The sequence below is a fragment of the Sinohyriopsis cumingii genome, chromosome 16 (assembly GCF_028554795.1).
Source record: "Sinohyriopsis cumingii isolate HCF-2022 chromosome 16, ASM2855479v2, whole genome shotgun sequence".
Classification (NCBI taxonomy): Eukaryota; Metazoa; Mollusca; class Bivalvia; order Unionida; family Unionidae; genus Sinohyriopsis; species Sinohyriopsis cumingii.
Window position 1 is genome coordinate 10,314,395 of NC_142976.1, and position 72,089 is coordinate 10,386,483.

Sequence of the window (72,089 nt, forward strand, 5' to 3'; positions counted from 1 at the left end):
CGCAAATACGCAATTTCAAACACTCGCACGTGGCTGACATGAGGTCGATGTTTCCCCTGTTTCTAAAGAACTTAAGACATTAGTTGTCAACTGAAAGGTCCTAATACCATGAACAACCACCCATCTAAGCAACTTACTACCAAACATACACGAGGCTATAATTTCACACTTGTATGGTGTGTTTGTTTTTCTTGCATCACACTTAAATTTATCAGTATGATTTTCTAAAGATCTTTTTTCATGCCATGTTCTACAATACACAACCCAAACACCTAATACACAAAAAATTTCCTGTCTCAAATTGCTAAACACTTGTACGAGAGAATATGGGAGGATCCATTTTACAAAACTAAATCCGTACTACCATATATTGTAGTAAATACTGCAAACCGTGACGTTTGCTCCTATTAATTGGGTAATTACTTTTTACAGGACAAATCTTCACAACGCCGACTCCCCACGATCAAACAAATAGTCACTAAAAATATCACAAAGCTATAAACGGCACACGCGCTAAGCTTGTTACAATATTTACCCAAGACATAAAATAAAAGTAATATTGGAAATAGGTTTATGCTTAAAGTTATAGAAGTATACAGAGCAAATATTGTAGAGATCATGTATGAGTACGAACGATTTGGGGCAAGGAAATTTTAACTTTCAACAGCTTGTCTTCTCAGAGATTTATTTAATTGTTTGTCAGTTTTAATTTTTTTTAATTATATTATATGCTATTATAATGTAAATTTATTTACTGGAGATGATATTTTCCCAGAAAATGGTTGAATCATTCCTTTCATAAACACCAGGTGTTGGCCTGATGCTGACCTTGATTTAAAATTAGTAAACAATATTCTATTTTTATTTTAAAATGATTGGTTCTTGCCTATGTCATGACGGGACTTTGGTTTAAGATGTAAACAACTTTTTTATAATTTACTTTTTTATTTCCTAGGGAAAATTATTGGTCTAATCAAGGCCATATTCTGTGTTCGTGATAAAAACATGATCACGTGACCCCCCTTCTGATTTCGCAACTGGGGGAATTTTGAAACTGCGTCTTATAATACAAAATAACCTTTGTTTTAGAGATATATCTCTCAGTTTTGGGCTTTTACACTTAGTATAAGTTGTTTTCTTTGTTGTTACCAGATTTTGAGCTAATTATCTTCAGATCATTTGGATTTCAAAAGGATTGATTTTTTTTATTCTCTGGAAATATTTAACGAGTGCTCATATAGAAATTTTGGAAAGATATTGCTTACAAGTTTAATTTGGATTTCCAACACTGGAGTGCCATTTTTTGTATTTCTACAAGGAACTGTAGATAAGCACAGTACTGACTACATCATACGTCATCGTCACCCATCTTGGATTTTCCATCAGGATTCGAACTTGAAATTATTAGAACATTTGTTACAAGGAATTTTGCAAAATAATTCGTGGATTATTCTTAGATTATTTTTGGATTTGATTCTTGAAACCGTAAGTTCTTCTCCTTTTTTCATTTTTACAGAATATTTCCAGGAAAATAAGTTATTTGTTAAATTTTAAAAAGCTCGTTGTTTTCACTCTTTCTGTGTTACTGTTTATTCGACCCTAAACACGTAACAATTTATTTTTCAAATTTATTTATTTATTTATTTATTTATTTATTTATTTATTACTATCTGTCACGACATATAATATCTCAAAATGACAAAGTGCGTGATAACAAAATGTTTTTACTAAACAGCAAATTAAGAACCAGACCTAACAGACTAAGAACTCATTCAATCAACCTGTTAATAATTTTATTTCTAAATGATTGCATTAAACTTCTCTTATTTTTGAACCAAATAGTAGGGTATATTATTATATGACATACCTTTAATTAAAGTTTCAAATGTCTTCGAATGACCCTAATATGGATGTATGGTTAGTTCATGCTAGTGTCAATGTGCCATTAGCAAATATAATTAGCCCATGGTTAGTTCACCTTGCGGTCACTGTGCCAATAACAATAGAATTAATCCATGGCTGGATCATCTTGCTGTCAACGTGACAATAACAATAGAATTAATCCATGGCTAGATCATATTGCTGTCATGGTGACAATAACAATAGAATTAATCCATGGCTAGATCATCTTGCTGTCACTGTGCCAATAACAATAGAATTAATCCATGGCTGGATCATCTTGCTGTCAATGTGCCAATAACAATAGAATTAATCCATGGCTGGATCATCTTGTTGTCAATGTGCCAATAACAATAGAATTAATCCATGGCTAGATCATCTTGCTGTCACTGTGCCAATGACAATAGAATTAATCCATGGCTGGATCATCTTGCTGTCAACGTGTCAATAACGATAGAATTAATCCATGGCTGGATCATCTTGCTGTCAACGTGCCAGTAACGATAGAATTAATTCATTTCTGGATCATCTTGCTGTCAACGTGCCAGTAGAATTAGTCCGTGGCATGGACACCTCAAACCGGAAGCTACTCCGTCTCCAGCAGAATTGAGATTATTTAACTTGATGAAAACTTTGATTATAAGTAAATCAAGACTCGCCAAAAATAAGTCTCAAAACCACATTACGTCTAAAACTCAATATATACCAACTGGAAAAGAAATAGCAATTTCATGGATGGAAATATTAAGAAATCGTATGTGTAAGGAATTTCAATATGGATGGAAATATCAAGAAATCGTATGTGTTACGAATTTCAATATGGATGGAAATATTAAGAAATCGTATGTGTAACGAATTTCAATATGGATGGAAATATTAAGAAATCGTATGTGTAACGAATTTCAATATAGCTTAGCATATTAGTTCGAATAAACGTTTTTATATTTCAATAAATTTAAAATTTTCAGGTTTGGGCAATTAAAATTTAAAAAATATGTCTGAGTGACTGTTTTTTGCGTTGACTGGAATGCGTTCGTCTCTAATTTATGTCATAAAATTTTGACATTTTGGTGGATTAAACTAATATATTAGTCTAGAGAGATCATGTGTGTTTTTCTTTCCATCCTCTCTGCTTTAAATAAAACCCAACAAGCTTACATAAAGATGCCTGCCTATTTACCGAACCCACATTCTCCCTACCTTACACTCCACCAGACCTATTGGTCCTTTTCTCTGTTCATCCGTCCATTCTATCCATTTCTCTATCACCACCCACCCCTTTACTAAATGTCCTGCAGTTTAACATATGCATTATACAACGACTTTATTGTAATTCGGTTCTATAATTTACGTGTCAAATTATTTAATAAAGCACCATATTCAGAGATTTCCAGAGAAAAAGAATAAATACCTTGAAAAGAAACTCAACACCTGTTGACGATAGCGCACGTCCAACCGACTGACACAGGCCCAGACCTAATATGTGCGGAGCTCAAGGCAGCATGCGGGGCCCAAGGCAGCAGCAACAAGCGAAGAGCGGGGCCCCCGAGCAAAAAAATGCATTGCGGAATTGATTTCCTGAGACCGTAGGGCCCAATGTGGTTGCCTCGTTCGCCTTGCCCTACGGCCGGTCCTGGGCTGATATTTAATATTTTCATTGACACATTGAAAGTTTTTTCAATCAACCAAAAATCTGCATTAACAAGATCCACTGCACGGTCTATTGTCCATGTTACAAAGCTAGACTGCACAGTCTGTCGTCCATGTTAGAAAGCTAGACTGCACAGTCTGTCGTCCATGTTAGAAAGTGGACAACGTTGTAACATGAACGATAGACTGTGCAGTCATGATTTGTTAAAACTCGTTGATCCGGAGAAGAAACGAACGTGTCCGGATTAACAAGGTGTGCGTGTGTGAATGAATGAATATAACGATTCTTTTGACTTTAAATAAGAGCGAAAACCTACAAGTTTTGTAAAATTCAACAAAAAAAGTATTTACCAATAATACAAAGTGAAAATGTAAAAGAAAATAACTTAAAATAACTTATGGTATTGTGAATTGAATCCAAAGTCCTAATAATTAAAGTTCTGAATAAATTTTAGTGGTATCCCAAATTAAATACGACGCTGGAAGTGTTGATGTGCCTGTGATGGCCTGTGTCGCAATAATACAATCCAAGAATATGTCCTTATCTGAATTTCACTATAAATCCAAGTCTCTATATTTCCAAGATTTTTTTTTTATTTTGTCGAGAACTTTTTATTTCCAGAGAAGGATCACTTGATTTAAATAATTTGAATAAATGAATTGCAGTCCAAAGGAAATACTGGACAAAACAATCATACAACAAATTCAGCTAAGATATAACAACACGAATAAACAATTTCTAAATAAACAATCTTAAATAGTCCTCTACTTGACCTCAGGCCACAATTAGCATTTTCTATATATACCTAATGGAGAATTTAATTTTGGAAGGTTCCAAATGTTTACAAGAATAAATCTTAGTTATAACTAGGAAGTCTATTACTAAAATTATAAAATAAAATGTGGTATAACAACGGGTAGACCCGGTATTTCATGGGGAATTTACAATGTCCTGGACTCAGATTGAGATAAACATTTGTTTACAAAACCAAAATTAATGATTCAGGTCAGCTAGAAAATGAACTTGAGAGAGAGAGAGAGAGAGAGAGAGAGAAATATAGCAAGATACCGTTCGCAACGATTTACTTATACTTAGAACCCAAAGATTTGTGAACGCTTGTTTAATCCAATTGCTGAACAGTTATCACGTGGTCGCGTCGAATATGGCGACATGCATAAAATATTTGAGAATCAGTCTTTTTAAAATGATTTCTGGAATTTGTTTGGTCCATTTAATTGTTTACCGAAGAGAATGTATCGAGTTTCCTGTAATTATATTATTATAAACAACATATCATAAACGCCGCCTGTGAATACTGTATTTTCTTAAGATCAATCAAGCTTTGAACGAGATCCTCACGTTAGTTAATAATTAGAGACAATTGTCTTTTATTTCCAAACACATAACTGTCAAAGAAAACTCAAAAGTTGTATCTTTATCAATTAACATCCGCTCGTCATACCAATCGATGGCATGCATTAAAACAATCTTTGAAAAGCTGGCTGTTTTTAGATGGCAATCAAACAAACTGCCCGAAGCTTTCAATGGACCGGAAAGTCGGCGAATTCCTGATACGTGCAAATATTACGATTAGAATGCAGACGAGAAGTTAAAAAATAAATATTTACTCCTTATGTGTCAATAATTGATTTAAACAGTCAACGTTCACAGTATCACCTCTGCATGAGAAACGGCGAAACTGACCTTGACAGTCACTGCAAGATGGAAATAACACGTGCAATAAGATGAAAGAAACTATAGTCATGAATGAAGCATAAAAATAGGGTACATATAAACGCTAAATAAAGGTGTCGATTTACGTATCATGGCGAGATAGCAGGGTATAAAACTTACAGAACATAAAGCATTAGGAACTGAACACATCCCCTTTTCAGTAAATTTGCTCGCAATTATTTTATTTTACCCAAACCACCAACTTCCAATACATTGTTTACTCGTACCCCTTTTTAATTTTTATAGACTTGCATGCAGGTTATGTATGTGTGTGTGTGTGTGTGTGTGTGTGTGTGTGTGTGTGTGTGTAAAATCCTAAATCTCCATCAACTACTACTCACAATAAACTGTATCATTAAATACAATCCTTTAAAAACATAAGTGAGAGTCGCCAGTAAAAACATTATTAGGTACTAATTGTTTTCATTCTCGTCATTGGTAATGGTTTTCAGTGTTGCCAATTTCGGTGGCGTAGAACTGTCATTGATGTCATTAATTCTATTGGCACTCTTAACTAGTACAATTCGTTTTGGGAAGAAACACGATGCGGGATTAAATAAAAAAAGGTTTGAATGAACTCATAATCTTCGTTTTCTCATCCATTTTTGGGATGTTAAAAGTGTTCGTGCTTATCTTTAAAGGAGACCAGAAACCAATGGAAATATAGAATAATAATAAAAGTACTATAGCAGAAAACCTTATTCTGAAGTATCATCTGCGACTGGAATGCCAATATTTAAATATTGGCCTATCTTCTAGGAGATGAATTTCCGTGACCTCGTATGCAAAATTTCCGCGCCTATTCGGTTACTTTCGGGATGTGACGTCATAGTAGCGACTCCAGCAACCCAAGTGGGAGTTGCCAGAGTAAAAGACAATACCGTTTTGCGTTGCTTACGGGTGTAATAGAACATTAAGAAAAGCCTGTGAACATATTTTTTTTTCTTTACCGAAAGATAAAGGCATCATGAAAGAATGGGTACATTATTACAAAAGAGTCGATTTCAAAGCAACACCATACAGCACTATGTGCACGTTACATTTCTCAAAGGAATGTTACGAGACGGATCATGAAAAAATAGCAGCTCAAAGATACGCAAATGCTAGGCCTAGACTAAAAGTTGGCGCTGTTCCAGACATACCTTTGAACATTTTAAATCCTGGGAAAAGAGTTAAACGTGTGAGTTACGAAAATGGGCAGAAGGACGAGTAAGTGACCACAAAATGCAACAATCAATCCACATATCTTTTATCTAAAACAGCAGTGCTAAAAACAAATCTGATAGCCCGACACCCTGGGCCCCTTCTGGTTTTAGTTCCGGCCCATCCTGTATTCAAAGTGAGGTGCCCGTCAGGCTTGTCGAAACAAAAAGTGTATGCCTGAGGAAACTTTGATCGCGCTGGTGAAATGAGTAAATGTATTTTCAAGATGTTGACATACGTGCCGTGTTAACACGGCACAATCTAAATCAAATCACCACTGTCGTAGATGAAATTTAGATTTGATTTCAATCAAATCGAAGCTTTGCTAAAAATAAGATTCTAAACCTGTCGTGTTTCAAGAAAACACAATTTTCAGTAATCTTATAAAAATTAAATTTAAAAAAAAATGCATTGTATACATGTAGGATGCATAAACGGTAATCTGTATTAACTGGAACTGATATAAAACTATTCCTTGGGCAGTTTAAAAAGGAGCGATTAAAAAAAGGTCAAAGTTTCACATTAACTGTCTGACAATAGAACGGGGGAGGGACTATTGACCCACCCCCCTTGCCCCAATGTGCGACCGCCCATTTGACGTGCCTTTTCTCGCTGTGATACGCCTTATTATTCCCCCATGACAAGCCCCTTTTGCATACTCTGGTCAGTTCTGGCTAAATTGCAAAATAGCTAAAGTTTTGATTTAAGTACGCAAACAATAAAGCCTGTGTGACTAATGAACAGAATCCTTATCCATACATTGATCTTGTGAAAAGGACTGCCCTTCGGACATACTTCCAAGAAACCATGTTCAACAGTGTGTGTATGTAAAAGCACCAGCAATTGATTACCAAATAAACGATGCCTATTTTGTTGTTACTTACGATGCCATGGACTTCATTTTAACAGTTCAAATCTGCAGTCACAAGTTACCGTACATCTGGCAACTGTTTTTCTCAAGTTTTATGCCCCACCTTATTTTCTTAGGTTTAAGTCTTAATGCATGTAACACTGTTTGCTGATTAAAATATTTATTCAGAATTAGTTCTTTAGGGCCACATATACTGCATGGTATATTTTGTTTTATTCCTTGTAATTTAATCATGGTAATTAAACTTTTCATATACGGTAGAGGAATGTCAGGTGTTAACTGGCCGAGTTTCTTTGGCGGAAATGGAGATGCGATTTTGTTTGCAGAGAAAATTTCAACGTGATCATTCATTTAAGCTAATTGGTGACAATTTTATTCTTTTAATTATTTTTTTTTACTATAGTACTGTTGTAGTTGTTTAAAAAATCTGAAATTTACTTGAATAATGTTTAATCTTCACGTTCTATTTACTGAAGAAGAAAAAAAGAAGAAAAAAACTGTTGTATGATATTAATTATTTCGTCCAGTGCCGGGTTTAGACGTGTGTGCGTGTGATTTGAATTTTTAACGTAGCTTTAACAATTTTTCAGTCATATCGCTACGATGTCAGCAGTGTGGCAGTTTAGACTGTGGATTGCATACGTTATATTTAAAAATGGTTTGGGGTTGGGTTTTTTCTTCTGACAAATGAAAATTGACAGACATAATGTAATAATCGGGACTTCGCTGCGCAAAATTGAGAGATATTACGAGATCGGGAGGTAGATGAGGAAATACCCCCAAAATCGGGAGGTTTTTCTCCCGGCTTGAGAGTTGACAGGTATGAACTGTACAGGTTATGAACTGTCCGGGCTTGTGGAATTTCATTCAGGACTTTAGTTTATTTAAGTCACCAGCCCGGGGCCTGTGCCTAACAAATTTCTTTTAGTACTTATCAGTACAGTACATAAACTGTTATATCAGACTGCAGATTCAACTTTTGAATGTGCAACCCAAATGTGGTCTCCTGTCTGCCTCGCTCGCCAATGTTTATGTTTGTATTCGAGGACTCGCTAGTATAGCGTCACGGTACCACGTGATCTGTCGTCTCATTAAAACTCGGAAAAACTCGGCAATTTACGGAATCGTGGTATCTTCCACGCAATATAATCACTACCCGCTTACGATATTTCATTTATAAACATTGCAGTCGAATTAAAATCTGTAGAGAATTACATACGTAAAAGGAAAATTTTGATTTCTAGTCTCCTTTAAGAGTCGTTCATTTGCAAGCTATATAACCACTGTTTGAAGGTCTATCCATTCTGTCATATAAAGCCTCCGTCTAAAGATCGAAGACACCGGTTGAGACATGACTTGCTACCGTCTAAAGATCGAAGACACCGGTTGAGACATGACTTGCAAACTAAATATATAACCTCATGCGACTACACGTGGGAACATTTCATTTCTCACGGTAGCTTAGGGGGAAAAAAACATTTTGTTGCGTGCAAACGCTATGTAACAGATTTTTCCCACAGTTGGCTCTTTCTTTTTTCAATTTCCAACAGAGTGAATGTAGTTATGTAGTTATGGGGTTTAACGCCATTTTTCAGCACAAGATAGGCTATACATGGCGGCCAGTATTAATGGTGGAGGAAGAACCCGGGAAAACCCCGGAAAGAACCACCGACCCACGAGAAGCTACCGGCAAGCTTTCTCACATACCCACATTGACCGAGCCCGAGACTCGAACCCACGTAGACAGAGGTGAGATGGCAGTGATCCGTGACGAGAGTGAATGTAAATTTTATGCATGCATGTATGTATGCACACACACACACACACATTATTAAGACAATTAGCTTGTCCATAGCAACAGCAACTGTCTTCCCCATTAAGAAGATGCCATGTACACGTTGTTCATAGCAGCAATCACTGCATACCCCATTTCAAAGATACCGGGTACAATTTGTCTATTGCAGCAATCATCACTGGATACCCCATTTCAAAGATATCTGGTACAATTTGTATATTGCAGCAATCACTGAATACCCCCATTTCAAAGTTACCGGGCACAATTCGTCTATTGCAGCAATCACTGAATACCCCATTTCAAAGATACCGGGAACAATTTGTGTATTGCAGCAATCACTGAATACCCCATTTCAAAGATACCGGGTACAATTTGTCTATTGCAGCAATTACTGAATACCCCATTTCAAAGTTACCGGGCACAATTTGTCTATTGCAGCAATTACTGAATACCTCATTTCAAATATACCAGATACAATTTGTCTATTGCAGTAATCACTGAATACCTCATTTCAAAGATACCGGGTACAAGTTGTCTGTTGCAGCAATCAGTGAATACCTCATTTCAAAGATACCGGGTACAATTTGTCTATTGCAGCAATCACTGAATACTCCATTTCAAAGATACCGGGTACAATTTGTCTATTGCAGCAATCAGTGAATACCCCTTTTCAAAGTTACCGGACACAATTTGTCTACTGCAGCAATCACTGAATAGTAGTATAGTGGGCCACCTTAGCCTCAAGGGGAATTAGCATTAAAAACCACCCTGGGCCTGTTTAGCCTCTATGTAAATTTAACATTAACCACCCTGGGCCTGTTTAGTTTCTATGTAAATTTAACATGGGCAAAAACCCCTGGGCCTGTTTAGCCTCAAGGGAATTTAACATGGGAAAAAAAAATCTTGGGCCTATTTAGCCTCAAGGGGAAATGGAACAGGGTCGGGACCCTATTTTAATAGTGTCCCGACCTGATGGGTCTATGGAAATGGAACATGGGAAAATTGAAATAGGGAGGGTCTCTATTTTTTTTATTTAAAAAAAATGGGGTAGGCAATGAAAGTCAAGATCTTTTCGAGACCTATGAATAGCCCTGAAAAGGGCCTTTGGGTTTCTTCTTCTTCTAACTCCTCCACTTCTTTAACCATCTTCTCACTTTTGCCACTATTCCTGTCTTCGTCTTCTCCTTTTCTGGCATCCAGTCAGGATGGCCTAGAGCTCTGAACTTTTCCTGAACTTTTATCCAATTCTGATTGAGCCTCTCAAACTCTTCCTTTATCTTTAAATTTTCCTTATCCTTTTCTTTCTTTACTCCATTTCTTCTTTATCTTCTTTACTTCTTCCACCATCACTTTTCTGATTAGTTATTCAGCTTTCTTCAGCTTTTCCAGACCCCTTTTGACAAAGGGCCAATCTGACCATTTCACCATTCCTTCCAAAAAACACCTTACTTCTACAACATTATCCAAGGCCTCTTTTAACATTCCAATTTTGACATAGGAAGGATTAATAAACCCTCTCAACTTCTTCACTTCTTCTTCTATTAACTCCTCTATCTTCTCCCTGCTACTTTTAGTTTGTTAGCAAAGTCCAGACTGTTTCTTATCCTCCATTCTCTTTCAATTCTTTCCACTACATATTCACTGTATATCATCCAATAGTATGTTTCCTTTAAGTTGTTGAACAGATCATGGATCGTTGCCCCTTGGGAATGGTGAAGGCTTCGGTATCAGTCTGTGTCTGACCCTATGCAAATTCACGTAGGCTTCGTTTAGCTTAGCTAGTCTGGAGTACATCTTCATAGGAGGATGAGTCGACAATGGATGGTTAGACTGGAGACTGCCCCGGTTTTAAAGTCAAAGCGCGGACGTGAAGGAAAACATCCCTACACGGTTTTCGAGCCACAACGTTCAATGAGTGTCATGAGAGGGATAGTAAGAAGTCAAAGAGCATGAATCAAGATTCCTATAGCAAAACAAAAGACAAAGGCATTTTTTCTTCAAAACAACATTTTTATTCAAAATCACTTAACATTAACAAACAACTATATCATTTTTAACAATAATCAAACAATATAACATCAAACATTTTTTTTCTTCAAATTACAAACATTTTTTTCAACTAACACATTATTTTGGACAGGGCTGACAACGTTGTGAAAAAAATTGTGATTTCCACTGTTGGAAGTCATTAGGCCATTGATGGACACTACGTTTCCTAGCTTGAAACAAAAGGAATAGCCCAGGCTGCGATGATGCAGAAAATGCACACAATATTGTCCACACACCGAGGAATCTGTGCCTTGTAATTTCACATTATTGAATCGGGTGGTCTGAGCATTTCTTCTCATAAAGTCAATGATATCGTCTTCCAAAGGGGGCAATCCATGCGAATCGAAATATTCCACACATCCTTCTTGAGGAAAGTAGACGGCTACCCAGTGGGTTCCTGGGAGATGACTGTCGCCCGTGTTGATCACATAAGCTTGATGGTCTTGAGGTTTGCGATGAGGGAGTTCATCTTTAGCATAGACGACAGGATTCCAAGAAGCCGTGTACGAGCTGTGGTTCAAAAGGTAATAAAGTTCCCAGGTATCCATGTTTTTTCTTCTTCACAGGTAATGATAAGTGATCAATTCGATCCTGATTTTCTCTTGGAAAATGTCTGACAAGTAAAAGGCGTTTAGCTCTGACTTCGGACCCTGGTTCACGAGAGTTTCGATGCGACAGATCTCGAGAGGCGTTAATGGAGGACAAGAATGTTCACGCAAGCCTTTATACCACTGATGAAACACGACTTCTTTCGAGATGAGACCCCAAGCTTCGTCCAGATACTCGTCCACTTTTTCTTCTTGACTCAGCATCAGACATTTATCGTGTTAAATTTGACTGGGATGATCGTTTTGACATCCATAACACTCTTCTTTGATTAATTCTTTCATTTTTTCTACCAGGACTGTAGCAAAACAGGAGACTAAATGGGCTTCTTGTTCTGGCCATCTTGACTTCATCATGATAACTTCTTCTTCCACAGTCTCCTCACATTCCATGTCTAAAGTTTCTCCACTAGGTAAAGAGGGATAACAGTCTTCCATGGTTTCTAATAATCTAGAATGACTTCTCTCAAACTGTTGATTTCTATTGTATTGTCAGATTCTGCATACAGGATGACGTGCACCGTTTGATCAGGGACTCGGTTTGCAAACTGAATTTCCACACGAATCTGACCGGATTTTATAGGGTGGAAATGTCCCTCGTCGCTGCCTTGGTCTGGAGTGAAATCTAAAGCCCACAAAGCATAGCCTCCTGCATAATCTTCGTATGTAATGCCATTACTGGTGTTGGTTCCTAACTGTCCGGTTTCTTCGTACAGGGAAAAGTACGACCTCAAGAAATTCTTCTTGTCAAAGTTATGTTCGAAGGGTCGGGTACACAAGGTCTTGCCATCGCGACTGACTTCGATCTTGGACACGCCAAAGTGTTGAAAGTAGAAAGGATTTTTATCGGCAGCTCCATTGAAGGCTGCATTCTCGACGACACCAAGGATTAAACGTTTGGGTAGCTGTCCTTGGAACAGATGATCTTCGATCATGGATCGTTGCCCCTTGGGAATGGTGAAGGTTTTCACTTCCACGCGTCGTATCGGATACTTAGCGGTCGTTCTGCTCAACGTGTGACTGATGTCGTTTCCCATTTTAGGTAACACTTCCACGCGTCGTACGTAGAGCCTGGCTTCCTCGGTGACAGTTTTGCAAGTGGCAGCAGCAGAATTAGCCATCAAATGGAAAGCGGTACTGCTGCGATTGAGTCTCAGGCGGACATTTACACCGTTCAGCAAATACTTTTCTTGCAACCACATGTCCAAATGCAAGCGATCCATCAGTTCTAAACTTTTGTTGGCTCCTATGATTTTGTTTCTTCGTTATACAAATCCCTCATTGTGTTCTTTCTTTGTATCAATTTCCAATTCTTCAAATAGGCCCGCATCGTCAGCTTCCCATACCACACAGGCATTGAGATGAGTGTTCTTGGCGTCTATTCCATACGTCAAGAGACTTTCCAGGTACGCTCGATAAGGGTAAGTATCCATGCTGCTACTGACTAGTTTGTTATTCAAGTACAAGTCCATTCCACTAAACAAGGAATGCATGAAATTGTTGACGGGAGCTATTACCTCATCACCTTCTAGGCTCGAATTGTCATCATCTACAACTTTGACTTTCAGGTACAAGTAACTGCTATTCAGATCGATATAATCTTCGGGCTGTCCTTTGATTTCAAACTCGATGGGGGCTGAGGCTGTCAAAGAGGAGACGGGATGAAATTCCACCCACTGGGATTCTTGCATGGTCATCATGGTGGGGGGCATGGCAAACAGATCCAGTTCCGACTTGGAACAAGCGCAAGACTCTCGGTGTATCATTTTTTTCTCTTTCTCAATACCTTAATAATCGAAAACGTCTAAGTCTCGAACGGTTCTTCTTTTCTTTGTCTTTCTAGTTTTAGACGTGTAAAGTTTGGTGAAAGGGTATTTTCTTCGTCGTCTCTTTCTACCTTGTCCTTGCTGTGGCTTCAGGGAAGTAGGAATGCCTGACTCGGTAGCGTGCAGGGCATTTATAGGTGTTTCTCGTCGGCCCAAAAGGTCTTTACCTGTTTGCAGCAAGACATTTTTGCCTGCCCTCAAGAAGTCTTCATTGGTGCTTTGTTTGTCGATGATGACATTTTGGAGAAATTCTTTGCCTTGCATCAGTGCGACATCTTTTAAGGCGTGCAATCCGCGTGTCACCATCAGCTACAACACCGGATCCACCGAACGAAAGGCTGATTTTAACAAATCTCCTAAGCCGTGTCCTCGCTGTCGAGAAACCCCTCGGTACACTGGATACATGACTTACGAGTCGTGAGAGAACCGTTTTCGAAAATGGAGTTTCACCGTGACTTTTCCTTTGGTGAATGGAATATTTTGTCCCAGGTCTCCTTTTATAGCAATGTTCACCGTGTTCAAATAAGACTTGCTGACAGGCAAATAGTGAGGATGTACAAATTCGCGGTGAACGTGGTAAGTGTTTCCACCTTCCTCGTCAGCGTTCGTGGCAGAATCCACTTTGACAGGAATGACACGCAGTAACGGTACGAAGGTGTGTCCCACCACGTTGTACTCCACCACATCGGAGTACACAAAGATCAAATTCAGTCCTTGGTTCAGTTCTACCGGGCCACGAAAAAACTTGGCAAAAGAATCGTTGTCGGAAATGACTGGTAATTCGTTTTCCTTGAGCATAGTCATCCTCATGTCCATGTCCCCGCCCAACATGTCAAACAATTCAGTACAAAATAAGATAGACATAATTTTACTCCCCTCAGGAAATTTCATCAGGAAGCGACGAGCTACTTTATGGTAGTCCAGGGTGACACTTTTTTTGACACTCTCCAAAGCTTTAAGAAACACGACATTAAACCTGGAGGCTATGGTGCTGACTAAATGTTGACCACTAAAATAATAGCCTGGGGGAATGAACAAGTGATAGGTGGTCCACTTTTGACGTTTTGTCCCAGGGGTTTTCTTGTCATATTTGACATGGGTCTCCAAGCACTGTTACAATTGTTCGTCATGAACTTCTACCGTAAAAGAATTTTGATTGGGAAGGACATTGAGGACTTGGGTCGGGTGAATGATTTCCACTAAAGCCACTTCCCAATGGGCTTCGTGATCTAATTGGATGGCCTGAGGTAATTTGGCCATGTAACAGCACAACGTGTTGTTGGGAAACACCTCCATAGAACTGTCACTGGGTAAGGTTAAGTAAAATTGGTTGTTAGTGTGACTCATAATTCCAGAGTTCTGTGGCTGTCCGAGGTGTTACTGGACGTCAGAGGCGTGTCTCCGCCGAAAATAGGGTTGTTGTTGTTGTTGCTATTGGAGAGGTGACTGACACTGGCACTGGACACAAGGTTCCTGTTGTTCCCGTTGGAAGAGAATTTCAGGGAGGGATTGGGAAGCAGGTAACCGATGAAACTGCTCAATAAAATGGTCCACAATTGTTTGTCTCCTTGTTGCAAACTCAAATTGGCAATGGCTGCACCGATGACACAATACACTACAAAGATTTGGCAGAAAAAGACGATTTGCATTTTAGGCACACGTTCTCCACACCACACCCACAAGGGTTGTTTTTGTAAATCTTGCAGAGAAAAACTGGGTGAAGGAGTTGTCGACGTAGCTGCTTCTGTGTGAAAGGGCATGATGGTCACTTCTTTTTATAGTGAACCATCGTAAGACTTCTTTGAAACTGGCTTCTAAGACACGAGCCCGTATTTGTGGATTTTTTTCTCGACTGATGCCATACAAGGTACGAATCAATTTGACGGGAAGATGCGACTGAAGGGACGTCATGTTCAAAATGTGTGAGACAGACGAAAAGTGTCCGAGGTTTTTATAGATTTTTTTGTAGGGGTTAAGTCGAGGACGGAGACGTGTACAGGACAGGCCCTCCGTCTTGGCACCAGTGGTGAAACAATTGGGTACGAAATCGTAAATCATCGGGGGTCGTAGGTTTCAAATCGACGAGTAAATAGGCATGTGGAGTTTGAGTGGCATCGTCGTACGCCTGAGTCAGCCAAGGCGTTCCTAACTGTTTGGCTAAGACTTGCACTTGCGATTTATCTCGAGGGCTTTTAAATAAGACTACGTAATGCGCATTGAGACTGATGGTGCGATGGGCTTTACTTTGTTGAAACAAATTTTGAGTGATGTAAACGACACTGGCATTACGATGATGCCCTTTGCGTGTAAACCACAGTTTAATTTCTTCTTCGTTTTCTCCTAACATGTCGTCGAAAATGACCAAATGGGTTTGACGGGAGTCAGAGACGATGCCATCGTCTTCTTTAGGAATGCCTTCCACAAGCACGATGGAATCGCCTTGACTTTCTCGCAAGAGGCTGTACGCCGAATGCCACTCTTTGTAACACCACACGAAGCGTTGAGGTGGTCGATCGATCAAATGAAGTTTATGTTCAATCAAACATTTGACAAATTCGGTTTTGCCTGAACCGCTAGGTCCAGCAATGAGCATGTTAAAGGGATGGCGAAGATACAAAGCCTCCCAACTGACACAATCTAAGTGTTCGTCGATGACTTTGACAGTAGAGGAAGAGGGAGCAGAGACATCAGAGGTAGGCATAGTGTCAGGAATGTCACTTGTGACACGAAAACAAACAAGACAAGAGTTTATATACTTTTTTCAGGACACGTTTATTGAATGTTTTAAGCATGAACACGAAAGACAAAAATACATAAAAGCCAAAGGCTTAAGTACAAGGATAAAAGGCACATGAAAACCATCAACGTGGAATAGGAACAAGTTTCTGCACAACATGTTTTGGGTAATGTTCTGACCAGTTCTATAGGGGGTAAGGTTACACAAGTGTCCTCACGAAAGGGTCTTTCAGGCCTGTCCACGACAGTCCTGTCGTATGTGACGGGTTCTTCTTCTGGTACTGTCATCAACACTGGTTGAAAAGTAACTTTTTTCCTTGAACAACTCTCGTGCATACTGGGCCACTTCTTGGCTCCAAGCCTCAAATCCCCCTTTTTTCCAGGCATGGACATCTGTCCAATGGGGGTGTAAGTCACAAGCTACACACACATCGTCATACACGTCTTCGGTAGCTAAAAGTTGACGAATCTTTTTTTCCTGTAGAGGTCGAGAAGTTTCCAGATGAAAACGCAAGGCTTTGAGCAAAAGGAGTCTTTCGTGACCATTTAAGGCCATTTGGGTGGTAAGTACTGTTCGTAAAGAGTCCACAAGGAATCGACTGGTAAACGAAATCCCAGAAAACAAGTCACTAAGACACACACCACTTGTCGACCCAAATTGAACGGAAACAGTTCTTGTAATAATTGATGGTAATGATCCACAGATTCAATATGGTCATTGAGTTCCTTCCACGGAATCTGTTCAATCACATGTGATAAAAGTCGTGGCATGGATTCCTGTTTTTATAGTCTCTTTGTTTCGGAAGCAATACACGTACTTTCTACCCAGAGATCCTCGTTCTCCAGTTGGAAATTTAAATGCTCCAAACTGTAACCTAAACTTCAGAGTTCGTTTAGAAGTTTCCTCTTCCTCTAAGTAGATTCCACGTAATATATGTTGGTAATCCTTTAACTCGTCTTCCTCAATGCGTTGCACTAGGTGAATCTCGAAGTAACCAAAATGATGAACATTTCGATCATTCACTAACTCAAAGTGTTGAACAAGGTCTGACTACTGAAACAATTTCTGACGAATCAGTTCTCTTATACCATTCAGGTACCAGTGGTTAAACATCTGGTGACTTAACGGATGCAATTGTTCTTTACGTTTCACTTGTATTTTGACCAGCTCTCGGTAAATGCGTTCTCTCAACTCCACAGGCAAAGCACGAATGTTCTCTTGTAAAGTATCCATGAATAGGTCATACTAAATCCTTTTTCTGACACAAGAAATGTACCGTTTGCACAGACATGGTTTTAATTCATTGTCGAATCTAAATCGTTTAATCACAAATTTACACATTACAATTCGTTCAGAAGTTTCCTCTTTCACTAAGTTGACATTGTATAAAAGATGTTGGTAATTCGTTAACTCTTCCTCTGGAATTCGATGCAGTAACTTTACAATGTAGTACATAGAATCATCAATAGCAAACCAATCCTTTTTTAAACCAGGGGGTCGTTGATCAATGTCTGTCCAATGGAACACTTTCAATTGAATCAGTCCTTGTATAGCATTCAGGTACCAGTGGTTCAAACACCGGTGACGTAACGGATGCAATTGTTCTTTACGTTTCACTTGTGTTTTGACCAGCTCTCGGTAAATGCGTTCTCTCAACTCCACAGGCAAAGCACGAATGTTCTCTTGTAAAGTATCCATGAATAGATCAGTCAGTACAATTCACAATCTTCTCCTAGGGCAAAAGTAATCCACATAGTGAGTAATTTCTGACCACTGCCATTCAGGGTAACGTCCAAGAATGTCACTGAACTCTTTTGATGTAAACGGTCTAGAGTAATACAATAGGACGAATGCACACTTGACCCAAAGAAATCTAACACACTGGTTGACTTTTTTCACTTTCCTCTTGTGAATTTCTCGACACAAAAGTTCTACAGTTACCCATTTAGATTTCACTCTGGCAAGTCCCTGCCAAACTTCCTTGTAAATCTTCTCTTGAAGTTCTTTAGGTAATGATTCAATATCTTTTTTGAAATGGAGTTTGAATACTGGTCTCGATGATGTCCAACATTTGACTCCTAACCAGGCTGGTTTCTTCTTCAACGACATGGTAAGTTACTTCAATGTCTCGGTCCCACTAAGGGTAAGTAATGACAATTTGGTGACCATCGAGCATGTTCTAGGTAGGCCGAATCTTGTGGTTCCCAGTGGTGAAGTGACACACCGCAACTGAAGCACCTCACTTTATCCCCGTCGCCCAAGTAGAAAAATCCGGCTCTGGCTAATTCTTCGGGAGTTGGTCCTCCCAGATACTTAGGCCATTTTCCTTTGAACGATTGAAGACGATTTTCAAAGTCGCAGTATTCCGACAAACGCACAGGAAACGAATATTCGTCTTTCACAGGTTCGTTACGATGAGGGTTGGGTGACATGGACAGGAGTTTGCTCAGGGCTGGATGACATACGTAGGGAGGTAGACGTGAAGGTGGACATCCACATTTAAAACGAAACCCAGTAAAGTGTCCAAGAGGACAAGCGGCATCGCTTTCGCATCCCTCAGGTTTGACACGCACAGCATCACTTTCCATGATAGGGGTAGTGAGAACAAAGTTCCCATGATGCTTTACGGCATCGCTAAGGTCACAACGTACAGCATCGTTCCCATCGCAAGGCTCACAATCGCATTCCACTTCAGAGTCCCCAAACTTGAATTGTACCTGTCTGAACTTGTTTTGTGTTTCTCTGAAAGTATTCATCTTGTTCGCTTGGTCTTGGTAGTCACAATGAACTATCGATCTTGCCTAGGGTTCCTTTTTAAATACAGACCAATAACGACGTGTCCATACGGTAAGGTGAAATGATTGGGAAGTCGGAATCGCTTCTGGTACACGATTTGATAGACTTTTTCCAAGGGTCGACTGACGATGTGGTGAGTGGGTAAACGTACAATCTTGTTGGGCTGATAGGTGGTCACTTTAAAGTGTTCATCTTCTCTAGACTGCAAGGCTTCTTTCAATACGTCAAAGTTGACCACTCGACTGGTACGATAATTCAGAGTCAGTCCTTTCACTTTACACTTCGTGTGCACTTCTCCTTGTTTGTCCCGGTATTCGTAGCCGTAATTTTTAGGACCGCCACTTGCGAAACTTAGAATCTTGTCGTCGGGGTGCTCGTCTGTCCAGGCTCCTAAACGGTCTCCTTCGATGTCAGGTTGCTGTTGACTCGGGTGATGGATGTAAATGCAACTGTCCGTGTCAAAGTACAGTACGCGTTCCCCTAACAGTTCTAAAGCTTCGTACAATTTTAAGCGAGCATAAGCTTAAGCCGCAATGATGACATTTCCAAAGGGGTCGGCTTCTACAAAGTCCAGATCTTCTTCGTAATTCAGTAAGATCAAATCTTCGCGAACGACGTCCACGTGTTTCATGAATTTAGTTTTGTCATGAATCATCTGGAAGTAGCGGGAAGGTTCTGTCAAATATTCCTTTTTGGATAAACACGGTCGTTGTGCTATTTTTCTCCACAAGCAATTTAACATCACTTTGGCAAACGATCGCCTGCCTTCGTTTTTCTCGATGTGATCTAAAGTGATGCCTTCTTGTGTCCAGTATTTCTCTTTGACTTGTATTTGGTCTTCGGGAGTGTGACACCAGGACGGATAACCACTGGCTTCTTGCTGCAGTTTCAAAAAGGCATCCACGTAGTCTGCGAAAATGCCTTTCTGACTGAGGTCTCCCTTGTGATATTGTTGTGTCTTGGGAAAGTGGCAAATTTCGTACACTTATAACAGTTGGTATCCCATGTCCAGAGCTTTGAACAATTGTACGCTGACCCAGGTTCCCGTCAAGGCCCTTTCTTCCTGGGTGTGCTGACAAGGCTGATCTTGGTTGCACGTTTTGGCACAAATGAAACATCAGTTTGCCTTGACAATGGTGAGGTAAGACGGGATGGTATAGGTTCATGGGAGGCAAAACTTTGCACTTGATCAAGCCTTCATATTGTCGAATGTTGACCAGGTCGATCTGTTCCGTCAGCAATTGTGGGTGCCCTGCAGGAAAGTGACAATATTTGCACACGTAGGGATACAGCGAACACACGTCCAAGTATTTCATTTCTTCTCCTTTCTCTTCGTCGGCTTGGTACAGCAAACAGGTGGCATTGGTCCTTCCTCCGTACAAACTATCGCTTGGGTTCAGGGGGTCCATGAACTGGTAACTTTCCACGATGCGTTTGAACTCGGGATCGGTTTTCAAACGGTGATCGTACTCGTGTTCCCACATTTTCACTACTTGATATCCTTCCTGTTCTAACTTTAGGCGTCGCTGACAAGTGTCCTGGTACAAGTCTTCCATGGTTTGTTGTAAAAACTGATTTTTAGTGCCACGGTCAGGGTAACAGACGGGACATCCGTGAAATAAGCAACCGTTAAACTCGTACACGATCTTGGGGTTTTCTAAGTCCCAGCCATCGACCGAATACGTTCCGATGGTCTTTTCGCCCCCTCCGTTGCGGGCATGCTGAATCCATTTGTCTTCCTTGTCGCACAAGTAATGTAACCAGCGTAGGGCTTTGACCGAGTATTGACGTTTGACATAGTTGGTCGTTTGAGGACTGATGACAGCCACGGTCTTTTCAGGCATGAATCGTTGCCGGTACACTAAGGAACACGCTTTGGCAATGGTGCAAGCTTCTTTCAAAGGATTGACCCATCCATGTTCCATGAACAGTTCTCGAAATTTTCCACAGCATCGCCGTAAAATGTCCACATCGGAACGACAATACTTTAGCATTTCTTCCTGAAAGTCGAAAGGGTCGGAGGCATGAACCTGGTACCAAGCGTAGAAAGCCTCTCGTTGTTCGGTACGCATGTTGTCGGGGTCGTAATAGTGAGCCTGTTGTATGGAAAGTCTCAAGCGATCGTCTTCTTTGGGTTGACATTGTCGCTTGAGTGTGGTGAGCAAAGACTCCCACATCTCAGTGATGAACCCTTCTCTAACGGTACGTCGGACTTGAAATCTTTAAACTTCACCGTGTATTTGTAAGCCGTGGTTCTAAATTTTCTAGAGGGACGCTTTTCCGTCTCTTGAATGGAATAGTATTTTTCAGGGTTGACTAAGGGTGGTGAACTTTGTTTACAGGGTTTGGATTCTGGTTCACTCATGTCCTCTTCAAAATCACTGGCATGAATCTGTGCCAAGACTTCAGCCCTGGTACGAGGCGATAGATCACATTTCTGCCTCTTACTTTCTTCTTCTTTCTTCTTGAATGAGTTGGATCGTTTCATCTTGATAGCAAAAAGTCAAATGACTAAAGTTTGAACGGCATGGGTTACTTTATAGTCATGGCAGACCAGCGTATATAAAGGGTATGTGTCTTGTCCTTTCACTATTCATTTCACTCTCAAACCGAGCACAACGATGGAAGAGACTACACAGATCGAACGTTTCATCAGAGCTTTGCGAAGAGTCATTAGAAAATTCTCTTCAGACCAGTCGAGGGACTACTCTCTTTCCTTTGGAGATAAAAGTCAAGATACTTGCTATATCTGTCAGAAGAAAGGGCATTGGTCTTCAGAGTGTCCAGGTCGTCAAAAAAGCAAAACAGGGGTTAAAAGAGACAAAAGCCAAGATACCTGTTATTATTGTCAAGAAAAAGGACATTGGTCTCCAGATTGCCCTAAGAAACAAGAGGTGTCAGAAGAAGAGAGGGATTCTGGAGAGGAAGAAGAAGAGGAAGAAGAAGAAGAGGAAGAAAGCAGACAGGTGAAGAAAAAGAAACAGGAGAAGAAAAGAAGAAGGGAAGAAAGTGAGGAGGAAGAGGAGGAAAAGACTGTGACGGTGAAGAAATTAAAAAAAACAGAGAGAGTGAACAATGAGACAGGAGAAGTCTATGAACTTTTTAAAGTGTTATGTTGTGAATTGTGAATTGGATTGTAAATATTTATAAAAGAATAAATTAGATATAAAGGTAAGTGTCTTTGGGTTTTGATTTTAAAATAAGAAGCTATACTCACGCACTCATACACAGACATGTACTATAGGGGTAAAATGTTTTTTTTTTTTTTTGAGTTATTGGCAATTGAAAGTCTATCTCTTTTCGAGAGACATGGGTAGCCCTGAGAAGGGCCTTTGGGGGTAGGGGTGAGTTTAAGCAATCAACTTTAACTGTTTTAAACCTTTGCCACGGCCAAGGCCTACTTCTGGACTGCGTAATGTTGATGATGATAATGATGATGATTTGGTTGAAATCACTAAGGGTGGTACGCATGGCTTAGTCACAGAGTTGGAGTGTTTAGCTGGGGAAGGTGGAATTCTCTTCGGTCGTAATAAAGAAGTCTGATACATTTGTTTCAGACTTGTTAACTCTGCTAAAATGTCTAACAGTACCGTGACCGTTTGACTTTCACACCCTTGTTTCTTTGCTGCTGCTTCTTCTTCTTCTTTTTTTTTTTTACCTGTTCTTCTTGCTGCTGTTGCTGTAGGAGAAAAGCTTGTTCCGCTTCCTTTTGTCGTTGTATAAATTTCTCCAATTCTTCTTTCTGTCTCTGTCTAAAATTCTCCAATTGCGGTAATGAAGGTGACGAAGGTTCCGGAACAAATTCTTGCGAGGTAAGAAAATCCACAAAATCCCAATTTACCTCTTCTGAAAGTAAGTCCGGGTTCCCTTGGGCGGTCTCCACTGCTGGTGCACCCCAATGGATCGTTTTCTGAGTTTCCGTCATGTTGAATCACTGTCGCATAGATTGACTACATACAGGCGCTAGAGAATCTATATAGACCACGTGACGTCACAGACTACTCTCTTCGGATTGGACGTGGGCTGACTGAATTTTGTAACGCGTGTTTGGATTGGTCAATGAACTCAATCCGTTTCGATCCTTCCTCTCCCTATAAATAAGCGCAGTTCACTGCATTCCTTCACCTGTTCTCGGCACCCCAAACATGTGGACCGACGTGCAATCATCAACTCTTGTATCTTCCATGATGTTCCGGACGGACATACCGATGTATGTCCGATCCAAGTAGACAGTTGCCCACAGGACAGACACCAGCCTGTGGATCAGAAGAATATATGTGGAGAGGCAAGGATGCCTAAAAAGGGTTCTCATTTACGGTCCTGCAGTCAGGCGCAACTTCAGGACAAGAAGAAGACCAATGCGGTGCCCTCTGTGTTAACAATAGGGTATGTTAATATAAACCCAAAGGCCCTTTTCAGGGCCATCCATGTCTCTCGAAAAGATCATGACTTTCATTGCCTACCCCAATTTTTTTTTTTTTTTTTGTTTTTTTAAAAAAAAAGTAGAGACCCTCCCTGTTTCAATTTTCCCATGTTCCATTTCCAAAGACCCATCAGGTCGGGACCATATTAAAATAGGGTCTCGACCCTGTTCCATTTCCCCTTGAGGCTAAACAGGCCCAAGAATTTTTACCCATGTTAAATTCCCTTGAGGCTAAAGAGGCCCAGGGGTTTTTGCCCATTTTTAAATTTACATAGAGGCTAAACAGGCCCAGGGTGGCTTTTAATGCTAATTCCCCTTGAGGCTAAGGTGGCCCACTATACTACTCTGAATACTCATTTCAAAGATACCTGGTACAGCTTTTCGATAGCAAAGCCACTCTCTACCCATCTGAATAGTAAGCGTGAGATAAGTTGTGAACTATGGGAGAAGGCATTCATTTTTATATTATACTGGTAACTGATGGTTTTTACAATATTTCTGTACGAACATTAATTTTATGAGATACGAACAAGTCAATAATTTCACGAATTTAAGTTTATTTATCAAAATGGCGATTTAAATGAATGTCTTTAACAAGTACAACAATCATATCCTTAGTAGAATATATATCAATTTTCATATAGAATGAATGACAACATACGTCAACTGTACAAGACAATATTAATAAACTTCATTTTACGACTTAAAATTTAAACATGAGGTACAAATCATAAGCTACTAAAATATAAATAGTTTTCATAAAATCCTAAAATCCACCATAACATATATACACTGTGCTAGAAAATATTAATTTCATGAATTGTTATCACAAATTTAATTAACACACACCTCACCAATCTGGTAAATATATATAATAAGGATACAAATGAAAACTGATATAGAAATATTGATATCCTCAAACAAAACCCACAGAAAGAACCGTAAGAGATCGTTCCCATCATTACAATAGGTTTGACATTTATACATAGAAAAGCTCAACAGACTCGCTGCTCAAGAAAGTCACTTATAAAATTAAAACCTGATCTACTTTGGAATGCAGCACTCTTGGGAACGGAAAGGATACTGGTGTGAGGGGGTGGGGTGAGGGGATGGGGTGGGGTGTCTCACTTTCAGGAACAGTGAAAAGTGAGATATAAGTCAAAATAATTCTGAAAAATCTAAAGATGTTCAAAATTTGAATTACTAATTGTTTCAAAAACCAAAGAGTATGCAATTAACGTTGTAAAGAGAGTATATGATGGGTATAAGAACTATAATTTAATCCTTCTGTTTTGAGGTACCAAAGAACATAAGTATATATACATCGCTAGAGGTACTAAAGGACACTAGCACATTTGCTTCGCTAGAGGTACTAATGTACATAGTACATTTGCATCGCTAGAGGTACTAATGTACATAGTACATTTGCATCGCTAGAGGTACTAATGTACATAGTACATTTGCATCGCTAGAGGTACTCAAGTACACTAATACAGTTACATCACAAGAGGCCCTAATGTACACTGGCATATTTACATCGCTAGAGGTACTAATGTACATAGTACATTTGTATTGCTAGAGGTACTCAAATACACTAGTATATTTGCGTCGCTAGATGTACTAATGTGCACCAGCCTATATGCATCGCTAGAGGTACTAAATTACACTAGCACATTTGCATTGCTGGAGGTACTAATGTGCACTAGCACATCTGTATCGCTACAGGTACTAACGTACACTAGTACATTTGCATCACTAGATGTACTAATGTGCACCAGTCTGTATGCATCGCTAGAGGTATTAAAGTACACTAGCACATTTGCATCCCTAGAGGTACTAACGTACACTAGCACATCTTCATCGCTAGACGTTAAGGGAGATCATTAAGTTACTGTTCAAGATTTTAAAAAAATGCTTTCAAAAACATTACATGTTGCGTCTATTTAACTATCATCTTTATAAAATTACATCATATTTCACTGACCCCATCCCAGAACTGGATGGGTGAGTGGTTCGAATTTAAACAAATGATGGAAGAATGATATATCAATGTCTACATCAGGCTCAAGTGTTGGGGGGGGGGGATGTTCCAAAATTTCAAAAAGGCCCCTACTTTCTTTGAAAGATCACCAAACCAAAAGTCTATCTATCTGTTTACTCAAAGTGTGCATAATTCGCAATAAACGTGCACAAGAATGAATCGATGGTCAAATTTCAAGTCACCAGTAACTGAACTCTGTGTGTGTGTGTGTGTGTGTGTGTGTGTGTGTGTGTGTGTGTGTGTTCTCTTATTTAGTTGGGGGACTCGATTTGACCCTGTATCTCAACCATTGCAATGTATGACAAATATTTTTGGATGGTATTATCAAACAAATACAATATAATTTCATGTTTGGAATCTTAATATAATTCAGTGACACTAAAGTAGGCCTGAATATCTTTGATAACGCACAGGCACTTCCACTTTGAGTAGTGATGCTACGCGTTTTCTCGTCTAAAGGCGATTCCTTTCTAAACCTCGGTAAATAATACATATAAAATAGGGTCGAGTAGCTTCTAGACGTTCTAGACAAACCCATAATCAGTTTAAACTACTATTTTTCGTACGTGTGAAATATTTACACGAGGAAAATGCTTCATTCAGCAATGTTTAGGCCGTTGCTCACAAAATATCATCATTCATTCTAAGTAGGTCTCTTAGCACAGGACAAGACAGACGCGAAATGCGTGTAGCTTCTTAGGCGCAGTCACCAAACCGGATGTTCTGATGCATATGTTCACGTCACCGTCCTTGTGCTTCTCTGTAGAAATACACCGCATTCATATTAGCATTATTTCCCATCATGCATCTGTATCTTCTATATCCACCGACGATGGAATGGTCGCGAAATTTCCCTCCTAAAATGCTGGCATATGTTGTCAGCATTACCCTTTCGTCAGCAGTGAATATTGCCATGAAATTGTCTGTCTGAAGACTGAGTCCTTCTTGGACAGTCGATATAAAAGATGGTCTGCTTAAGGTCATCTCCAACGTCTTGCCATGATGAAGGACATCATAATCTGAAAATATTAACGATTATAAATTTTCTGTTACAATTATTAAAATGGGTTTGACAGCGACGCAAATACTTGAATAAAGGGTCTGATGGATACAAATGACTATAATTAAATAGCTAGCAGTGGGAGAGATTTGAGTGAGCAGAAAGCTGATATATTGGAAAGAGTCGATAGTGTTTGTTTAGGGTGTGACAACGACTAATACCAGAACCATGGTTGTAGAGAGCGATCACGGGTCCTTGGGTAAGAAACAACAGGGCCTCTCATAGTTCTTGGTCAAACAAAATATTTCTTTTATAAAATAAAAAAGTGTTCCGGAATATATTCCTGGTTGCCACCCCCACCCCCCCACCCCCACCCCCTTATCAGCCATGACCACAGCTCACTTCACATAGTCTCTTTCCTTATAATATGTTTGATAACTGGAAGACGTCTGTCTCTTCTTTTGAATTTACTCATCGTGTTGAGGCTCAGCAATAGGATGATTGCTTAGATCACGTGGTTCAACTGATTTCAACTAGAATCGAGTTACTTAAAATAGATCAAAACACATGTTTGCATTGCTGACATCAAAACTGAATGTTTTCTTTTTCAAAGTTTGGAAATTAGGCTTGAGCATGTGCGTGTGTCCGTGAGATTTAATTAAAAATAAATTTTCATAGCAAAGAATTACAATCACTGAACAAAATGTATCTTTCCTTGACGTTTCCACAACAAATCGAGTATATCTCCAATTCATTATGTAATAAATGATGAATGCTTATAATGTTGTACTATAATGGTATAGAGAAACCAATAAACGATTCGGCTGGACCTTACACTGATTGTCTAATTATTTCGGATGATATCAGACCTATAAAAATTTAGACATAAGAATGGAATGTTGGAAACTATTCTTGCTTATGAGACTGGCTACAACAGTATTAGGAAAAGGCGAACAAATAGATTTTTTTGCGAAAGAGGGCCAGACAGGACATCGATGTAGGTAAGGAAAAAAAATTCAAAAGTAGAACTGGCGAATGCGAATAAGAACCATGATTATTCAATGTGATAGCTGGTGTGTGTGTAAAACTGATAGAAAAAATATAACACAATTCAATACAAATATCACATGGATGACTATGAAAGACATCCATAGTAATGTAAACAAGCTGTGTCGCATGTGAAAAAATTCACACATGTTTCTGGGCAAAAGAAAGCATTTCAAAATCGAAAGGTCATGAGGTGGTGGTTGATAGGCCACTCCCCTTTCATGTCCTTGTCATCGCTAACGACAACAAGCAGGATAACCTGTCTGAGGATGGTTCTCGTCTAACGTGTCAGGTTGAACGAAGTTTTCACATGTCTAGTCTGCTAACAAAGACATAAAATTGTATGCCAATCATATATTTTGATGTTTGGTCAGAATATATATATGTAGACATTCGGAACAATCAACAGCTGAAAGCAGACTTCATACGTTCCGGTGTTTCTTTTTTGTAGTCTGATCACTTCTCTTTAGGCATTATGGGATTGCGAACTACCAGCAACATTTACTTACCTTTGAAACTGACGAGCTTAACAGCGTGCCAAACTACGCACATCCGAAAATGAAGATTTTGAAAATGGAAGTGCTCCAATAAGCATCGTCAATTTTACGCTTTGCACAAACACATATTAACATACTTTTTGAAAGAACCGTGCTTAGCTTAAAATTGCTTCCAAGTCATGTCTTAGACTGACTTCAGTAAGTAGTGGAAATCAACAAAGTAACGGGGCCACATGCTTGGACCTAATTTGTTGCTCTTAATATACAGACGTGACCTCAGAGTTGGTCGGCGTAGGGGTAATATCCAAAACTGGATAGTTAATCGCCAGATAGCAAAGTCTCTTATTTAGCGACTATGGCGCAGAGTGTAGCCGAAACGTGCATTCAGTTATATAACTTACTTTTAAAATTTCCACCAACAGTGACGTCTGTAGACGATGCACCATTGCATGCAGCCAGGTTAATGCTCATTCGGACTGCTTTTCCTTTCTTCAATGAGGAACGAAGAGCTCCGAATGTATGAATAGGCTTCATGCCTTTGAAAGGATTCATGTGAAACTTTATATCACCATGTCTGAAATAATAATAGTAATAATAATAATAATAATAATAATAATAATAGTAGTAGTAGTAGTAGTAGTAGTAGTAGTAAGTCAGACTTGGAAGAAGATGAGAAATAACAAGATTTATGAAGGAACAAGAAATTTATATCATGCCAGGCTCAAGTCGAAATGTATACTGTGTTAAAATTTCCTTGAATTTATCCAAGTGTAAACTATATATATGCTATATGGCGATATATGTACATGTATAAAGTAAACGAATTTCGGACACTGATCAACGTTTTTACTAACACTCACACACAGAAAACACAAGAATATCAGAATAAATAGATATCATTTTTTGTGTTTATTATATTTAGGGAGGAGGGAAGGAAATATCTTTCCAAGCTCCGTGAATAGGTATAGAGAAACTACAAGCAAAATTGTACATAATGTCAATAACATTGCAACAAACCCTTACTCCCTAACCCGTCACGCGTAGCAAGTCAACAAATATGAATTCTATCAAATATCACACGTATATTATATATTCTCTTCAAATTGCAAAAACTGACAACATTTGATTTAGGGGTTGCTGGCTTTAAAGGTGCTGTTTATGTATTTTTTAGTTAATTTTGACCCTTGAATGCATCATTTTGAAGTCTTTATGTTAACAATCAACTTATATAATGCCCTGTAGTACAGCTTTAGTGCAAAGATGTACAATATTTAACCTTCATATGTCTCATTTTGAGCCGAATGTAAATGCTGGTGTACGAGTGATCCCGCTGGGCACAGTCTTAAAGGAAGAAACAAACCAGCTCGTGTATCCTAAACAAACACGCGATATCAGCGTTGACCTATAACTGTAAGCATGTGGGAAAAAATATTACCTACAAGATATTAATTTGGAATAATACTGAACCTCAGATGTAGAAAAGAAAATCGTTATATAAGTTCCCAAATGCTAATGAGGGCATATACGTAGATAGTTTTGTTTTTCATGGTGTCAACGGCACTTTTGACATATCATTAACTATATTATGTCACGGAAATATGACCTATGTCTTTACCAAAGATAAACAAAGACAGCCTACCGGTCTGTCCTGGGAGGGTATCTCACCCGTGACCCTTATATAACGAGTCCAACGTTCCACCAGCTGAGCTGCAGAGATCGCGTGCGTTATCAAGGTGAATTCTAAATCATATGATGTGATTTGCTAATGTGTAATCAGCAGAAAGTCCGGAAGTTCATAGTAACGACTGATACCAAATATGTTTCCACTAGCTTCAGTGAAAAACATATGGAGACAAGTTAAAACGCTGTGTTTTGTTTCGGTAAAATTTGTGTCAGAAAAATCATAAAATGTAATCCCTATTTTTGGCTAGTTTCGGAAATAAACGACTGGATGCGGGATGAGAAAATCGAATGTTTTCATCCACGAAAAACATGGTTCTCACCTGTATGGAAATATTATGGATTAACTAACTGAATTCTAGTGAAATTGTAATAAAAGTTGTATGGCATCCCATCTGAATTTCGGATCAAGAAGGCGAAGAGTGACCAAACACTATGAGCCTATCACTACTGACGGACGCACAAGTGCATTCATTTTGCTGAATTTCTTTGTTGGTTATTTTGTGTGTGTGTTTGACAGGTTTGAAGTGTTTAAGGACAAGCAAATAATTTTATCAAGTTTTCATTCTCAGTCCTACCTGCTGTCCGAATTGTGCAGTATACAGCTGACAGTGAACACTGTTCGGATCTGTGATGTATCCGGATCCGAGTGTATTACAGTTACTGTGACGGAACCGTTTCTGTGAACCGTAACTTCCCGTGTGACTTCTTCTAACCCTGTGTAAATGTAGAATAAATGCAGACATATGAAAGAAATAAGCTTTGAATAAAATAGATCAATGATGCAATAGTCCATATCTGTCCATGTATCCCGTGTACATATGTACGCATCCAGAGATACTAAATAAGTAGACCGCTCCGGTGGCCTCGTGGTTAGAGCGTCCGCCTCGGATGCGGGAGGTCGTGGGTTCGATCCCCGGCCGAGTCATACCAAACACTTAAAAAAATGGTACAAACAGCTGCCTCGCTTGGCGCTCAGCATTAAGAGGTTAGTGTTAGGACTGGTCGGCCTGGTGTCAGGATAATGTGACTGGGTGGGACATCATGCTGCACCTCTGCTGCATGATGCCCCTGTGCCAGACATCACTATAAACTGCCACACTGCAGACATCGTAGCGATATGACTGAAAAATTGTTAAAGCTACATTTGAAAATCCAAATCACACACACTAAATAAGTAAATTTTTAATCAAACCCAAACTTGGGCTGTGTTCCTTTTCAGACCATTCGTGTATTTTAAATACTATCGAACAGAGTTTCAAAGAGCTTAATTTGGCCGGCTTAACTTGCAAATTGCAAAGATTTATTTGCTTTACATTGTTATATATACTTGACATAGACGAGAGAGAGAGAGAGAGAGAGAGAGAGATGTTGTGTGCACACTTACCAGTATCTGACGTAAACAACTTCCTACGAGAAAATTGTAGATAATCATGGTAACGTCCTTGATGACTTCCAATAACGTAGACGTCAATAAGATCTCCAAAGGAATATCTACTAGGTGGATTGCCTTCAATTGTTTTACATCCAGACAGATCTGCCAAGAAGTTTACATCACGTCCGCTATTTAGAGAGTCCGTTATAGATTTGTAATTGTTAAGATGCCACACACTGTGCATAGGTGTTTGAGACTTTCTTTTTGATCGTGGAGCCTTTTCGGACTTCAATGCGGAAAGTCTAGTTGTGCTTTCGGCTTCATCTGACTGTGTATATTTAACCCTGTGAATTGAATGTTTGGAACATATGCAGAAAATGGCAAAGAAAATTAGAAACATAATCTATCCGGACAGAGAATTACAAGACAATCTTTCAATTGATAAAGCGAGTATGTTTCATCATCAGCATCATCGTTATCATCGTTACTGTTAATATTCACGCCTCGAAGGCACAGAAATGCAGTATATGATATGTTCATCTATCTACACACACACACACACACACACACACACACACACGTGTATGCGTGCATGTAGCAGTCAGACAGTTTATTTTACATTAACTCGTTTATTATATCCAATGAATGTAACTTTTGAGATATTAACGCACCTTCAATTTGTTTCCGTGAGCTTTTGAACCAAATTACACAACAAATTCTATTGTCACATCTAAGCATTGTAATTTCCAACATATTCTGTAATAGACGTGAAGTACCAATACGTTTCATAAAGCAAATTACTTTTGGAGGAAAGGAACATTTTAATTGATTACCAGTAACAAATGCATAAATAAATTTACATGAATACTATAAATGGTTGCAAGAGATATATGGTAAAGTGTAAAGTCTTTTCTTAATGAAGCTTCATGTAAAGATTACAATTTTTAGTCCATCTGACGTCTTTGTATTCAAATTTTCTCAAATTACTGGTCACTCCACGATTAAGGGTGAAAAATCCGAGGTTTGGGATTCGCCAAAGCTCAAACTAGATTATTTACAAGTTGCAAATCTGAAGTTAGGTCAAGGTGTGTAGTCAGTAACTCAAACTACACCCGACAATAATACATCAAAATAAAAGGGAATTAAACAAATTATGTTAATCATACATAAGAGAAACAAAATCCTTATTAAATAACCATGATAAAACCAATGGGGAAAGCCTGGAAAATTATTTTTCTTAACAAATCAAATCCTGTGCAAAGCGCGAAATCGTAGAGTTTAACCTGAATGTATGTATGTATGTATGTATGTATGTATGTTTGTATGTATGTATGTATGTATGTAATGTATATATATGTATGTATGTATGTATGTATATATGTATGTATGTATGTATGTATGTTTGTTTCCAAAACAAGTCTCAATTTTCTTGCTTACTCTTTTGGTCCTATCTTGTGGATCTTGACGAGGTTGATGGGTACAGTCAGCTCTACTTTTTTGTTCCCATCCTTCAGATAATTCCAGACTTCGTTCAGTTGTAAGCTATTAGAGGTCAATGTTGCCATTACAGATATGCGGATCTAAAAGAAAACAATGTTTTTATCAGGTTTTAGAAAGAACAATTTAATTATCAACTGATAGATTAATCAGTTTCAGGCTAGGGTGTAGGTCAACAATTCATGCTACGTAACTAGCTGTTTCCGGATCCAGTTAACTGCAGTCGTGCTACGTAACTGTTTCCGGATCCAGTCAACTGCAGTGGTGACGCAGATTAGGGTAAATAATAAGCTTAGAACATAGAGATTAAACAATAAAAGAAATGATAGGTCTAAAAAGTAATATTCAGGGACGGATCCATATATATCGTTTGGAGGGGGCGTAAACAAGTACGTATTGGTTTTGTAAGATGGAACCCCCTAATTGGGGCCCAGGCAGTGAAGCCCACAAAAGCTTATGCATTTTAAGCGTTCTACCTTTAATCATAACGTAAAGAAAATTTACTCTTGAAAGCGTTCCTATTGTTGTGCGTTAATGTTTTTTTTTTTGGGGGGGGGTGAGGTGGAGGGGACGCCGCTGCCCTGTTTCCGATCCAGGATCCGTCCGTTATGCTTAAGAAATTTTAATCATGAATTTATCAACAGAATTCAAGAAACAAATCAAATAATTACGGAAACCCCTATATTATCTTTATATTCAAGAGTGGCGTGCCTCAGTAACCTAATCTTCAAAGGGAGACAGGTTATAACTTCAAAGGGAGACAGGTTATAGCTTCAAAGGGAGACTGGTTATAACTTCAAAGGGAGACAGGTTATAACTTCAAAGGGAGACAGGTTATACCTTCAAAGGGAGACTGGTTATAACTTCAAAGGGAGGCTGGTTATAACTTCAAAGGAAGACAGGTTATAACTTCAAAGGGAGACAGGTTATAACTTCAAAGGAAGACAGGTTATAACTTCAAAGGGAGACTGGTTATAACTTCAAAGGGAGACAGGTTATAACTTCAAAGGAAGACAGGTTATAACTTCAAAGGAAGACAGGTTATAACTTCAAAGGGAGACAGGTTATAACTTCAAAGGGAGACAGGTTATAACTTCAAAGGAAGACAGGTTATAACTTCAAAGGGAGACTGGTTATAACTTCAAAGGGAGACTGGTTATAACAGTAATAAACAGGATTTAAACTTTGAAGACTAAGCACGACATTCATATATCTGTCACTGTTAAAGTGTAGCGTGCTTCTGATTATATGCTTCCCACTGAAACTGGCTGATGGGAAAATATACCACTCAAGGGACGCTCTCATTATTGTGGTGACGAAAATTATATTGGAGACAAGCAACAGTATTATTTTGCCCGTTCTCTTTTACGAGATAAGAGAGAAATAATTTTTAAGCCATTCTGCAACTGTAAAACTGCAAAAGCCATATTTTTCACATAATTTCTCCTCATAATCTTTTACAATATATCAGTTTTATAATGAAACCGATATCCTAAACAATTCCTGGTCTGAACATAAAATTGTGTCAATATGATTTTTGTTAAGATAATACTTCCAAGAACTCTGACAGCTAATCATATTCAACTACGCATATCATGTACAAAGAGCGATGTTTACCTTTTGGCCAAATTTGTATCAAAGTCACTTATGCAAACATTGACACAAACATTCTCTTTTTTCTCTCCTCAGATTGACGTTTAAAACATTACTGGTATTGTTTACAATGGCATCAACAATGCCATTTCAACCATTACTGGTATTGTTTACAATGGCATCAACAATAGCATCAACAATGCCATTTCAACCATTACTTCACAATATCTAAATAAGCTGATGTGATGCTCGCATGCGAGACATGAGAGATTCGTCATAAATAAATATATGTTGTGGTCTTTTTAAACATTCATTTGGACTTTGCGCTAGGAAGAACAGGTGAGCTGGATACATTTGCCATGCACAACGACCGTTTATTCTATGGCAATGAGATATGTTTAAACCAACCCCTACTTCAAACAGTCTTTGAGCTTAGGTCACCAATTTAAATGCAAAAAATCGTAGTTTCCATGAAGCAAAATAGCCAAAGCATGTCCTTCGAATAGTCATATAATTAAAAGTTATATTAAACTGAAATCAGTTAAAATTTTGCTGAAGAAAGCTTGCAGTCAGACGAACATTTTTCAGGCGCATTAAATTTGAATAAAAGAGCAAAAAATTAAGCACAGTAGAAAAGGCATACCACTTCCATCAGTAAAGACCCAATCAGACATACCGTAATTACCCTACATACCACTTCCGTCAGTAAAGACCCAATCAGACATACCGTAATTACCCTAATCAGTCATATGCCAACAGCATATACTCAGAACTTATGTTACGTAGTTCGGTGGCAGACCATGGTTACATATTTAAATGCAATTTAAAGACTGAACCAACAGTATAGACCCTGATCTGACAATGGACTATGTGATGGATTATCAGGGTCTACGTTGTTTGCAGCTGTGCCCACTTTTTATGGAAACATTTAACTGGTGGTACCTATTGCAATCATCTGTTATTTATTTGAAAATTCCATACAACTCTCACCTGGACTTGTCAGTTTATCGGAAGTTTATATACACTCACAGAGAGGAAGAAACTATTGTTTCATCAAGATATAAAACAAAGTACAGTTGACTTGGCAATAAATTCAAGCACACGACTTATATTTATTATGGTTACATGCAGTCGAACACATTATCTCAAAGAAAATTCAAGCTGATTAATTGTGATCATCATCAAATTCTCAGGCATTATCTTTTCATTCTTTAGTAGTAGTAGCATCATTATCAGCAGATACAACAAAAGGTAGTAGTAGTAGTAGTGTAGTAGAAGTAGTAATAGTAGTAGTAGTAATAGTAGTAGTAGTAATAGTAGCAGTAGTAAAAACATATTCATCCAGGTAATGAATTCTTAACACGTCTGAATTACATGTATCATGTAATTCAATGTGTCCATTAGCATACTTCGAATCTTGGATGAGTTTTACAAAGCATCATTCGCAATCATAAAATACTTCTGTATCAACATATATGAACACGTGTCAGCAAATTACACACTATTAACTCGTAAGGTTTAGTCTCCATTGAAACTGCTAGTAACGACTCATATCCCGTCAAAAGGTCAAACACGTAATTACTGACGGTTTTTATTTTGAAACGACATATTTTAGTCTTGTGTCAGGAATTACATCCGTCCTCATTTCTAAACAACCACGGCTTTGCCATCCTGATATGATCATCCGCTGTATTTTATTTGCACAAAGAAAACTTAAAACTTTCATCAGAACTGACGAATATCTGGCCTGCCCTACGCTGACAGATTTCGTACATGTACATACATCCTTCATTATGAGCATTCGAGCTATAGCAGAATCAATATTCAATTTACAAACAAGTTTCATAATTCATGTACAATATTGTTCAATAAATGATGACAATTTAGGTTCTGTATTGACTACATTCTCCATAAACCTTTCTAAGGCTGTATCTTTCATATCAGTACCGTCCTTGAATTGGTGGAAGTCACTTTTTCCACCATTGGGGGGACTACAATTTGTTGCCATACCTGAAGTTTTCACAACTGCCATCGGACTATTAGCTGCAGGGTGTATTAGCAGGGTGTGCGTTGGAATATAGTCATCTAGTACTAATATTAGTATCCTTACTCGTACCTCGTGGACAGGGTACTAACATGAGCATATACTTGTTAATGGAGCAAGCCGGCTGTGATTCACACCCGGTGCTCTTTTAGCCTAATAATAACACTTTAATCATATTCCTTGCATGTTAATACCTGAAGTATCGAAAATCATTGTAGAAATAGTTGTAAAATCTCGTTTACCTTTTTTAGCCGATATTTTCGTTTAGATCGTCCGCCATATTATTTCAAATAATGATTACTTCCGTTCTCAGCCTCGTTTGTTTGTGTGCCATATAAGGACATTGACGCCATATTTGAAAATGTAAACAAATCGTAGTAAAAATTTGGCGCCGTTTGGGTCAGAAAATTCTGCGCATTAAAAGTAAATACGGTTTATCAGCAACTTTGAAATTCCACCAAGAAGCGATTATTCGTACTTGATTGATAATAATATAGCGTAGAATATCCAAATATGGAGTGGCAAGCCTTACGTAGAAAAGGGGTCACGGCGATAGTCTCGCGTTATCTGTCATGGCGGACAGGATAAGGTTAGAGTAACCATGCCAATTTATTTTATCGTGTAAGGGCTTAATAAATTCAAAACAAACCAAACTTCTTTCACAACATGATTATACCTATGTAGTTGATTTCTACACTGTTTGTTTTTCTAACTTTAGTGTTGATTTGTTTTGCTCCATTACATGATATGGGATCAGTTCATAGCCTCAACCACAACAAATCAAGTTGAGGCTACGACATCGTAGCTAATAGTCATCCACCTCAATACGCCATGCAACGATTTATCAATGTTTGTAAATAATACTCGGCACAAACAACAAGCACTGGGGAAGTTTGAAGTTGTTTATGATTAGGCGAGAAAGACATGCATCTGACTTGAACTGTTTGGATTTAAAAATTGCCACTTATGGACGTAATACAGAGCACTCAATTAACCTGGATTAGCCTAAACGCTGACCCTGTTTTTAGTATTTCAAACAAATATAAACATCCAATGTTATTTTAAGCGCATGTACGAAAGAATGGGTCCGACAGAAACCAAGCAGTTGTGCTCTACAATTTATTTACGTTATTGTGAACCGTCGTCCAGAGAGAAACGGTAGAGATGCAAGCAGTGGTTGGACTCAGAAGACCTTGACATTAGATAATGTTTACATCGTTTATGGATCATACACTAAATATAATAATAAAGACAATGACTGACTGCAGCCATCTTGGCTTCTCTTGGGTAGAGTTACATCGGCAGATAATTCTCCTTTAAAGAGTGTTGTTTTCACGTGTTGATCGGTTAAATCCAACGAGTATATTCCACTTTGCTAGCTCCTGCCATAAACTGAACTACTGCTAAGTACCACCGTGAAAACGATGCATTGTTTCATACAAGAGTTAGGATCGAAGTTTGCATCTGCATGTGATTCCCCTCCTCTGACTGCTCTATTTCCTGTTAATTTACATCGGCAGGAACGCTTCCGAACCTAGTCCAAGGAGGGGAATCCCATGCACATGTAATCGTCTGTTTCCTTTTCCCCATGCATGAATACATGCCACAATACGGTCAAACGATGCATCTTTTGATTTGATTGCAACTAGATTAGCAATTAAATAGCCTGTCGTACATTTGAAAAATATATGCCAAACAAAATCCTATGCAACACACTGGAACTCTGTAGATACACGCTGCCAGTAACAGGTACGGTGCAAAGTTTGCAAGTCGTTGGGTTCAGTTTTTTTTTTGGGGGGGGGGAATTTGGCAAGGTTACTGACAAGAGGAGTCTGGAAGAACACTGGCTCCAGTATTGTCATAAATCTAATATTGTGCACATTTCTTTTAGAACAAGAAGCTCTGTCATAACAAAATGTTAAAAAAACGGGTGACCTTACTAAGCATTTTATTGTACTGACCTGGTAAATCTTAGCATATTGAAAAAAATGTGCCAATTAGACACTCAATTAGACACTCAACGTATGATCCAGTAAATACTACTGTGTCAAATTCCTTGCTCAACCTCTTGATAAACAATAAATATAATAGGGTGTGAAAAAACAAAAGCAATTTATCATATCAAAGTTTAGTCCGAGTTTCCTCTGACCATTGCCACCCCATTTTTGATATTTGGACATTTATGTTGGGGTGTAGAGTCAGAGTACATTCCCTATCAAAAAGTTGGAATTCGCCGACGCCATTTGGTGTCGGCATGCGGTAGCCGCTTACTAGCCGGCCCAGCAAACTTGAACGATCTTTCGTCGAGATATACCTGCATGAAATCGATAGGAATATGATTTATTTTCTCAGAAATCGTGAGCATAGGATTTGTCATGTCTTTAATCCGCAGACAGACGAGATGAAAGTACGTCAGAGGAAACTAGGACTAACAAAGTTGTAGCAAATTAAATTTTCTGTTTGTGTTCAAAAGTTTACCTCTGTATCTCGCTGGTTAATGAAGCTGTGTGTGTGTGTGTGTGTGTGTGTGTGTGTGTGGATGGATGGTTCCATTATTTCCTTTTTGGGGTACATTGGTGTACGCCGAAAAAAGTGGTGTGTGTGTGTGGTCCGATGGTGGTAATCAGTGGAATTAATGGCATTACATGGTACGCTGAAGAGCCACTAACCCACGGAAAGATACTGGCAAGCTTTCGCACATACTCACATTTAATAGCATGAGCCCGAGATTTGAATCCACGCGTCCAGAGGTGAGAGAGCAGTGATCGGAAAAGACGAGCGCTTTAGACCACAGCCCCCCCCACCCACCCATCCACCAGCCCTTCCTCCTCTGGTCCATATTTAGCACGGTGTAAAAATTTGATTGGCTATGAGCCAGTTTGTGGAATCGGACCCAGCCGATACTGGAAAATCTCGGAACTAATTTTAAAGTTATTATCAAAATCAGAAACCATAACAACTATAATGATTTGTTGTGAAAAAGCTGTGTAAAGATGTGTTTTTGAAAGAAGCAGTATTACAAATCATACTGAACTTACGTACTTTACTGTTCTCGCAGCTGAATTGCTGAAAATGTCGCGTCTGATTCCGTGTAAACGAAGCTTACTACGTTCAGTTATCACAGAAGCAAATAATAAGACCAACTCAATATCAAAAGAAGTGTTTTAGTGAAAACCCCGGGTGTTGATATAACCATGCATGTAAAAGGAGTAGCGTTAATAATATTGTCAGGATGGCCGCGGTGGCAGCAATGTTTGCCGTCAGACATGCACCGTCTTCCTTTAGCATAAACTTGACATCACCCGACCTCTTTCAGTGATAACCTGATGTTGAGATGACCATCCAGTCAGGAGATCTAGCGATAACAGGATTTTCAAGACAGCCATATCCGACTAGTACCATTTTCAATTTGGACCACTGAGAGCACGCGAATGTGTGCAAAGTGTCAAGGTAATTATCAAAGTAGTTTAGAAGGGGTAACGATAACAAATCAGTGCTAACGGACAGACGGACGTACGACGGACAACAGACCATCCATAAGCCCTTCTGGTCTATTACTAACAAAACTAAAAACAGATTTTATATCTCAGCGACTTCTCCAGTATGGAGTGAATGCTTCCGAAAACCTTTCTAAACATGGAAATCGAACGATCATGTGAATATATGGAGTTAGATGGATATTATAGTAATTTATAATCGTATTTTGTATGTTCATGTTTTCTCAGTGATTTAAATCTAACATGATTATAGTCTTGGGCGAGGACTGAGCTGATGTTTATAGAAAGTACCGAATGAAACTATAGAGAAAAAAATGAATTCGCCCCTGTGCTTAGTCAATTCAGAACGTAAACATTACACATACCGATGTCGAGAAGGTATATCAGCACAGGCAGCTGGACATGGCCCCATAAACATGGCCCAGTCAAATTTCGTAACTCAAGGATATAAACTTTTTTTTTTTTTTGAATAATTAAAGATATGGATATATCTGCGAATTACCTGTATGTTTTTCGGACTTGGGTTATTATTGATACCGATACGAGTTATATGCCTACCATAGTTATTTCACATTATCTGGACATTGAAATACAAGTAGTCGACTAGGAGGCCGAGCAAGACACCAATAGCAGTAGACGTATTTTATTAAAATCAAGTAGAAATCATGTAGACCATCAGAGAAAAAAATGCCCAGATGACAAGTATTTTGAAGTACATCAAGCTGTTTAGTTCGTAACTGTTTGTTCGTAATTTCTTTAAATTATCACACGATTAGCTTCACTTTATGTACAAAAAATGAGTGTATGTAGGTAAACATCTTTTGATATGAGCTACAGCTGACTGTGATGTACAAACATGCGTGAATGTACGTAAACATCTTTTGATATGAGCTACACTTGACTGTGATGTACAAAAATGAGTGTATGTACGTAAACATCTTTTGATATGAATGCAATTGACTGTGATGTACAAAAATGCGTGTATGTACGTAAACATCTTTTGATATGAGCTACAATTGACTGTGATGTACAAAATGTGTGTATGTACGTAAACATCCCTTGATATGAGCTACAATTGACTGTGATGTACAAAAATGTGTGTATGTACGTAAACATCTTTTGATATGAGCTACAATTGATTGTGATGTACAAAAATGCGTGTATGTACGTAAACATCTTTTGATATGAGCTACAATTGACTGTGATGTACAAAAATACGTGTATGTAGGTAAACATCCCTTGATATGAGCTACAATTGACTGTGATGTACAAAAATGCGTGAATGTACGTAAACATCTTTTGATATGAGCTACAATTGACTGTGATGTACAAAAATGCGTGAATGTACGTAAACATCTTTTGATATGAGCTACAATTGACTGTGATGTACAAAATGTGTGTATGTACGTAAACATCCTTTGATATGAGCTACAATTGACTGTGATGTACAAAGTGTGTGTATGTAGGTAAACATCTTTTGATATGAGCTACAATTGACTGTGATGTACAAAAATGCGCGTATGTACGTAAACATCTTTTGATATGAGCTACAATTGACTGTGATGTACACAAATGCGTGTATGTAGGTAAACATCCCTTGATATGAGCTACAATTGACTGTGATGTACAAAAATGCGTGTATGTACGTAAACATCTTTTGATATGAGCTACAATTGACTGTGATGTACAAAATGTGTGTATGTACGTAAACATCCTTTGATATGAGCTACAATTGACTGTGATGTACAAAATGTGTGTATGTAGGTAAACATCTTTTGATATGAGCTACAGCTGACTGTGATGTACAAAAATGCGTGTATGTACCTAAACATCTTTTGATATGAATGCAATTGACTGTGATGTACAAAAATGAGTGTATGTACGTAAACATCTTTTGATATGAGCTACAATTGACTGTGATGTACAAAAATGTGTGTATGTACGTAAACATCTTTTGATATGAGCTACAATTGACTGTGATGTACAAAAATGCGTGTATGTACGTAAACATCTTTTGATATGAGCTACAATTGACTGTGATGTACAAAAAGTGTGTATGTACGTAAACATCCTTTGATATGAGCTACAATTGACTGTGATGTACAAAAATGTGTGTATGTACGTAAACATCCTTTGATATGAGCTACACTTGACTGTGATGTACAAAAATGAGTGTATGTACGTAAACATCTTTTGATATGAGCTACAGTTGACTGTGATGTACAAAAATGCGTGTATGTACGTAAACATCTTTTGATATGAGTTACACTTGACTGTGATGTACAAAAATGCGTGTATGTACGTAAACATCTTTTGATATGAGGTACAGTTGACTGTGATGTACAAAATGTGTTGATATGAACAACAATTGACTCTGATGTACAAAAATGCGTGTATGTACGTAAACATCTTTTGATATGAGCAACAATTGACTGTGATGTACAAAAATTGTGTGAAGTCGGGATTGGGGTACATAACCTTTTTGTCTTGACAGGTCAGATGAACAATTTATTGTTTTTAATTTATTAAAGCTGTACACAAATATGGAGCATTTTGGCATCGCTAGTGTAATGTATTTTGTTTCAAATTTTATATTCGGCAAGTGCACTAATAGCAGATAAGATGGGAATGGCATATTTGATACGAGACGGATAATGAATGATGCCTTCCTTCATGAATTTTACTTTCGACCCCCCCCCCCCACACACACCTATTTTATTTGAATAAATGAAACAAACCACAAAAAGAGTCGCCAAACAACACAAAGTAAGATAAAGGAAAGGGAACCAGTAAAAACATACAGCATTTGATCTTGAATAATGCTTTTCCAGCTACGAACAGAGATATTCCGAATAGTCTTGATGAATCCCTCAGTCCTATAACAATATTGTTAACGCATGGCCTAATCTACCGAAGCATTAAGTATTATGCATTCGTCGATATTGAACAACTGTCTCTGCAATTTGCACGCGCTATACACGAGCATATACATATTCGTTTGTCATCTATCTGTGTAAGAGCGTTCAACAGCTGCACACCAAATTGGTGCATGACAGTGTGGGTCCTTACGTCTGACAGGAAGGTAAACTGGCACTGACAGGTTAAAGGGTAAAGGGGGCACTAGGTCGTGTTGGGAAATTCGATGACACAAATATCAGTAATAAAGATGACGTACCTATAGTTTTATTAATGTTGACATACCGTAAAAGTTAACCTAGATAGAAGACGGCTTAAACTTGGTGTCCGAATAGTCGTAAAATTATGTTATCGTATTTTCAAAAGTATGCTAGATCATTCAGATTATGTCATTTTAAGTAAAGGCAATTCCTCTCAATTACTGTGGTAATTATTTGCTGATGAGCAAAGAAATTTAAATAATTTGAAAATAAGCGCTTTTATGTGAGACGTTCTGGTTCCCAAACTTAACAGGTTTGGTATCTATTTTACGGCGACTTATCAAATGAGATAAATTCAATTAATAAAGAAAATAAAACATGTGAATAATCACATTTAAGGTTAAAAAAATAACATTTATATCAGTCCAGATGAATGTTGTAAGATTAGTTTCCACGTGTACAAACCTCGTGTCTTTTTTGTGTCATTAGGAATGAGATTCAAACATGTCCGCTTGATACGAGCTAATCGCAAGAAGACGTAGTTTTCGCCGTTTTGTGTTTCTTCTCAGACTTATAGATGCATAATTCTCTATGCAAATACAGTCTGAGCAGATCAAGTTAGCTTGTGAAAATCAAATTTGTTAACGTATGGACTGATAGAAACTAATAAAAACAAAGCTGTCCAGTTCACACCTTTAAGGTAAACAAAACTAAAATTTATGCCAATCAGGAAGAAGTTATGCCAAATCAGAAAGAATATTGCAAGATCAGTTTTGGTGTATTTCAACGCAACGTTTGTTTTGACGTAATGCACATTCTGATTTCATAATCTCTAAGATGTCAACACTTAGTTGGGAGATGGAACCAAACGGTATCCACTTGAAGAAAACAATCCGCTAGGGGGCGTAGTTTTGACCTGTATACCCATAATGAGGTCTGAAATATTCTCTATGTGGATACAATCTGGCTTGATTGAGACTCACTCAGGATATTGTTATAACCAGATTGATACAATCTGGACAGACTGAAACTCCTTCAGAATTTGATTATAACTAGATTGATACAATCTGGCCAGACGGAGACTCATTCATAATTCGATCATATCCAGTTTAATTCAATCTGGCCAGACTGTGGCTCGGTCAGAATTCGATTATATCTAGATTGATACAATCTGGCCAGACAGAGACTCAGTCAGAATTCGATTATGTCTAGATTGATACAATCTGGCCTGACTGAGATTCTGAATTTGATTATAACTATATTGATATAATGTGGCCAGATGGAGACTCATTCATAATTCGATCATATCTAGATTGAAACAATATAGCCAGACTGTGGCTCGATCAGAATTCTTTTGGATCTAGATTGATACAATCTGGCCGGACGGAGACTCAGTCAAAATTCGATTATATCTAGACTTGTACAACCTGGCACATGGAGACTCAGAATTCCATTATAACTAGAATCATGCAATCTGGCCAGACTGAGACTTAGAATTCAATTGTATCTAGACTGATACAATCTGTCCAGACTGATACTCATTCAGAATTTGATTATAACTAGATTGATATAATCTGGCCAGACTGAGGCTCAGTCAGAATTCGATTATAATCATATTGATCTTATCTGACTTCAGTAAAGAACGAGACCTTACTATATTTTTGTTTTGGCGTTCATTGCTATCTTATATGGTTTTTTATTTATATTTTTTCATTATTAGGTAACTTCAGTTTGGAAATTATCGTATTAAGCAAGGCTATAATGTGTTGATATGTTGACTCAAGGAAAATGTTATGACAAATCGAATGTTTTTTCCAGCCGAAATTCTTACATGAATGACATGAAATTGAAAATGTCCTGAAAGACAGCATTGGAATTCTGTTAATCAAGGGTAAAGATTCCATTATAAGAACATTTTGGGTTTTATCGGGCAAAAGGCTCATGGTGTTATCAACTGAATTAAATTCTGCGATCTGAACCACGCTAGAAACATATTTTTTAAAAATAAAACACTAAATGAATTGAAGTCAGACTGTAAGTTTGAGAATGTTGATTCAACGTTAATAGAATGAAGTCATGATCACCAATATTTATGACAAATTTAAACCTCTGTATAATCATAAAAATATATATTTTCAATTATGCCGAGGGACAATACGTGTGGATTTAAATGCGAGGTTTGCACAAGTTAATGTTTGATCGAAGCACAACGATACAATTGGAGGTAGACAATCATCTACGACTGCTCATTTTGAAACAATAAATTACAAACATGTATCCTGCGGCTCTCGGATGCATAACTCAAAAGAAATGTTGGTCCATTTTATCAATTAAAAACCAATAAACTCTTTCTAGCTCGTTGTTAATTGCATCCATTAAACATAACATAATTTTAAAAGCTGGCACAATGTGTAGAAGTTTTTTTTATCGAAATTCTTGGTCTGAGTCTGCAGGCTTAAAGCACGATGATTACGGTTTCTTTACACAGCTTAAACAAGTGTGCAAACTGTTTTATTACATTTAAGCAGGCCCGCCCTTAGGATGTGCCGGACCCAAGGCAGCATGCGGTTGCCTCGTTTGCCTCACCTTAGGGCCGGGCCTGCATTTAATAATTAACAATTTAAAAGAGGTAGTTAACCGTCAAATGTGATGGGCAGGTAATGTTTTTGAGATACGTTGAAAAACATCAAAAGAAGTATAGGAAATGATGCATCGTGTAACTTAATACAATACAGTCTATAATTCAACCTTTGTTTCATTTCCGCCGACTGACTCATCTTGTGTCGCGACAGGTTATAGTTTTTTGTTATAGCTAAGTGGGGATTTTTTTTTATCCTTGTTTTGGACTTGAAATCCTATTAATGCGCCTGATATCCAATTTAAAAACAACATATGATTAACAAAACTGCTTACTTGACAAAAGAGCTACTGTAAACCTACTTTTTTGCGTGTGCTACATATTTTCTCAGAGTTCAATGATCACATCTTCGAAATAAATTAACCGTGAACACATTAAAAGAAGTAAGGAAAGAAATTAAATGAACAGTCAGGGATAGACTCGAGAAAAGAAACCGCAGTGGAACCATCAGACATCTGCAAACCGCACAGTTTAGTCACCGCGAAGAACAGTACATTGTCAGCACATTAAAATATATTTACATTAATACGCACAACTACTGCAGAAATTCGTTTGTACTTACACTTACCCAGGTCAATGATGCTTAGCTCTCTTCTGTTTGCACTTACGTTCGATGTTGACTCTGGTAAACTTTTATTAACATAAAACTGAAGTCTACACATTTACGAATAATCTGTTCTTTTTATTATCAGCACATAAACACGAAGTCTAAATTACGCATGATCTGTCCTTTTTATTATCAGTACAAAAACCTGAAGTCTAACATTTACTAATTTACTAATAATCTGTCCTTTTATTATCAGCACATAAACACGAAGTCTAAATTACGCATGATCTGCCCTTATTATTATTAGCACAAAAACCTGAAGTCTAACATTTACTAATAATCTGTCCTTTTTATTATCAGCACATAAACATGAAGTCTAAATTACGCATGATCTGTCCTTTTTATTATCAGCACAAAAACCTGAAGTCTAACATTTACTAATAATCTGTCCTTTTATTATCAGCACATAAACACGAAGTCTAAATTACGCATGATCTGTCTTTATTATTATCAGCACATAAACCTGAAGTCTAACATTTACTAATAATCTGTCCTTTTATTATCAGCACATAAACACGAAGTCTAAATTATGCATGATCTGTCCTTATTATTATCAGCACATAAACCTTAAGTCTAACATTTACTAATAATCTGTCTTTTCATTATCAGCACATAAACCAGAAGTCTAAAATTTACTAATAATCTGTCTTTTTATTATCAGCAAATAACACGAAGTCTAAATTATGCATGATCTGTCCTTATTATTATCAGCACATAAACCTGAAGTCTAACATTTACTAATAATCTGTCTTTTTATTATTAGCACATAAACACGAAGTCCAAATTATGCATGATCTGTCCTTATTATTATCAGCACATAAACCTGAAGTCTAACATTTACTAATAATCTGTCTTTTTATTATCAGTACATAAACACGAAGTCTAAATAACACATGATCTGTCCCTTTTATTATCAACACAAAAACATGAAGTGCAACATTTGAAAATAATGTCTTTTTTATTATCAGCACATAAACCTGAAATCTAACATTTACGAATAATCTGTCCTTTTTAGTATCAGCACATAAACATGAAGTCTAACATTTGCGAATAATCTGTCCTTTCTGTTTTCAGCACATAAATATGAAGTCAAACATTTACGCATAATCTATCGTTTATTTTTTATCAGCACATAAACTTGAAGCGCAACATTTACACATAATCTGTCTACTTTTAGCACATAAATCAGCGGTATAAATCTGTGAAAATTCATAGTTTATTTGTCACTGTTCAAAAAGGTAAAGCCACTATCTGTCAAGGTCTTAGCGTGGAATCTGTGAAGAATCATTGTTTATTTGCCACTGTTCATAAAGGTAAAGACACTATCTGTCATATATAAATGTCAACATGAAGACCCACTCTATGACCTTTTTGAACTTTTAACGCAGAAAATCCTATTTACTATATATCTTTTAGAATCATACAAAATAAATATATTATATGAAAATATAAATATATACCTCGAAACGAAACTGCATTTTAATCCAAGGTTCCAGATTTGCAAGCAGTTGTCCCATATATACAAAATCGTCTGCTATTCAAAAATGTCAACTTGCCACTAGAACGGGATTCTAAAGAAATTCCCCAGCGTATATAGTCTAATTCTAAATTCTTTAGTGCTTCCCCCCCCCCATAACCGTGACGTTGTAAACACATTAATCATATTCATTGTTGTTTCTCTACAGCATAATAGCTTCTTTTTTTAAATTAAATGTCGAGCTTTTACTAATTATTTTGCAAGATCTCTTTAGTTTGCTTAATATTTCTTGACAGTGGCATTGTTACGTTGAATTTTGTGAAACCAGCTATAAACCTGACCTACTTATTGTACTGAAATGCTGACAGAAATAGTCCAAAGTAATGTATTTCATTTCCATAGCCCGATGGGTAAATATTATATCTTTTTGAAAGCTCTGCGCAGAATAGGCCGACATATCGCGAGGCATGAAAACACAAGGGTGTTATCCCGTGTGTCCAAAATTAATATTATTTTGAACAATATTCTGGTGACATTTGCCTCTTTTCAAATTGTAAGCATTACAATATTTTATTTTCGTCAATCGTCGAATTCGGTATGTATTTTGCTTAAATATTGGTGATGGAAACCTTAAGTGCTTAAGTGCGCATAAATGCCCGACAGCGATATATATATATATATATATATATATATATATATATATATATATATATATATATATATATATAGACACACAACAGCCTAACTAGCTGCCAACCAGCCAGTCAGATAGCCTGCCCAACAATTTACCTACTTAACCTGTTGCCAGTAACTCTTCCCCCCCCCCCCTCAAAAGACAGCCACATCCAAGAAGTGTACCTTGGTACCTTGAATGTGGCTGTGTGGAGATTATAAGTTTATTTCCACAATAAGCAAGGATCGTGAAACGTCGATGTTTAAGGCAATAATTACTTATTTTGCCTAGGTTCCAAATTTGGGTCCACAATCATTAATTACTTGGCAACATTGTAAATTAAGTCAATATTTGTCACGAACAAACTGAAAATAGGCTTACCTGGAGCGAACTATATGAGTGTTTGAAACCCATTCGTTCAGTTTTCTACCTACGTACTAAACGAGATGGCTACCTACGTACTAAAACTACATGGTACCTATGCGCGTTCTTCTCTAGGGAACATTGTAGCAAGATGCAAACTACGTAGGGGACATTATAATGAGATCCAAACTAATTAGGAGACATTACCGTGAGATCCAAACTACACAGGGCTCATTGTTGTTAGATCCAAACCATAGACAAGATCGATTGGTTGTCAGCGTGTACGTTCTAATGGTTGTTAGCTGTGTACGTTTCTAATTAGGTCAAACGTACTAAAAACCTTGAAAACAAGTAGAAGTTTTCGTGAGAGAAAAAAAATCGAAAAAAAAAACCATTTTATCTGATATATCTAATGTACAAAATTTGAAGTATGTAGTGTATTGTTTGGACCGTGGAAAGCATAATAGAAGTAAAACCTAAATAAATTTATAATTGGTGCAGGGGCATTTTTCGGTCATACGACTGCAAGGACAAATACAATTTTTATCTAAACATTTTAGTCTGCGCATCTGCTAGACAAAAAGAGCGGCTAGAAGACGAAGAGAAACATCCTGGGTTAAGCACTTAGGAACTGAACTAATTTTGATGTTCCACCTGCTGTGTCATCTAGAGAATAGTTCTATTCAACTATATGCTTACTTTACTTGTCAGATATATTTAACGGACCGCTCCGGTGGCCTAAGTGGTTAGAGCGTCTACCTCAGATGCGGGAGTCGCGGGTTCGAACACCAGCCGAGTCATTAAAGACATACAAAAATGATACTAACAACTGCCTCGCTTGGCGCTCAACATTAAGAAGTTAGTGTTAGGACTTGTCGTCCCGGTGTCCGGATAATATGGCTGGGTGGGACATGATGCTACGTCTGCGTCAGGATGCCCCAGTGCTAGACATCACTATAAATTTGCATACTGCAGACACCGTAGCGACATGACTGTAAAATTGTTAAAGCTACGTTAAAAATCCAAATAACACACACATAATCCTGTTAATTGTTTTTCTCCTGTTTTATTTTACTTTACTAAGCATTGTGATGGACCATTGATATCTCTCTCTCTCTCTCTCTCTCTCTCTCTCTCTCTCCATAAGCATATTCTTCTCTCGTCTTCATATTAACTTATCCATTCATTATAGAAGTGGTACATAATGTACATGTACTATATAATACATATGTAGACATAATATGTAGATATTATTTATTAAAACATAATGTTTGGTAAAAGAAAACAGTTTGCATGAGATCAAATTTTGTTGTATATAAAGGAGACTCTACACCAGAGATGAGGGCGCAGATTGAACAGGTCAATATTTACTAGCTTCATTGACACGTTGAAAGTTGATAACCCGTCAAAAAAGCTGCACCGTGTCAAATTACGGTTTGTACAACAACAAAAGTGAATTAGGCGTTACATCCGTATAATGGGTTTACCACATACAAACCCATCCATGCACGTGACTGGCAATGTCGTTTGTAGTCTAGAAGCTGCTGTCCTGATGGCTGTTTTACGTCATATGAATGAATCAATGAATGAAATGTTGAATAATCTGTCTACAACACAGCATGACGCCTCTTAGTCGTCCAACAGTTTCACTTTATAAAACAAATTTATGGCAAGTTATACATTAATATGAGTGAAAAGTAAAAGTTAATATGGAAACCATACTTCTCTAAAATAAAAAAGAATCATTTGATTGTGTGTATTCTACATGTATTCGGATTATCCCGCAATTAGTAAGCCAATTGAATGCATTTCTCCACAAATTTGGACTCGCCTACCTGTGCAGTACCATAATTTCTTCGACAATGTCGCCATACACACTGTACGATATATTTGGTACAGTGGGAAACCTATGTATCGGGGTAGAATACTTTTTATATAAATTGGAACTGTTCAGTTTTTCAGTATGTATGCCTTTCTGCTACATATGTTGGTGGGTCTACTACAGGGGCTTGCATCATTCCTTGTTATTTACCTATACAACATATATGAAACATATAGTAATAACTAACATACAATAATAACTAACATACAATAATAACTGTACAGTATATAAATGACTTAGAGGTCAACTGTAAGCAACGATAGAAGCCACTATACAACTACTAGGGTGTCCCGGGTGGTCGAGTGGTCTACAGGGCTCTCACACATCTTACTGCTATTCGCGCGAGTTCAAGTCACAGATCGATCAACGAGGGCATGTGAGATAGCTTGCCAGTAGCCTCCCGTAGGTCGTTGGTTTTTCCTCGGTTTTTTCTCCACTAAATAAACTGGCCGCGTTGTATCGTGTGCTATAAATGGCATTAAATCTACAATATCGAACCAAACTCGGCCACAATTGCTTATTCGTCTGCAGCTGGCACTACTCACTTGCTGCCGCTGCTACAACTATCAATACTACTACAGCAACCACTGCTACTACCACCACTACTCTACTGCTGCCTCCACCACAACTACTACTATTTCTACCTCTATCACTACAACCACCAGTATCAATATTTCTTAAGAAATGCAAAGGGCAAGATTATCGTCCATAGACCTACCTTTTCGTCCGCAAAGTCTGCGATACATTCTTTTGATGTTAGACCCAAAAAAGTCATGTTTAAGCGACGCCAAATCATCGTGCATCCATTCTGAGACGAAACATCAGACGGTTTTAAATACTTAAAAAATTTGGAACTAGTGCGAATCTTCTCTTCTAATCCTGGTTTTAAAAAGTTAAAAATGACCATCCTTATTGCCATTGCTCGTTTGTCCACACTGAAACTATACAGCCACTGTTTGAAGGGTTCTTTCCCGTCTTTCATGTGATGCTCTACGTAGACGTTAAACGCGCCGTGAAGGAACGTGACATCGACTGGGCGGTAGATGGCTCTGAAGGCGACGTTACCTTGAACTGACGGTAGATCATTTCTTGACACTTGGAAATATTGATTACGGTTACTGTAAATTCCGGGTAACGTACGTTTCAAAAGATTGAAATCAGAGTTCAAGTCACAATATACGCTACCAATAACAATCACAAGAAGCAAATAAAATCCACAATCGTTAGGAAACATCGTTAAATTGAAAACATTAAATTAAAAAAAAAAACACAGCACAAACTTCAAATATCAACCGTTGAAAATATGAAATATACGCCTAATGATTCTGTCCTCATGTAACAGTCCGTGGGAACACCTTTCTCCATATATAAAGCTACACGAAATCAATCTATTTCATTCACTAATTTTGTTTATGAGATTTTCTGCACAGTTGACTTAATCTTTCTATTAGATGTTCCACCAATCCTCATACAGGTTGAATCATTGTATTATAACAGCAAGTTTGGTTATTGACGAGGGATTAAATTATTGATAGTGACAGCCGATGATATATCCCATTCACAAGAAGCCGGGTACTATACGCTCCTTGTGTACACTAACTTTGTCGCTTTAACATTCTTTCAATCACTCGTAGCTCAAATTGTAAAGTATTAATATTCCGACCGCCGCGTTAGGACTGATGTTCACTTGTATTGTGCGCAGAGAGGTCGGTGCGCTGGGATTTATATACAAATTAGTGAGGGCAGGGCTGGGCTAGATAACAGCAACTTCCCCAATTAAATACAATAACTCTGTTCGTCCCTTACCGTTATAAAACACCGTGGTGAGGAAAGCGAGGACAGCAAACAATATAGCAGACAGATACACTAATCTCTGTACATAAAATCACAACGACTCTCTTTAATATTCATCATGTATGTATGTGTGTGTGTGTATATATATATATATATATATATATATATATATATATATATACACACACACACATACATGCATACATATATATCTCTGTGTGTGTGTGTGTGTGTGTGTAGAAAGAATATTTTATGCAGGTTAGAGTATATTTTTCAAATTTTCCTCTTATGTGATTCGAAACTAGATTTGCAAATCACATTAGAGGACAACACTAACACAAATTCTATAATCTGTATGATAATATTCTTTCTCCATATAACATTTGGCTACATATTTTTACACATCATCCTGTAGGATCCCAAGATAGCATTTTGCACTCTGTCTAGTTTATACGCCTTTAACGGACATGATAACTATATTTAAACGATGTTAGACGCCCGTCATTCAAACTTCTGAGACATTTGTCAATATTGTGTGAATTAAAAATATGAATAGATGATAGCAGTGACAATATGCGTAGGTTGGTGGGTAGGTAGATAACTAGATGGGTAAGTAGATAACTAGATAGATATAAGTATAAACGGATGATGAAAAAGTCACCTAATGGAGTAACCTTTCAACGGACTAAAAATTTAATACTACTATTGATAAACCAAGAATCACTCCTGAGATCAAAATGCGATATACTCTTCGAATATTGGAAAATTATCAGAACCAATGAAATGCATCAATACATATGAAAGATGACATTACTCAAACGGCTGCCCTTTGCTTGGCTGACTCTAATAGACTTGGCCTTTCCTTTGTGACCTTTTCCCCGCGACCTTTATCATTGATCTTTTGACTCATCGATCACTTCAGCTCGTTTACATCCTAGAGAACCTGCTAACGGGCAATATATTATATAATCTTTGACTGAAAAATCCATTCAGGCAGTAAAAGCCCAATTCTCGTCCGAAGCCACGGGCGAAACTCCGCTACGCGCTCATATCACCCTGAGCTTCCTACGATCCGAGTCCCTCGTTCTCATAAATGCGTACAAACCTACTGAACCAATCACGGTGAGCGTGAATAAAATGTTCTCGCAAGATTTAGCGAAAATTACCTTCCACGCTGTTTGAATTAGTCGAAGTTTCTCTACCAAACACATTATAAATTATAAAGTCACTTATCGATCGATAAAAGCCACTATGATTGATGGGTAGGAGATAGTTACATTGTGTTGTTGATAACGTATTTTTTATATATATAAAAATGCGTATTAATGAAAAACAGAAAATCTGCCACAGGCAGTAACGGCTGAAAAAGGAAAGTAGAAGATTGTTGCCCGTTCGTTGCGACCGCATCAAACAATTACTAAAACCGATTGACTGTCCTTAAAACGACCCTCTGTAATTTTTGTTGCCCAAGGAAGATTTTGTCTTTAATACTAATCATTTCCACTCTTCTTAATCTGCTGGAGTTAAAAGTATCCCTGTACATTCTGAGGTCAGTCCAGTACATTTTCATATAGACAACAGCCTTTGTAAGCTCAGGGAACGTCTTTGAGTCGCCTGCCAGTGGCGTGATCAAATGATTGCTTATTTGCAGTAAATCGCCGTCGCTGTAATCCTATGTGTATATTTACATACGAAAATATCTGATTCTGAAAAAACGTGGCAAGTTCAAAGATGGCGAAAGAAGAGAGAAAAAGACGTGGTTTGCTCAAAGAGGGAGAAAACATAACTGATAGAAAATTCCCACCGGAGGGACGGGTAGAAGAAGGACATTGTGACCGCTTTGACCCACATTTTGCAAACATTAATAGCAGGCGAGACAAAAAGGTAACACAATTTCAATGCGTCTCTTAGCTTCTCGCGCGATCTTGTATATGACGCCCAAATAAATGGGGCAGCAAAGATTCAGCACTTCAATCGCAGATTTCCTTCGTAGTAGGTCTTCCCTGGAAATTATTCTTGTCTTATAATTTTATGTTAACAGCTAAGAAGCTAAGAACTGTCTTGTGGTTAGGCTGGTCGCTATGTGAGTTTGTGCGGTATGTCGATGATTGCTTGACGGTAAATAGACTAAGCATATTCGGGACATCAGATCTGTTTTATGACTCGACAGGCAATGTTTACGTTAGTTCGCCTTTGTTTAAAAGTTAACTACGCGTGTAAGTAATTAGGATGATCTGTCTCAGGCCTTTATTGCATTTGATTATGAAATTCCTTGGGGGGGGGGTCAGCTCACCTGGCCATAAGTAAGCTTATATATTGGCTCTGCCTACTCCATGCGTCCATCAATATGTGTTATTTTCAATTTCTAAAAACACAAATACACACATACACACGACCAATTAAAAACAAATGTTACTGGACTATTTTTGGCATCAAATTCATTTCAAATATATGAAAACTATGCCTGTTCACTATACAAAAGTTACTAAAAAATAGTAAATGGTTTTAACTGCCTTTCTCAACAAGCACTATACAAAATTGGATTAAATTATACAAAAAACGATTAGCATCAGGGTCTCTTAAATTTATGCACATAATGCCGTCCGATATTGCCCACGGGATCTGTTACTAAAAATAAACTTTAAAAACGTTCTTCTCAGAAGCCAATCAGCCCAATTTAACAAAATTTAATTGAGTACTAGGGTCCTACGAATAAGATCTTCTTTGTTGTGTTTATGATCTTTATTTGAGTTCATATCTTGAGCTGAGACACATCAGCTCAATTCGCAAATATCTTTCAGCTGATGCCACTAAAACACTTGTGTGCTCATTAGTACTTTCAAGACTGGACTATTGTAATTCAGTTATGTCTGGTCCATCTCAATATCTACTATAGAAACTTCAAAAAGTTCAAAACACAGCTGCTCTGATCATACTTAGAATACCACGATCAGAACACACCTCCCCGCTGCTCTGTACCCTACACTGGCTATCCATTCAACCCAGAATCAAACACAAAATTTGTTCTCTGTGCTACGTTTCACTGACGGACTCCAGTCCAACATACCTATCCGACCTCAGCCATGTGTAGACACCAGCAAGATAATTACGCTCCTCTTCTGACAATCGTATACTCCTTATTCCCACTATGAAAACAAAGTCATATGGATAGCGTTCTTTTGCATACCAGGGCCCAGCAACGTGGAATGAATTGCCCACTGAAAAGACACAGTGATCCCATTCAAGAGATCTCTTAAAACTCACTTATTTCGACTGCAAGAACAAACTTAAAGGCCTAATAATGTTTCCTACCTTAAATATTTTCAGCATCTTTTTATGTTTTCTAATTTCATGGTGTTTGTTTTTGTAATCATATCATTATATATGTTTTTTATGTTATAGGTGTTGTCTAATGTTGTAAAGCGCTTAGAGCTTCTAAAGATTAGGCGCTATGCAAAGTCCTCATTATTATTATTATTATTATTATTATTATTTACGTTATATCCTGGGTGTAAACTGTCCTCATTTGGTCATGCAATACGCCAATAGAGACTTCCGGTCAATAATGTACGAAAAAATATCCTAAGAAAATACGAGATGTACCAAGTCCAGTCATTTTTTTCATATATCGACGTTTCCAAGGTCTTACATTGCATACTCTTATTCGTCATGTCGTTCTAAACATACACGTTTCCAAATCATGGAAGTAGCTGAGTTTATTTGAAGACTGTTGTATTTGAGAAACGTGTGCAATTAAATTGTTACCAAAAACAAAATTTTAAAAAATGGCCGCGTGTCACGAAACCCTAAGTAATTTATTTTTAACAGCAATTAAACACAACCTTTCTGTAATTGTATCAGTCACATCTTTTTTCAAGCTAAAACGTACTAGTTATGTATCCAGAACTTATTTATAAAGAAATTTGTTAAGATTTTCAGGCTGTGTGATAAATGAGACTCGTCTTAATCGGAGTCCAAATTTAATATTACCCACTGTACTTGATAAAGGATGATTCATTATGACCAGCCAGCAGATAGAACAGCTGAAAACTAGTGGACGGAAGTACCCTTAACTAATGACGGTATTTGTAATAAAAGCTATCGCTTGACGGGCTTGTCAAAAGAAATGTAACTTTACTATGTGGCTGGCTAGCTTACAGAGTAATTCTCCAGTAATTAGCTGACTAGTGAGAAGAATACCTTAAGGTCAATTTACCAAATCGGAATAGATGTAGCATTTGTTCGCACTGTAGCGACGGTAAAGAACTTTACTACGGCAGCGACAACCGCATGAAAGTCACCTCCTATTGCAGGAAGACCCTTTTATTGCTTCTGCTTATTTAGGCAAATATGACACTATGAATTAAATAGAGTGTCCCCGTGTTGAGGTCGTTCGATAGCGACAGCAAATATATATGCATATAGACTCTTCAGCTATTTTAAACGTAATCCAGTTGATTGTTGTGATCATGGAGGGTCACCAGGAGTTTGAAATTTCATGTTTGAAACAGTACTACAGCTGCGCTTAATCCGAAACGACAGTATCGAGCCAGAAGGATACTTTTATAGTTTACCCAGTCTATGTTACCCGACTAACTGGAAGATTTTTCTTCGCGATAGAACGTCGTGCTTTAAAAAAAAACAACAAAAAAAAAAAAACGCACATGCACAGTTGGTAGTGTTACGTGTTTAGGCTCGAATAAACAGCAACACAAGAAAGAGTGAAAACAGCAAGCTTTGAAAAAATTAACAAACAATTTATTTCCCTGGACAAATACTGTAAAAATGAAGAAAAAAAGAACTTCCCAAAATAATACAAGAATGATCCACGAATAAAATTTTAGAAGTCCTAATAATGAAATGCTCTAATGATTTCAAGTTCGAGTCCCGACGAAAAATCCAAGATGGAAGGCGATGACGTATGCTGTATCCGGTACAGTGTGGTTGTCTACAGTTCCTTGTAAAACACAATAAATAATCCTCCGGTTTTGGAAATCCAAATAAAATATTTAAGAAATGTCTTTGTTCAAGAATTCTGTATGAGCAACCGTATATTTCCATTAAAAGGAAATAATTCTTTTGAATCCAAAATGATCTGAAGAAAAATTAACATATAACTCGAAAACTGGCTTCAACAGAAAGAAACACCTTGACGTCAAGTGTTTTTAAGCCCATACTAACTAATTTTCTCTAAGCATCACTTAATAACACCAACTAATGCGCAATTTCGAAAAGCCTTAATTACGAAATAGAGGTTCACGTGATCATGTTTACATATAAAACAATTACGTAGCCTCAGTATGACCTTGATAAAAATCAATCATTTTACTCTAAGAATAACATTTAAAAAAGTTGTTTACTTCACTAAAATCTAATTACAAGCCTAGGGTCACGTATCCAATACAGCCTCGATCTCACTCTTATTACTCTCACAATAAAATAAATTTAAAAAAAGAACTTGTTGACGTGACTGTTACTAAGTTTGAATTAAGGTCGGGAACCAGGTCAGCCTTATGTTTACAGAAATGAAGAGTCACGGTCAAACCATTTTCTTGAAAAAGTATGAGTTCCTAATAAACAGAACTACTTTATTTTGACATATAATACAATTTAAAAAATAGAAAGATTTTAAAACTTACAAACAATTAAATGAGATATAAATTAAATCAAATATACATAACAGCAGGCCGGACTATTTCGCCGGTTTGCTGGCCACTTCTTACTAAGTTTCTTCACATTATAAAATACAGTGTGTTTGTGGGTCTCAATGAATCCCACGTTTTATGTTTAAAAAACTGATTTTTTACTTTATCGATTTTTTTAGATCCATTTTCGTGTTTCCCAAGTCAGAACTTTCGACTTTTGTTTAGTGTCATCTAGCTGCCGAAGGCGACATAAGTTCAGTTCCCTTAGCTTGTTACTTTGATCCCGGTTAATCCCAATCTCTTACAACACTCTGCGATATTGATTCATTCACTGGTCATGCATCAAGAATAATATAAAATTCCTTTAAAATCTTATCCTATTTCTCTCTCTCTCTCTCTCTCTCTCTCTCTCTCTCTCTCTCTCTCTCTCTCTCTCTCTCTGTGTGTTCAATTACCTGAATGTAGATACTAAATGGGTTAAAATGACCCGTCTCAAAATGATACTATAGATTACGGCACACTTTTTTAGACCAAGGACTTAACAAGATAAGACCAATGGATCGTATAAACATTTAAAGCTTATATTGTCATTCTTTTTGCCCATGCTTCTAAAATTAGAACAATGTGTTGCCAAAATTAGGGACTTAACCTATTGCTCTAGTCCTGAGTTAAGTCCTGAGATAAGGCATGAAAGGGTGCTAAGAAAACATCAATTGATCAACAATCTAGTCCTGAGATAAGGCATGAAAGGGCGCTATCAAAACATCAATTGATCAACATTCTAGTCCCGAGATAAGGCATGAAAGGGTGCTATCAAAACATCAATTGATCAACATTTTAGTCCTGAGATAAGGCATGAAAGGGTGCTAAGAAAACATCAATTGATCAACAATCTAGTCCTGAGATAAGGCATGAAGGGTGCTATCAAAACATCAATTGATCAGCATTCTAGTCCTGAGATAAGGCATGAAAGGGTGCTAAGAAAACATCAATTGATCAACATTCTAGTCCTGGGATAAGGCATGAACGGGTGCTATGAAAACATCAAATGATCAGCATTCTAGTCCCGAGATAAGGCATGAAAGGGTGCTAAGAAAACATCAATTGATCAACATTCTAGTCCTGGGATAAGGCATGAACGGGTGCTATGAAAACATCAAATGATCAGCATTCTAGTCCCGAGATAAGGCATGAAAGGGTGCTATGAAAACATCAAATGATCAGCATTCTAGTCCCGAGATAAGGCATGAAAGGGTGCTATCAAAACATCAAATGATCAACATTCTAGTCCCGAGATAAGGCATGAAAGGGTGCTATCAAAACATCAAATGATCAACATTCTTGATTCTTAGATGCCGTTGATTTTGTGCAATTAAAGGTTAACGTATCGTTGTCTTAGAATGTCGTGTATGACGCTCTCTGAGCTCAGATCAAGGCAGACACGGGTCAGTCGAAAACAGAGTAGACACAGGTCAAACGAAAGCAGTGTAGAAACAGATTAGCCGACAACAGCGTCGGTCTAGGTCAGACGAGAGCAGCATACATCCAAGTCAGACGAGAACATCGTACACACACAGGTCAGACGAGAGCAGCATACATACAAGTCAGACGAGAACATCGTACACACACAGGTCAGCCTAGGCGTAATGAGTCAGCAGATCAATTTACCGAGTTCGCTTAAAATCTCATGTAGATGAACAGCAGATATCCTTAACAGCACGAACTTTACGTGACGGTAAATCTAGGTCTGACATATTTCACATTTGCTTGAGATCAACATAGGATAGTTTGGGTAGCGGTATGCTATTTTGTTTGCAGTAATTCGCCTAATATAATAACAATTAGTACTTAAACAGCAAGCTACAATTTACGCATCGGTCTGACAGTTCAAAAGATAACTATATGATCAAGGCCTGTCGATGGATACTTATTTACTTGCCACAATACCCTTATTCATGTTGACTTTAACAGTACGTTCCTTAATGTTCTGCAGTGATAAGAATGGTGGTAACGTCTACAGATGGGCGTCCAACGGCATTGACAAAGGGGAAGGTATGCAATACAGCTGTCGAAAAAAAATTGAAATATTATAAAATTGCACTACGCGAGTACGTGTATTACGCGTATTAGTAAACATATTCAATTCTTGTAATATCTGTTACGAGTCTAACGTTTTAACTTTGACATGAGATAATATCTCCAAGCGTTGTCTATGAAACTTAGTTATCTATCTCAAGTATCTCAAATACTTGTATTTAACTCACCAACTAGGAGCAACATGGACCCAGATCGGTATTCAGATAAAGCAGTTACGAAGGTGAGAGGTCTTGAGCACCATGGGATTTTTATTTGTAAACAATTAAACATATCAACAACTCTGTTACAACCTTTCAAAACTGGATTTCAAACTAAACTTTCAGTGCACCGGGAACTCGTACATTTCTTAACTACATAAATGACTGAATAAAAAGATAGAGAACTACGTGACCAACTAAGAATATGTAAAGTGAAAAACTGAATTGTAAATAGATAAAAATGTTTCATCTATCTGTTATATATTCTTCATAGTCTTAAGCATTGATTCAAGTCTATGGTCTATTCAGTTACAGAAAGAAGCAAAACCAATAAATTGTGTAAAACGTAACAAATATTTTAATTCTACTAAGCTATGAAATAAATATTTAAGAGTAACATACTGTATTATAAATTAAATCCAAAATAATCCTAAAAAGTTTTATCACAAATCCAAAAGAACGGTGTTTAGAATAAATTACAAGTCCTCGAATGTGCTGATGTACCAGTATCATTGAATGTGTTGAATTGCCAACAGTCTTGATGTATTAAAATGACATTGTCCGAAACTCCTTAAAATGATTTCACAATATACCCAGAATAGTATTTTAGCCCTGAGTCAATGAACACTTTGCGATTCCTACGAATAATCCAAACAAAAAAAGACCTCTCAAATTATTTATAAACACAACATTAAATACATATGCAGAATGATTTAAAAAGAACGTAGTAAAAAGGAATTAAGTAATTGTCCATTCCTTAACAATATATAACCACAGTGTCTCTACATCACAGTGTTTTCCTATTCGATCGCTGTCCAACCAAATTTCACAATACTTCACTTCGCAACAGAATCCACCTGACCCAATGGGAAATTACCTCAAACTTGTCAACAGGTTTATTATTGAGCTTGATTTTAAAACTTATAAACACCTGTACATAGCTCAGATGCAATCGAGTCATGCACCAAAAGTAAAAGAGACAATATAGATATCAATATAGATATACATAACACGTATGCAATACATTATTTATGTCGTATCTTATTTTTCGGTTCTTTTTGCTTTGCTATTGTATTAAATGATTGCCTTTTCAACAATAATGAGGTCAAAGTATTTTATAATTTCCAGTTGCGGTTTACTTAATTTGCATTCATCTTTGAGAATTTCAACTTTATTGAGTTTTGAAAGCGTCACCCAAAACACTGCATCTATGTTTTTGTAATTAAGCGCATTAGGCCAAAATATGCATTTTATGATGTGCGCCATGATAATATATGATGTATTCAAAAGAATCTTTTCTTGCTTTATCTGTTAAATTTAAAGGAAATCCGGCAAATTGTTTACCTATACTGCATCATTTACGAGCTAATATTAATTTTTTTTCCTTTATTCTTATCGCACTGTTTTTAATATTGAGCAATTGTTTAAAAATTGTCATCGGATAGCTAGTGGTTGATATTTGTACTTTCTACTAGACTGATAGTTGGATGCTTCAGCTTTATTATTTTTTTTTTATTGCTAGGCATAATGTCGGAGCCTTAATTTAGGTTTAACACAAAAGACTAATTCTTATTTTTAGTTTTGTTGGGTACCTAAAGAATAATTGTGTTGAAACCGTCTCATGCTTTTGTAATAAGTAACACCATCATTATTCTGAAAAGAGCTCCAAAAGCAGTGACAATCTGCAACTTATAGTGAGTTTTCTTTTTTCAAAAATTAGCTGAAGTTTTGACCATTTGTATCAACAGTCCTTGACAATGCATCGTTCATTTCAATGAAACAATTGTACAGTTCCTTGTATATCTACCTATCTATCCATCCATCCATCCATCCCAGTGACCCACCCACCCACCCATCCATTCACCCATTCACCCATCCATCCGTCCGTCCATCCATCCATCCATCTATCTATCTATCTATCTCCATATATATATATATATATATATATATATATATATATATATATATATATATATATATATATATATATAAATCACTCATGGGCATAACACGTCTACCCCCACCCCCTTTTCGGAAATTCAACTCACTTCTTTCATAAGATGATCGTATAAATACGAGACTTAAGAAAGCAGTAGGAATGGGTTTACATTATCTTTTTGTAGGCACGCACAATCAAGCGTCACATGGTTTGATGGGATATATTTTTCGCATGTGACAAGTCAATAAATAAAAAAAAATTAATGACATTTTATTTATCGCATTTATATTTAACTGACTGTAAAAATGCAACACCTTAAATGGACATCAGTTAATATGTTTACGTTTTCATCCAAATAGCTTTTGTCTTTATAAACTAATGATGCTAGCTTGTTCACAATCACGTTAAACCTCTTATGATGAAAAAAAACCCGAGCAGTTAATTTACTGGTAATTGTGCTTGTGCTTGAATAAACAATCCTTGTACATTTTCAATCTCAGATTTTTTAATCACGTATTCCTTTATTCCTTGCACACTTTCTTTTCTTCGTAATTGAATAGAACTTAGATTTTAAACCACAAAACTCTTTCATCTGTGCGCTGTTAAGTTCATCATTGAAAACGCCTGGTATCTTTTTGTTGACATATAGTGTGCTGAAGACGATGTCCTTCGATGAATGAATGGTACCGTTAACTTGCCCTTCATGTCACTGTACAAATTGCTTGTTTCATCAAGTGTACACAACTAATCTGTGTCAGTCATAAGTGGTATCATTCTTTTTTGTCATGAATTCTTTGCGTTTAAGGTGTTAAGATTGGTAAATTAGCCACATCGATAGCTCTAATACAGTGAAGGCACCATAAATATGTTTAGCTAATTGGATTTTCTGGACTTTCATGCTAACCAAAACTGAAATCAAAATCAGCTATTGTTTTCCTTCAAAAGGAAGATCTTCCTATTATGTCATAAATGATTTTTCCCTTTGTCTCAAACTTAGCTTGATGTACGATTTTAACCACGGTCGTTGCTAAAAAAGGACGACTCAAAGTCTTCTTTCAGTTTCAAACCAAACTGGAGTTACAACTTTCAATTTCTGCAGTTAATCACATAATTTGTTTTGTGATACAATGCACAGTAATAATTGTTAAGTTGTTTTAGGTCCTTCATTTTTTCAATGAGTTCTTTTGAAGTTACGACATTTCTTCCGGAGGTACTACCAACCTTGCAGGTGCGAAAGGACACCCCTTGAAATAGTCATATTTCGGGTCACCTCACTATTATTTCTCCTCTTGTTTTTCACACAAACCAATAAACTATGAAATCCTTGTTGCGTGAAACACAGTGCTCGTCGTTGGTCGGTATGATTGTTACCTCATGATCTGGCTCATGCATAACTAACCTTGATGACAAGTTAACTATCATACCCTAAAAAGGTGGGAATGGGTAGTGAATTGAATTTTCAATGTTATTAATTTAAATTGCAATTATTATTATCTGGGTCTCTATACTTGCCTGTTAAGTAATCATCGTCTCTAACAGTATGGTTAACAATTTCTTTCCCACAAATATGGCTTGTGTTGGTTGAATTAAGATGTTTTACACCTTCTTCCTTGAAAATATCATAGATTTTAAATTCTTAATCTTTAACTTTGATATGCCAAGTTTGCGAGTGCACATAAAACATCGTAAAACACAGGAATATAACCAGTATCGCTAACAGAATCGGTTTATGTCTCCTGTGTTCAGATTTTCGGTACATGCAGACGCCAAGTGTGATGTGTTTATAAAAAAAATGTTTCCATGATTGAACCTTTTGGTTCGTTATTTTGCTGCGACACATCGCCTCCTGCGACCGTTGTGAGGCCTGAGTTCCGTTACGTCATTATTTTTAACCATGGTGTTAAAAATCACAGAAAAGGAGGAATTAATCCTCAAGTTTGTGGCAATAGCTTTTGCATATAACAATAGAACCATGTCTAGGCATAATGTACATCGTGTTATCAGTATTGTAACATAATCTTTCATGCGCTGTTAATTTTTCAAATATATTGAACACTATTAAGGCACTTTTTACCGACGATTTTTTCTATACACGTATGAGTCAAAATTCCGAGAATCATTTTATTCTCTGGCAATTGTACTTTCCTTCATCCTTATCAATCATGCTATCATCATGTCAGCGTGTATTTCTTTATTTTTGATCACGTTTACGGGCCTAATAAATTTATGTTCGAGTATCTCATATACATGTACGGATATACCAAACTCATATAGATGTACGGATATACCGAAATCATATTCATGTACGGATATACCGAACTCATATACAGGTACGGATATACCGAACTCATATACATGTACGGATATACCGGACTCATTTCAATATTCTCAGTTTTTACAGGACATAACTTTAACCTATTACTGTCTCGATATTAATAGTATTTCGATTTCCTTTGTGGACGTTTAATAAGGGCATATAAAATCGACTCATTAGCATAAAGAAGCACTTTTTAACGTTATTTTACAAATCGATACAATCCTTCTTATTCTTAATCCAGTCTGTTAAATCTCTACTAGACTTTCTCCCGATTGATTCGCATTTGTCTGTGATCATGATTAGGTATACGATCCTGTCAATTACGTGTTATCAGCAGACCTTTGTTCAATTTTGCATGAATTTCATTAGATAAAGTGTGGGTGATAACTTTCATCTCTAGTTTATTGACAGAGGCTTGGAAACGAGCAGTATTAATAGCAACGTAGTAAAATTTATTTGTTTTCTCTTCGTTGAATGCCTTTTCCTAGCGAAGAAGTGGTATCAGTGTAACAAAGAACACGAACTGAGTTCATTGCTAATGATTTTCTTTGCACTTTTTCGACCTGAGCGAAGAACACGTAGAGGTCAAGGGCATTGCCACCAACAAATTAGTATTCGCTGATTCTGTTAATAAATGATCCTTTTTTTTTGATCGAATGAGACTTTGTCCTATGTGTTGTTTCCTAAGTACGGCCACTACGTTGTAGACTGCATGTTAATGTTGTAATTTGCAGTCTCGGAAGTGTTTGTCTTTCGTGTTCTTTACTTCGATATTAAAATTAGTCTTGTCTTCGTCGTTGCCCTTGTTGCGAGGCACCAATACCTACCGTGCTTATCTATTTAAAACGTTATTTGCTTCGCTGTAAGGATCTAATTACGATTGGCTTTGCTTAGCTGTAAAGTTCTAAGACGTTTTCTTTCAACCTCTAAAGTAATCGATTGTTCCTGTAGTTTATGTTTGAGTTCACCATACTTTGATCTGTATTTTTTAATTCATCATTCGCTGTCTTAGACGTGTACCTTTGGTCATTCACCTAAGAAGGCACTGGTTTATTTACTGATTTTTATTTTGCGTGAAAATTTCACAAACTTTCAACTGTATTATCAATTCTCAAAAACTAATCTGATTTACAGAGTGAACATTGTCTCTGCTTGCTTTAGAATTCATGAAACCGTTTTAGATATGTATTGTGGATTTTGGAGTGCGTTTTCATTGAACGGATTGTTGTTTTGTACACATGTGCGCTAAACTGTTTTCTAATTTTGCGTACTCTAACCATTCTAATTCAATCATGGTTTAGATTATTCGCATAATTTGGACATATAATCCATCCATCTTGTCTTTTCTCCATTAGGTATGGATATTTATGGTTATAGTACTTTATACACCATTTTTGATTTTTCTTAACAAGAACTTCAGATCATTGCCTCAGACGAAAGCTTGAGTTGTAAGAATAATCATTTGACTGATTTATTTTGCCACACATTTCTTGACTCTCAGACGAACTTGGAACTAAATGTGACTACATAAAAGTAAATTGACTGACTAAAATTGACACCCTAAAAGGTCCACTCAGTGATTTTCAGTCTCTATTAGTGACTTTAGTTAATAACTTCCTAAGGACTTGGTTTTTCCAACTTAAATAGGTTGCAGCCATGTTGCACTCACTCATCCATTTATATATGAAATGTTTCTTTACGTGTTCAAAATAAACAACAAACGAATTCAACGACATGAGTAGAAGAATTATCAGAGCAGATAACTGGTTGACAATAAAAGAGGCACTGAAGTTACTGTCTAACGACTTAAATGTAAAGGATTATTTAGATGTTTTCTTTATCAAGCTAGATAAGATTGAATGAAATGAATACACTGAAAAGCATCGTTTTCTGTCCCATGTTTATGAAAACTAAACTTTGATAAATTTCAAGACTGTTTGTTTTAATGTGTCATTCGACATTCAAAATAAATTGTTTTATAGTAATTTTCTTTATTGGCTTTTATTTCGTATAAACAAAACGACTGCCGCGTCGTGGCTAAATATTTTAAAACTCTTAGAACATATGCTCAGCTCAGCAACTTCAAATTTTAAGTTAGATATAAGCACTGGCTTTATCCACGAAAAAAAAATGCACCAGTTTCTGAATCTATTATATTCAAACTATCATCGTGGATCAAGATACTTTAATGTCTACAAACTTAAATGTTTAATAATTTTACTACGTCATGTTATCAGATTGTTCCTTTTGCGTGGAATCTACCTCAGATTAGGAAAACCACTATGTGCAAATAATTTAAATTGCAGTTACTCGTCGTATCCATATTTTATTCCTTGCAGTATCATAAGTTACAGATACAAAATAAACGTATTCACCTTTTTCTTTCCCTCTCACTTAATTATGTTTTCTTTCTTTTGGGACGTGCGTGAAGAAAATTTGAAAGAGACTGCAGTCGATCTTAAAAGACTATTTTGTTCTTCATTAATGCTGACTACTGATATCTTTAGAATAAGACATGAAATAAATACATTCCAAAGAAGAATCTACCCCATCTCAATCTTTATCTTTTGAAGAACATTTGTCCGGACTTTAGAAGCACTTTATTAGACTACTACTGCTGTACAATCCAAATGATCCAGTGGATTTACAGCTGGGGAAAATGTGATTTTATATAAGTTTATATAGTTGTTCTATTTAAATCATTTAGGATTCAATAGTATTGGTTATGTATGTAGGGTCCCCTTCCCTCATCACACACACACACACACACACACACACACACACTTATCCGCACGCACTTGAAATTTTCTTAATGTGTTTGTTACTAAAAGTTTCTTTTTTTTAAATGTACGCTCTTCCATGATTCAGTTAAGAACCTGGATGAACATGAAATTACGTCGCTTCTCAAAGGTTATAGGTAAATCTTACTTAGAACAGTTGTATGACAATAATTGCTGGACAAAAAATTAATGACATTTCATTGAAAAACTGTCTTCGACTTTCAACGAAGGAGATGGGTTGAGTAAGTTATCTTTGGTCATCCCTTGAATGTATTAGTCACTTTCGTCGTTTGGACAGACATAAGCAAACCCTACCCACAAAAAATAACTTTTCAGAACAAGCTCAAATATGGATAGTCACTGTTTTACTAAAGGAACGTTTTAGTAAAATGTTATTGTTAAACACAGAATGTTAAGTACTAATTAAGAAACAACAAGTATGGGTTCGGGTAATTGAAAAACGTACAAATCATTTAAGTGTAATCGGAAAAAGGAAATAACACTTGTAACTGTCCTCCCCCGACTTGTCTTTGAACGGAAGCTTTTCTCTTCCTTTGGTTCTCTTCCTAGCACATGCTTAACGGCAGCTAATTCTGCACGTGCCGGAAAGAGGGATGTTGATTAATATGTATTCGGTCAAACAGGATTGTTTTGACCCCTCCTTACCAATTAATAATATTTGGGACAAATACATCAACTCAGTCAAAACCTAAAAACATCCTGTATATTGTAACCATTCTTAGCGATGCTGTTAAAGATAGATAGCTGTATACGTATAAAGAACAAGTCGTAAACTAAAGACTTGACAAGCGAACAGGAAAACAACTCAAAAAGTTAGATTCGTGATAAAATCTACACTATAAGGATGGGTGGATATATTAGCGATTATGCAAGAGAAAAAGTGGATAAGGAATTTGCGACAGGGAAATGCTATATTTTTATGATTATTGACAGTAAACAGTCAAAATATTTAAAGGAATATAGTTTACACCAAAATGACCATCTGTTCCTGCAAACGGCTGTGAAAAACTTCAGCTTATATACTGATTGCATATTCCAGGATCGTAATCAATTTAGTTGAAATTGCTGCATCATATTATTTACCCCTGCAACAAAAATAATGCTGAATAGTACATGATGTACTTTTTCATTCCTGCTTACTGTTTTATTAAAAAAAGACATTATCATGGCTAACAATGATCGTTTCAATCGACCCAGATATCATCAAATTCTGACAAAATACTGGACTTGGAAAGACTCATTTCTCAACAAGCACAAGAAAAGAGAGAAAGAGAGAGAGACTCTTTATTGACTCTTATTCGACTTCCAAATTTAAACTAAAAATGACAGATAGGAAAGACCAAAGAAAACCCACTGTTTAGTACTGACGACTCAGTATAAAAATAGCATTGTTTTATTGAAATCAGCTTCTAAAATTTACCGTGGACAAAGCATGACAGCAATAATGCTGAAATCCAAGCAATTTAACTTAAAAAACCCATCTCAGATATAGATTGAGTTGCATACTCTTTGTTTTTAAAGTTGGTTTGGGGGTGGGGGTTGGTGTAATGTTTTACATCTTGCAACACAAGTAGGTTATTGAGTGCAGAGGCAATTGGAGTAAAGTGCCTTTCCTAAGGACGATAGCTGACCAAGGCTGGTCCGAGAGTATAATTCAAACTCGCCTAATTTCGGTCGTGAGTCCGGCACGCTAGCCACTGAGCTAATGCGGCTCCCTATATTAAAAGTAATGCATTCTTTATAGATAAAGCTTCTTTTAATCAAGAAAAGTCGTTATATTCAAATGATGAAAATGTAAACCAACCGAAACGCTTACCGTATGTACTTCTGCATATACATAGATCAAGAACAGGTCTCTCCCTTATTTTCAGTTGTACCGCGTCTCTTATGCCGACATATACGGTTGCATTTTAAAGTGTATGTACAGCCTTTTAAAATTTCCAAACACATCAATTATCTGTTCAATGAGAACTATATTTTGATGTTACACGGGGGCACCTGTTTCATCTATTGACAAGAACCAGTAGTACGCATTTCCATTGAAAACTTTGATTCAATCCTTTCATCTTGATTTATCTACCTTAAATGGATTAGGGGAACTGCCTTACGTCAAATACTAATGTAATTATCTTACATCAATTAGAAAATAAATTTTATTTGATCTTTCATTGATATATGTGATATTTGTTTTGAGGTTTTTATTGCAATGCATGTCCTTGGTTATACGAAAAGTCGCATGTCGTTTTAATTCAGGATTTTATTGCGATACTGTAGTGAGTGCACTGAACACTGACGCATAAAGAAACACAGTTAATCGTGAATGTAAGATCCTATAACCCATTTTCCCTCCTGTTCTTTTTTAATGAGATTTAATTGAACCTCCTTCTCGGCAGATTCCGAAATTCGGATCTGAATAACTTCAGTTTCCTGAGTTATTTATCAGTATTTTAAAACCTTGTATTTTCAGTAAGGAAACAAAACCTCGATCTGAATGCAAGGTTACCATTTGTTGTACAGGTACATGAGCCAAAAGTGTTTACAGAAAAACTAAATAAAAACAAAAGTGTCTCATGGTCTGGTCTTATTTCTATAGGACTTAGTGTCTATACAGAATGTCAGCAAAGTAAGTGAACAGGTTAGAGTGTTGTTATTCGTCCCAAGATCGAACCCGTGCCATGAGTAACGGCAACTGTCATCAAACTCATGCCCCAGCACCCTAACCTCACGGCCACGCGTTCATTCTCACGAAAAGAGAGAGTATGGTCCAAATGAAGGACTCTAGACACACGAGAACTCATTCGCTGTCAGGCTGAATTAACACTCAACTATATGCATAAACCTATTGGATTTTTATTTAGAATTTATGTAGAAGGACACTAATATAAACAAACTGGATAAACCATGCCTGCCTATGTATGAGTGTTGCCACATTTCCTAAATAACGAAAAAGAAACAAAATAAACAAATAGAAAAAGGAAATGAAGAAAACCACAAAAGAAGCAATACAAAACTATGTGATGATTTACAGTGACTAAAATATATATCCGCTCTAAGCTCTCCATATGTATAATGCTTCTAACGTGAGAAATACTCCGCAAGTACAAGAGGGTTGTATTTTTTCAGCTTGAGAAAGGTATATCATTACACATTTGAATCGATGCGAACTTATATCTCACGCACCTTTCCACACCCTTGTACGATCCGATGAGAATGAGAACACGTGTACTATTTCTTGTGTGAGTTCCGATCTTCTTTCATCCTTTCTTCTGCGGTTTGTGAGCGGTACTTTATTACTAGTGTCGGCGATATTTTAATACTAGTGTCAATGATACTTTAATATTAGTGTCAGCATTACTTCAATACTAGTGTCGGCGATACTTTAATATTAGTGTCCGCGATACTTTAATGCTAGTGTCAGCGTTACTTTATTATTAGTGTCAGCGTTACTTTATTACTAGTGTCCGCGATACTTTAATACTAGTGTCAGCGTTACTTTAATACTAGTGTCAGCGTTACTTTAATACTAGTGTCAGCGTTACTTTATTACTAGTGTCAGCGATACTTTAATACTAGTGTCAGCGTTACTTTAATACTAGTGTCAGCGTTACTTTAATACTAGTGTCAGCGTTACTTTATTACTAGTGTCAGCGATACTTTAATACTAGTGTCAGCGTTACTTTAATACTAGTGTCAGCGTTACTTTATTACTAGTGTCAGCGATACTTTAATACTAATGTCAGCGTTACTTTATTACTAGTGTCAGCGATACTTTAATACTAATGTCAGCGTTACTTTATTACTAGTGTCAGCGATACTTTAATACTGATGTCAGCGTTACTTTATTACTAGTGTCAGCGATACTTTAATACTAGTGTCAGCGATACCTTAATACTAGTGGCAGCGATACTTTATTACAAGTGGCAGCACAGATAAAACTCGATATCGGTCGTGACGTCAATACTATTGCTATATTGTTAATTTTGTTTCGAAAAAAAATAACGTTAATTTTACCTAATTTTGATTTCAAAAACCTATGGGACTGTATAAACCTGGGCGTTATATATTGCGCTGGTGCTACATATGTTTCGGTCTCAGTCTTTTATGCCTGAAAGCCGAATGATTGGAAACACGGTGGCCAAGCAAAAGATTAGTTGTCTAAAATGTCATCTAAACTGTCACCGCTTTTCATTTATTTATTTATTCATAACTTTTCACATTTCCTCTTTTATTCTGAATGCATGGATACGAGAGCAGAGAGAACCGACAGTAGTTCAACCATCTGTAATTCATCGTACTAGGATACATACATCTCATTTGTTTGCTTCTTCATTTTATGATGATATCAAATGCTTTAATACTTTCAGCCATCTTGTGGAATTTCCTCCCGTAACAAATGAAAATTAATTCCATGAACATACAGATGACATGACATGCATAAAGAAAAAATAAACTAATCCAAATATGCATTGAAATAAGCAAGACAAAAAAAAAATGTTAACAATTACTATTCTACTATTCCTATTAAAATAATTCTAAGGAACGACCCCCAATAGTGTATGACTACTCAAGCCAGAATAGATATATCTACCCCAACTAGTGTATGACTACTCAAGAGAGAGAGAGACAGAGAGAGAGGCAGGCAGGCAGGCATGCATGCATACATACATACATACATACATACAT

The 72,089-nt window shown here is 37.2% G+C and overlaps 1 protein-coding gene across 1 annotated transcript; it reads right to left on the reverse strand.

Moving 5' to 3' along the window:
• Positions 1-24,129: 24,129 nt before the first annotated feature.
• On the reverse strand, positions 24,130-52,310 carry LOC149779935 (uncharacterized). The gene is made up of 6 exons (XM_089936631.1): positions 51,335-52,310; positions 32,667-32,809; positions 31,242-31,573; positions 30,433-30,571; positions 28,576-28,748; positions 24,130-26,649 (listed from the first exon to the last, which is right to left on the reverse strand). The coding sequence occupies exons 1-6, from the start codon at positions 51,848-51,850 to the stop codon at positions 26,372-26,374; spliced, it is 1,581 nt and encodes a 526-aa protein (XP_089792757.1). The 5' UTR covers positions 51,851-52,310; the 3' UTR covers positions 24,130-26,371.
• Between the last annotated feature and the right edge of the window lie 19,779 nt (positions 52,311-72,089).

Excerpts from the sequence above, each read along its gene's own strand:
- LOC149779935 (XM_089936631.1), bottom strand. The coding sequence starts at position 51,850 with ATGTTTCCTAACGATTGTGGATTTTATTTGCTTCTTGTGATTGTTATT. Across the intron at positions 28,749-30,432 it reads CTGCACAATTCGGACAGCAG|ACATGGTGATATAAAGTTTC; the intron begins GTAGGACTGAGA and ends TTATTATTTCAG. Across the intron at positions 26,650-28,575 it reads TGTTGGTGGAAATTTTAAAA|ATTATGATGTCCTTCATCAT; the intron begins GTAAGTTATATA and ends TAATATTTTCAG.